The sequence below is a fragment of the Haemaphysalis longicornis genome, unplaced genomic scaffold (assembly GCF_048455015.1).
Source record: "Haemaphysalis longicornis isolate Haplotype H1 unplaced genomic scaffold, Haemaphysalis longicornis Haplotype H1 scaffold_8, whole genome shotgun sequence".
NCBI lineage: Eukaryota > Metazoa > Arthropoda > Arachnida > Ixodida > Ixodidae > Haemaphysalis > Haemaphysalis longicornis.
In genome coordinates, this window is record NW_027526445.1 from 37138087 (window position 1) to 37210175 (window position 72089).

At 45.7% G+C, this 72089-nt stretch overlaps 1 protein-coding gene across 2 annotated transcripts; it reads right to left on the minus strand.

Moving 5' to 3' along the window:
- Positions 1-13559: 13559 nt before the first annotated feature.
- LOC144149587 (uncharacterized) lies at positions 13560-54593 on the minus strand. Of its 2 annotated transcripts, none has more exons than XM_077681226.1 (5): positions 54470-54593; positions 35822-35932; positions 28587-28649; positions 27513-27569; positions 13560-13989 (listed from the first exon to the last, which is right to left on the minus strand). In XM_077681226.1, exons 1-5 carry the CDS (start codon positions 54491-54493, stop codon positions 13639-13641), a joined length of 606 nt encoding a protein of 201 aa, XP_077537352.1. In that variant the 5' UTR covers positions 54494-54593; the 3' UTR covers positions 13560-13638. The 2 variants fall into 2 exon arrangements, with proteins under 2 accessions (XP_077537352.1, XP_077537351.1); XM_077681225.1 differs by lacking the exon at positions 54470-54593 and adding an exon at positions 36599-36721.
- Between the last annotated feature and the right edge of the window lie 17496 nt (positions 54594-72089).

Below are 72089 nucleotides of genomic sequence, written 5' to 3' on the forward strand. Positions count from 1 at the left end.
CCAATGATTTCTTAGTGACCGCTAGGTGTATTTTGATTCCGTTCTTTGCGTTACATTCCTTCATAAACAGCTGCGGTCGTGACACTATTGGTTTTACAGGTTTCCTTGTTGTGAATTTGTTATTCATGTAGTCGTTCATGGTATATATGCCTTTTGGGCATTCAACTTTCAAAAACTGAGAACTAAAAAAATTGTTTTAATAAGAAGAAATCTGACTGCCACGACCTTGTCCATTCATTTTGGAATGCAAAGCACTTCGAACAACTTCTCCATCATATTTTATAGGCCGCTCAAGCTCGGTGCAAGGTGAACAGAAAAAGAATATTATAAATAAAAATGTTTTCATAATATTACTTTGTAATTTTTATGGTGCTATCACACAAGCAATTCTAGTTGCTGTGTCAATAGCTGTACCAATAAAAAAGTAAATTTTGAAAGCCACGTCCCCTCTTAATTATTATACATTCGATTAGATATTCGAAGCTAAATATTCGTATTCGATTCATATTCGAAAAATGTGATATTCGCACACCCCTACTATTTAACAACATACTGCTTGTAATACACGCCCTGTGTGTGATTGACTGAGAAAGTGTGACGTAATTTAAACAGTTGGCGGAACCATCACGTCACACATTGGCAACTTCAGCCTGCATAAAAATGGCGTAATGTTACGTAACAGCTTGAAAACGGCGGCAGCTTTTGCTGCAAAATAGGGCAAAACATTTCACCGAGATTCGGCGTCGCGTAATGTCCGTGAATTGGCAGCAGGTTCAGTTTCGCATGCCGGCGGTTTAAAAAATGTTTCCTCCCGAAAGAAATAATAGTTTTGACTTTTTCCAAGGCAGCGATCACCGAGCATACAAATAACGTGCAGTATTTTGCTTTTAAGTTTGGCAATAAAATAAAAATGATTCCTTTGGGTAACCGCAACTCAAGAGGCCAGTACAAGTCTTTCCATGACAAAGAGAACCCAATGCATGGCAACTGTCCACCCTCCTTCTAGTCAGCGGCTGGGTCACATGATCGAACTGAAGACAAAAATAACAAAGAAAAGTTACACCTGTCTCCATTACAGCGCTGATTGAAATTGAGCTTGACGAATGAGTGAATCGGCGACATCGGTACGCTCCGCGGTTATCAGGCGTAGCCTTTCGCTGCTCTTATGTGTCCGACAAGCGATAATCACTGCCGTCTGTTGATGTGATCACGCTATATACGTGTACCCTGGCAGCAGACGATAGCGTAGCGGCTGCGGCGGGCTGGAAGGTTATAAGTTATAACCCATGGTGATAATGCAACCAACATTGAATTGAAGCAGAGAGCCCAACTATGAAACTAAAAGCGATTTCAAAAAAAATAATAGATACGGTGCTAAAAATTGTGTGTGGTCTTACTTGATAGCCCTGTGATGTTCACGGCAATTTTGACCTGCAGAAATGTGTTTTCTTGCCAGCCTGAGCTGCCATCTTAATTTTTATAGTAGATGACAAGTTTTTTTTATAATTTTTAGGCGCAGTATTTGATTGATTGGTTGTGATCTTCATAAATGAAGCGTCCAATTACACTGCATGACTTCATAGCTATAGGTGCATCGCGTCACTGATTGTTCACGTCGTGCTTACGCAAGAAACATGGCGAGTTGACTGCGAATTTGTGAATTCGACAATAGGGACCTCGGCCATCTTTTTATTGTCCTTGTTTTCACACTTCAGCTGGTGCTGCGGGCATTCCAGATTCGCGAGAGCCTTCACATTTGCCTGTCTCAGCCGTAGCTTCGGGATGCAGTGATGATTTCCGCGGACACTTGATGAGCACGGCTGATAAACGCTTGCCCTGGCCGGAAATCAAACCTTGGTACCTCGTGTTATGAAGCCTGCAACTGGATATCCCATTGCTCTGTTTCTACGTGGTCGAAGCAACCGCCAAGCAGCAGGTACCGATTCACGCCGCACACCCCAGACCCAAACGTTAGGCCTATAAAGTGAGAGTTGCTGCCGGTATTATAGAATTGGGGCGCGTACCTCCAGGGTAGCACATACTCGCAGTGTGGGACTAGACAACAGAAGAATCCATCACGAGAAACCTTCGCGTGCAACCATCGTCGTCCCTGACGGAGGGGAGAATAATTTTCCTACCCTGATACGCGACAAGCAGAACGAGTAGTTTGGCTGATCGGTAGGTATTCATGTTGATGGAAAAAGCATTTAAGAAACAGGGACGAATAAAAAAAGACGACACGGCGCTAACTTGCAACAACTGGTTTCGCTTAGGTATACGATCTCCTTACGTTGGGATCGCCTACTGTTCAGAAGGTCCACGAATAGATACGGGATTTGTTGATTGTTTGGTAGTAGTAGTAGTAGTAAGCTTTATTTTGTAAAACGGGTAAGGGAAACGGAGAGAGATAAAGGGCGGGATCCAAATTTCAGACCACAGAAGCTATTTGGCCAGCCCTGGCCCTACGAAGCAGCGCAAGCTACTGTGCAGGGTCCGAGCTTGACAGGGGTTCTTCCCAGGACCTTAATGTGGTTTTGTGCCTATTTTCGGCTCGAGTAATTGGGCAATTTCAAGCTCTCTGGTATAAATTGGCTTTCTGGTGACGTTGTTTGCAGTCTTCATTGTACTTTTCTGGGAACATCAGTGAGAGTGCGGACATATGTATGTAGGTGTCGCCTGTATTTTCCTAACATTTCTCAGTTCTTTTAGCACACAGGCTGAGGTTGGGCGTAGGCATTGATTTTTGGTGAAGACTATAATTTGTCTGGGCCCTCACAGTAAGCAGCGAGGGCGTACGAATGTTCCGGCTCTGGGCGGTGTGCGGTAGCAATCGCAAGAGGATAGGCCGCCTCTAGCCCCTGATGGGAGGGAGTAGCCAAGAAATCAATGTCGCGTACCCCCTGTTGGGGATAGACGAACTCGGATTGGCATCTCATTGGGGTAAGAAAGCTACGAAATAAAGCTATGCCAAAATTGATGTGAGAAAATTTTGGTGAAAGAAATGTAACAACGTTGAGGAACCATGGCATATCACTGTAGATGAAGGTAGGTTTAGTAACACAGTAAACGACCTCTTTCGGACGTAAAGGACTGAAGGGCGCGAAAAACATTCCGGTTGAAGAATCCTAGCCGCAAAGCCTTCAGTGACCGTAATTAACAAACCGACAAAGGAAGACCCATTTGGCGGTAAAGAACCCCATTATATGATTTTCGGAGGGAGGAGAACCGCGCGCACTTTGCAAGAAGTGGAGACTTGTCTACACATTTTGACCAATACACACAGGGCCAGGCGCGCTGTACGTGCATGAGGTACGTAGAAATTTAAAGTGCTACAAGACTGCTCTAGGTCAATCCTTAACACTGTAGGAGGTACAGCATACCGGGGAAGTCAGAGGTACTGTCTCGTGGAATCTGTACCTTCGGAACGTACATGAAACCACGTGGGCTTCCTTGGAACAGAATCCATCACTGTTCAATTCAGCGCTGCGACTTCAAGGCAATCGGCGGCTTAATTTAGGTCAGTACATCTTCTGTGCTCTGTAATCTAAGAACGGGAAGCAAGTGTGCAGTGTCAGGATGCCGGCTAAACATCTGTTTCTCTTCCTCATCCAGGCTTCCCTGGTGTTGCTGCGGACACCAACGGGATGATCGTCGTCAATCGATGCGCAGCAGACGAAGCCTTTGGACAACGACGGCACAGAATTGGTTCAGCATTTTCCATTGTTGGGAAGTACGGCATGGCCTCAGCCATGCCGGCACCACCCTTCAACCGGAAGATACCATTTCGTCGCCAACGCCATCGCAACTACCTGGTATAAACGGAGCCCTTCAAGGATTTCTTAGCAGTGGGCACGGCGGCAGTGTCGGGATGTCGGTTAAAATCCGTTTCTATTATTTATCCCGGTGAGGCAAAACTTCGGTAAATGTTTCCGCTCTAACGATGTTTATCAGATAGTGCTGTGGCGACCACGGCCTTTTATGAGTTGTATGAGTTGGCTTGTGACCTGAGCGTGTCTATGCGATTTTTACTCTTACCAGGTGACGACATCGAGTCAAACCAGGGCCGACTCTTCAAGATCTTGCACAGCAAATATCAGCAACTGCTGAAGATATTAAGGCTATCAAAGAAGGCAAAACAGTAGCCAATAAAAACCTGATTTAAAATGATAAAAACTAGAAAAACTTACTTGAGAAAAAAGTAACGCACTGCGTTAACAAAGCTGCATAATTGGAATGTAGCCTGGCAAGTATGGCTAAAAAATTTGAAGACCTTGACAACAGGAGTCATCGGTCGAACCTAATAATTTATGGTGTTAACAAACAGGATAACGAGACTACGGAAAATCGCGAGTAATCTGTTATTAACGAAATCTTTCAGGATGTTCTTGGCGTAAAGGTATAGGGTGTCGAGCGGATTCACCGTCTTGGTCGACCAAAGCAGGGGCGTGATCGCAACACATGCCTTCTTGTTGCCACTCAACATTCCACTGTTTTCTTAGGTTAATATTGAGCTGTTTTGTGATAAATTGTAGTGAAATAGGACAGTCAAATTTTAGCGTTATTTTGCTGCTGTTTTAGCCATTTAGTCCGCTATTTCGTTACCGACATTGCCACTGTGACCTTTAATGTGTGTTAACGTTATTTTGTCCTGTTTTGCTATTTTGTTTAGCATTTCTTTATTTTTAATTATATTTGGGTTCGTATTATTTGGATTGCTAATTGCTTTTAGGGTTGATAGGCTATCAGTATACAACTGTACGTTACCTGCTTTGAAGTTATTTTGGAGGTATTCAAGGGCTTTTGAAACCGCGATTCCTTCTGCCTCAAAAAATGCTGTACTCCGGAAGTTTTTATTGTTTGGTTTCTACTATTTTGCCTGACTTGTCTAGAATTATAGAAGCTGCTCCTACGTCGGTTTTGTCTTGCGAGCCGTCTGTAAATACTACAAAATCTCTCTGCGAAATTGGTTGGGTTAGATAGGTAAAATATATCTTATCTGCTGGATGCAGCTGCCATATATCTACTTTGTTACTTATTTGGTTACCAGTAAAAGCGCGGTTTTTCCAGGTGAACATTTTTCCGGCGAAAAGTACGTTAAATGTTTCGATTAATTTTTCGATCGTCAGATGAATTGGTGGGAGATTAGCTATGATGTTTAAGGCCGGATTGGATACTGTTTTAAATGCTTTGGTAACTTTACTGAGGCTTGTTCTTCGAATATATCTTAGTTTTTTCTCGTTAGTACCTGTTTTTTATACCAACTTGGTGCGGCATAAACTATGATACTTTCTATAGCTCTGATATAAATTTGTCGTAGGTGTTTGCTGGTAAGCCCCCAGTTGTATGCTGTAAATTTTCCTAGGCCGTTCATTATTTGGTTTACTTTTTCGTTTACATAGTTAATATGAGCGATAAAACTGAGCTTGTTGTCTATATAGACGCCTAATATTTTAATTTCTTTCCAGAATATAAGATTTTCGTTTCATAGTTTGATAACGGGAGGTCTTTTAATGTATTTTTCCCCTATTACACTGAATTTTGATTTTGTTGTGTTAACTGTAAATTCTTTCCCCAGTTTTCTATTATTTTGAGCGCTTCGGTTGCCTTTTGTTCGATATTATCTCTTGAATTGCCTCTTATTACTGAGGTTATGTCGTCGCCGAAAGCCTGAATCGCTAGGAACTTTGCTGTTTAGGAGATCTAAAATTGTTATGTTCCAGAGTTATGGACTTAAAGGTGACCCCTGCGGAGAGACTGACTTAAGATAAAGTTGAATTCTTGATTTCTCCATGTTATAGATAATTTTTCTATTTTTAATAAAGTTATGAGTCGAAATGATCAGATTTCTTGGACACTGTGATTTTTTTAGAAAGTTTACAATGACCGATGATTTGATACAGCTAAATGCGTTCTTTATGTCTAAAGAAATGACAACACATACCGCTTTATCTACTCTTGATTGATCATTTTTCTTTTTTACCGTTTTTAAGGCGATGGTTGCCGACGTGTTATGGGTAAATCCAAATTGTTTTGTACTATGGAGTTTTTCTTGTTAAGAAGTAATATATTCTGTCTTTAATTATTTTTTCAAGTATTTTTCCTAGTATAGAGTTGACTGCTATGGGTCTATATTTGTTGGCTCCTTGGTTATCTCCTGATTTTGGTATTAGGATTACATTTGATTCCTTCCACCGTGATGGAATGTATCCTGTTTTGATACATGCATTGTAAAGATCAAGAAAGAATAATTTTTTGTTATTTATAGACATTGTACAAACGTGGCTCGTAGGCCATCTGGTCCAAGAGCTAAATTTCTGCGTATATCAGAAATGACTGCGTTAATTTCATTTTCAGTAATAACAGCTTCATCGCTATCGCTTTCAAGAAGAAAAATTTCTTCTCCGTTACAAACCTTGTGGACATAGTATAACTCTCTTATTGTATGTTCAACCGTTTCTTCGGTTGATTTTGTTTTTCCTCCACTTTCTTTTTCCAAACTTGAAATGATGATTGGTTGGTTTACTGTTCCTATGGCTAATATATACGGTAATGTCAATGAATTTATATGAACTTGTGAACAAAGTTGTTCCCAACTTTTTATTCCTGCTGTAGCTAAGTTATCATTGTAAGCTTTGTGTTCATTATAGTACTCGGGCTTAAACTTGTTCCTTGAATTCTGCTCGCGATTTTCTATACCTCCTTCTTAGTGCTCTTACTCGCTTTCTCTCGATTTCATGTTCAACTGTCCACCACGGTTCTGGTTGTTTGTGGGATGGTTTAACTTTTTTGCTATGTGTACTTACTAATTTTTCTATTTTATCATACAATGTGTTTACGGCATTTTTGATTTCTTCTGTTGTTTTAATCCCGTTTCTAGCGGTTTCGAACCAAGTGTCCTGATTGATTGATTGTGGGGTTTAACGCGCCGACGCAACGCAGGCAATGAGGCGCGCCGTAGTGGAGGGCTCCGGATTAATTTTGACCACCTGGGGATCTTTAACGTGCGCCGAAATCTCGTACACACGGGCGTTTTTGCTTTTCGCCTCCATCAGAAAAGCGGCCGCCGCGGCCGGGAAACAACCAAGTGTCCTTTTTTTAAATCTTCTAGGACATGTTTCTCACCTTTTAGGGTGAGACGGTACGTGGGTTTTTAACGATATCGTATAAAAGTAAACTAATAAATTTGTGGTCGCTGCTGTTGTAATCTTCGAGTACTTCCCAGTGAATAACTTCTGGTAATAACGCTTGCCCTAAAATGGTTACGTCGATCCAACTCCTACCTATACTCTTTTCGAATGTCGGACGTGGGTTAGGGCTATTTATAACAGAAAGGTCGTGCCTAAGGAAAAGTTCAAGTAAATCGTCACCCCTTGTATCGGTTATATCTCTTCCCCATACTCTGTGTTTCGCATTCAAGTCACCCAGTAGTACTACGTGGTCTGTAGAAAAATCTTGAAAGAAGAGTTCTAATCGGTTTAACGTGTTTTCGAAATCGTCTCTGGGAGGGGCGTACCAATTAATTACAATGAATTCCTTTTCTTCCCAGCTTACCTACGCCGCAATTATGTTTTGGTCGAATATGAGCAGGAATATTTTCACACCTGGAAAATGGTTTACTAGAGCGACTTTCGGGTTAGTTTTGTGTGCTATGACTTGATGTCGGATGGGAAAACCTATAACCTTTCCTTTAACGTGATAAGGTTCCTGTATTGCTGAGATGTGATTATAATTTTCGTTATGGTAGAAACTTAACGCCTCGTTCCCTTTGGCACACCTTGCCAAATTAACTTTGATTTGTAGTGATGGCCGTGGCTGCGAGATTTTGCGCTGGTCCGAGTACTTCTTCGCCATACTGTTATGTATGTGTGTGTTGTGAGCGTTGTAGTGATGAGAGTGTAATTGCGTTGACCTATCCATAGCAACTCACAATTTTAGAGCGTCCAACTCAGTCCACTTCACGCAACACTGCACTTAGCTAAATGTTCAACTACTTGCCCCTTGCGTTGTCGAAGCAGAGCTACACCAGTCGGTTCAAATCAATAGGAGGAGAATCGTCTCTTGTTCTTGTCGCTGCCTCTGAATGTACGTCGGGCATGCGTTCTCCATCATTGAGTGCCTTATGGCCACCATTCTCAACCGTTCCGTGGCTCTCTTCCGCACAGATGCAACAATGAGGTTCTACACTTGCGCAGTTCTGGTAGTAGTGGTTTCCCCCACATTTGGCGCATCTTGGTCTCCTGTTGATGTCACAGTGTTTTTCGGAGTTGCCGTAGCTCGCACAACGCTTGCATCGTGGGAGGAAAACGTTGTTGAAGTACCTGCACCGTGTCCATCCGATGTAGAGACTTTCTTTCAAAAGGATGCTCTGATAAGCTGGCAGTTTTGTTGACAGAACGGCTGTTGTGCCATTCTTTCCCTTCCAATGGTGTAGAACTTGGAAGTCGTCGGGGTCGCAGGATAATCGATTCTGGTTTACTAAGTCTGTCGGAATGTCTTCGACTGAAACGTCGTCTTGGATGCCTATTACCTTAAACTGGGGAAGTTTTGTCTTGGGTTCCCTTGTTTGTATTTGGTGGGTTGCTGGATTTTTTGCGATTTCTTCAGACAGTTTCTTCAGTCCTTCCGTTGACGTCGAGGTCACTACGATGCCTTCTCTTCCTTGCATAAGGGAGACTTCTGTTATGGCGATTTTTCCTGTGTCAATTTGTTTTTGGAGTACTTCAACTATCTTTGCTCCTTTTAATGTGGGTGACGTCACCACTAGCGCAGCGCGAGGTGGCGGCTGGTTGGTTCTTGATTGTACTGGGTCTTTGTCGTTTGTTGGTTCTTTCACTTCACTTCCTTGAACAGTTCTGGCATAACTAAGACCTCGGTTGTGTTTGCTGATAGCTTTTTCCATGCCGGAGATCTCTAAATCGCTGCACGTCGTGAGACGCTTTTAATGTGAGCTCCTTCATTTGGATAAACTCTTTGAGCAGTGTGTCGACTCCTTGCTTCAGACCTTTCACATTTTTAGTAAACGTCGCGATTTTCATGAGTGCGCTCATGAAAAGTTCATCACAGCTGGTTATTTTTGTTAGCAGGTCACTGATGTGATCACAGATCAGAATGTTCGATCTGGTGTGTTCTCTGGCGAGTTGAGCGGGGAAATCTTCAGCTATATCAGTTCCATCCGGTGATTTTGGTTCGTGGAGACTTCGTTGGTGGTCTTCACCGCTTTCTTGAGTCTCAACTCTTTTGCGTGAATTACACATGTTCGAAAGTTCAGAAGGAGCGTTTGAGCCCCTGTCGCTTAGCTGTGAGCCATCATTTTTCCACCTGTCGCGTTGTGATGAGGCTCTTTCATTGCCGCTAGTGGAAATTGGCTTGGTTTCATTTTTTTGGTTGGGTCTACAGATTGTTTCTTTCTCCGTTGTTTTTTTTTCATCCTTTCACTGCTGGGGATCTCCCACTTGCTTTTGCATGTTTCTACCTTTTCCGTATTACGAGTCTCCTTCGCGAGCGCTACCTTTCCGTATTCGGCCTCACCAAGGCGAAACCGACTTTGCAGCATGGGAGTGAGCCTTTAGTAGTTTTTTTTTTTCAGATAGCTCTTAGAAGTTTCCGCTCGGTTTCGTTTTCCCCTTCTGAAGACTTTCGTCTAAATTCGGAGCCCACCCGGCTCTCCTCCGGCAGCTATGTGTTTGTTTACATTGTCCGTGACGGCTGCGCCCAGGGTCCAATCAGCCGAGAATGGTAAGACTGCTTTTATTTCCTTTTTGCGCCTATTTTGGCGGATATTGACTCGTCGATGTCACCGAAAATGTTCGTGAGTCGATTAGGACCTAACCCACCATCCATCCGGCAGTTGTCTTGTTTGGAGGCCTTGAAATTTTGAAGCTGTGGGTTAGGCTTACCCGAATGCTCTTGCTTCCGAAGCTTTTTCCGGAGCCTTGAGTCGTTTCCAGGTAATGTCTTGGTGTGCAGGGGCTCTCGGGATATTCCGCTGGCCTTGGATGCACGAGGGAAAAGCGTGCGGAGGATATGTTAGAAATGAAATACGTTGAATGCAGGAGCTGGCGCGCACCGCTGCTAGCGAGTTGGCTGTGACGTCACTCCTCCCAAACACATGCCTGTAATAATGAAGTTGCTTGACTTCCGAGACAAAGAATGTATCATGAAAAACTGCCCGAAATTGAAAGAATCTGGGTTTTCCCTCCGCGAAGATTTTTCACGGGCTATTTTTTGATTTCAGCAAAAAGCTGTGGCTTCGCCCCAAAGAAAACCGGGACCGTAATAAAAAAGTTCGCCTTGTGTACAAAAAGGTGAATGTTGACGGTCAGGTTTGTCGTTGGGATGAAACCCGAAACGATGTGGTTGTGGTAACAAAAAATGCCAAGCAGGAGGTTGCGGTGAGAGAACCGGCAAACGAAGTGGGCATTACGAGAAGCCGAAGTCGGTAAGTTTCATCCTCGTGAATGCTCTCAGTCTCGCCAATAAAAAAAGGCCAGCTAGAAGAAACACTTGTGGTTCTAACGCCTGAAGTTGTTGCTGTCACTGAAACGGGGCTACATTATAGTATTTCCGATAATGACGCTGTCCTACCGGGATATGCGATCGTACGAAAAGACCGAGGTTCACGTGGTTGGGGCGTTGCGCTGCTTTTTAAAGAAAGAATGCGCTTTTCTGTTATGCCGGATGCCACCGATGTTGAAGCATTGTGGTGTAATGTGTATCTCAGACAAAACCGCAAAAGTTGGTGTAGTTGATAGGCCACCTATTGCTGATAGTATATATCTTGAGTCATTACACTAAGCGTTCTACAGGCACTGTCATCAGGAAGGTCATCTAAAAACTATGTGATGAATGTTCTTTTCAAGGTACTAATGACTGCATATGCCTGCAATCTTGAAATAACTATTTGCTGGGTGCCATGGCATTGTCAAATCCCCGGCAATGAGGCCGCCGATGAAATGGCTGGTGCTGCTGTTCTCATGACTACAGTTGGCTTTACAACAGTACATTACACCGACCTAAAGACAAACATCAGTCGACAGCTTCGTAACACATGGCAATTACACTGGTGTCAACAAAACGACCACACACTACACGTAACAGAACCACAATTGGGACTCAAAACAACTTCCTCGCAACAGATAGACTGAAGTCGCCCTGGTTAGGCTGGGGATAGGCCACACACGTGTAACACACTCCCACCTACTCACTGGGACTTCGGGACCCATGTGCAGCAGATGTGGAGAGGGCCTATCCGCATTGCACATACTAATCACATTCAAGGCACTCTTCACAACACGACACAAACATTTCCGTGAATTATACACACGACGCATTCTACTGCACCCATCATATTTTTTAGCCGACGAACCTATATTTTCTAGTCAACGTGTTTTTAAGTTTTTAGCTGAGGTATAATTTCTGCAGTTCTTGTTATATCACCTGTAATCACCCTTGCCATATACACCAGCCATCTCCATTGTCTTTTGTTTTGCGTCACTTTTACTTCTACTCACATGTTTTAGATTTATAGTTTCACCAACCATTAAATAACTTCTTCTCTGGCACTCTTTAGACTTTTTGGCCTTGGCCATTAAACACCAACCATCATCGAGCCATTATATGGCTACATCCACTCCAATGTTCATAGGAGACAATCGTGCTGGCCGGTGACTTTAACATTCCCGAAATCGATTATTCTTCTGTTAGCGCATAAAGTAAAATGCAAAGTTTTCTTATAGATATAATGCTTACACTTAATCTTGACTGGCTTATTCGTGTACCAACACGCGTGCAAGGAGCATCGTCTTCAATGCTCGATCTAATCTTCGTAAGTAACGATGTCCCCCCCCATAAAAACCAAAAGAGACCTACTCGATGGGTTATGTGACCACAAAATGGTTTTATGCACACTGCCTTTGATTAAACAATCCAGGACTCACGGTCCAGTAAAACAACTACCCGAATTTACTATTACTCACAATTCTGCTATAATGACATACCTTGGGCACGAGTACTATGAATTTTTTATGTGCCTTACTGATAGCCATAGTATTGCCGAGGTTTGGTGGAAATTCTTATCTCACGTTGCGTATTGTATGAAAACCTTTGTTCTTACTGTGCGCAAAACAACGAAAAAATACAACCCTTGGATTACGCGTGAAATATTCTATAATAAACTTTAGCTTAAACGGCTTAAAAAATCAAATAAACTCCTGACTGCTCCAGGCTACCGTTCCCCAATAAACGCTCTAACTCCCCCAAAATAAAGTTGGATTCTCGACCGCGGAGGCCTCTTTTGTGATGGAGGCGAAAAGCGAAAACGCCCGTGTGCACGAATTTTCGGCGCACGTTAAGGATCCCCAGCCAGTAAAAATTAACCCGGAGCCCTCCACTACGACGAGCCCCATCACCTGCGTTGCGTCGGCGCGTTAAACCCTACACTCAATCAAATCAATAAATACCTAGGCGTGACCATATCTTCCGATTTTGGCTGGACGGAGCATGTCCGCTACGTCACAAAGAAACCATTAAACAAGTTATTTTTTTATCAAAACGGCACTTTATTTTTCTACCCACGAAACCAAACTTCTGGCATACGTCACGTTCATACGGCCTCTCTTGGAAATTGCAACTGCTGTCTGGATCCTTCACACCCGCGTCTAACATTACTACTCTGTAGAAGGCTCAACACAAAGCCGTGGGCTTTATCTACAATAAATATGGGCGCACAGACTCGCCAACTGAACTATTACGTCGGGCAAGGCAACCCACCCTTTCAAGCAGCGTAGAGCTGGTTCGACTGAAGTTTCTAAATCAGGTAATCCATAAATCATTGAGAATTAACTGATTCCTTATTGACCTTTCCCTTCGCTAGAATCACAAGGCAACGCCATTCTTGGGAATTAAACGAGTATTCATTTAATAACAACACTTTCAGAGATTTGTTTTTTCCACGCAGTATTGGGGAACGGAATGTGTTAGGCCCTGTTGTCACTCAACACCCAACCATAAAAAAAAAGTTTGCAACTTGCTGAATAAAGTATGCCATGTTGTGTATCTTGATGGATGGTGTTCATACTCACCTTGTATGTAATTGGTGTGCGTCGTTACTTGTGCATTCCTTGAATACTGTGGAATCTATGTAATGTGATGCTCGTGTGCATCTTGGTGTCTGTATTGTTTGAGTATGCATAATTCCTTTTACTGTGTTATTTTGATTATAATGGCTTCTGTGAATGTGCACTGTAGTACTGCGATAATCCTGGTGCTTTGCCTGCGCAAGTTGCGCATCTTTTCTGTACCTTTCATTGTATATGTTCACTCTTGCAATAATACACCTGGGGATTGACAGTATTCTGTGCCTAAACAAAAAATAAAGTGGGCTAGCTGGTGCTTGTTGAAAACATGGAAGAACAGCGCGAAATAATGGGACGCAAAGTAGAAAACGCACACAGGGCGCTGACTGACAAGTAAATTTTTATTGCTTGAAGGGAGCTTGAGTACACATCTACAAATCAATGGAAAGGGAAAAGGAGACAGGTGAAAAACACAAAATTAACAAAAGTTCTTGCCAAATAAAGCGCAGTTATTCATCCAAAAGATACATGATTTTATTTCCATACAGTAAAAGCGACGGATTGCTTAAACATTTTTCGCTCCTCTGAGTGATCCTGAAGACTTCCGCCTTGTCGACCGTCTGGATTCATGGGCTCTTCCGGAACCGGCAACTGGGTAAGTGGGATGGAAGCTATGGGCCGTTCCTGGAGCGGAAGTGGGGTAGGGAGGGTTGGATTCAGTGGTTGTTTCGGAAGCGGTGAGTGCGTGTGACGGGTAGGAAGCGGGGGCTCCTCCTCCAGCTGCAACCGGGTGTCGTTGTTGGACAGGGTAACCGGCTGTTCCCTGGCCAGCCGGCTGAGCCGATGTCTGGTTACTCGGGTTGATCAGTGTGTCCAAGTTGCGGTAGAACCGGTACATGCCGAAGATTATTCCAGCCTGCGCCGCGATACTTATTTGTAGCCATCACAGAGCTAGGGAAGCCGAACGTGTCAATACAGCCGGGTAAGCATAAGCAGGATAGTACGTTGGCTATGTCATATGTATGTGTGCACTGCACAGTATGGGCAAGTGTGCGAGCACTGTGGAGGCCGATGATGAGCATGCAACAAGAGGTAAGCAATACGCTCACGACCAAGAAGGCGCAGTGCAGTTTGCTCCAGCACAAAGTGTGCCTTCTTTGCACAGATAAACACGTATTTTAGTTTAAGAAACCGATATAAAGGCATGGCTCCCTCACCATGATTTTAACATATTCCCTTACTTCATCGAAAAGACAATCTTTTAAAGAGGTCAATGTGATTAGAATATCATCATCATCACCATCCTATCTACGCCCACTGTAGGGCAAAGACCTCTCCAATTATTCTCCAATTACCCCGGTCCTGTGCCAACTGTGACCAATTTATCCGCGCAAACGTCTTATTCTCATCTGCCCATCCAACTTTCTGCCACCCCCTGCAATGCTTGCCTTCCCTAGGGATCAACTCTTAGCCTTAATCTCCAGCGGTTATCTTGCCTTCGCTTTACATAGCCTGTCCATGTTCATTTATTCTTCTTATTCTCTACTAACATGCCCTTAACACACGTTTGTTCCCTGACCCACTCCGCTCTCTTCTTGTTCATTAATGTTACACCTATCATTTTCCGCTACATTGCCCACTGAGTCGTTCTCAATTTAACTTGAACCCTCTTAGTGAGCCTCGAAGTTTCTGCCCCGTAGCTGAGTACCGGGAAGATGCAGCTGTCATACACTTTCTTATTCAGCGACAATGGTAGGCTGCTATTCATTATCTGAGAATGCCTGCCATATGCACTCCACCCCTTTCTGACCCTTCTAATTATCTCTGCCTCACGGTTGGAATCCGCGTTCACAACTTGGCCTAAGTAGACATATCCGGTTACCACTTCCACTACCACACCCCCTATCCCAAACTGCTGTGCTGTCCCGAGGTTATTGATCATTACTTTGGTTTCCTGCATAACAATTTTCAGGACCACGGTTCTACTATGTTCGTCCAGTGCGGAAAGCATTCTTTGCAATTCGTCCCCCGAGTTGCTTAGCAAGGCAACGTCATCAGCAAATCTGAGGTTACTGAGATATTCTCCATTAACCCTTACTGCCACCTGTTCCCAATCCAACGTTGGAATATACATACCATTTAATGGGCTATAAATGAGAGAGCGCTTAGAATAGGCAGAACTCGGCCACTGGAAACCCACAAGCGGAAAAGAGAAAGGCGTTAAAATGCGTTATATCTTAAACTACGTGAAGCTTGAAAAATGGTCAGTTAAAATTTCGACAACTTAGACAGGCGAGTGCTAAAAAGAATTGGCCGCGTATCTGCTCCTTTATATGCTAATTTCGTCAAAAGACGATAGTCTTTGTAGACATTTGCCAAGAAAATGTCCCCTTTTTCTCTCGCGCTCACCTATCATGCTGTTTCTGTACCGTCCCGCTCATCCCAAGATAAACATACCAATGGTTTGCTCAAGACGATTTGAATTTACCGCGTTCCATTGCTTCAGGCCGGGTTCCTGCAGTACGGCGGTGACGCGTGTGTATCGAGGCGGCCGACTTCAAGGTTTATCAAACCGCGTGGCTGTGCTCTATATGCGTTCCAAGCAGAACGTGGAACAAATCTAGTAGAACAACCGCTTTAGCCCTGACCAATCCCCCTTGTGGGTGCCTGCCAAAATTTTTGAGGACATCATCATCATCATCTTTCGTTGCTTGTTCGCGTTATTTTTCATATGCCGCCTGGAAGTGGCGCGGGCAACAGCAGGCGGCGGTTTACTGCACTACATGTAGAATATCACTTGCTATCGAAAAACCAAGCATCGATGAATTTTTTAATAATGGAACACTTGCTATCGAAAAACCAAGCATCGATGAATTTTTTAATAATGGAACACTGTACACTGTATCCCTTGTGTACTAATTTCCTGTCTTATACTTGTGTAATGTGTTGTTCTTGTTCAACAAAGTTGACAAGTGTGAACATATAATCGGGCTTAGACGTTTACCTTTGGCTGTGAGTATATAAGACTATACAGGATTTTATATGAGTATATAAGAATATATAAGACGGAGAGACCAAAATGTCTGGGTTTAAGTAGCCCAAGAAAGACTATCGTCTTTCAAAATCCGGGTCATCTCCACTAACGTGAATCTTGAGGAGGGGCGAAGCATGTAGTGTATAAGTATATTCTTGGGGCCCCAGCGTTTTTGCCAATGGAGATGAAACCGTTGTGGTGTACAGCTTTGCTGTAAACGTCCCTTGTCTTTTAGGCACGAAGCTCTCTAGCGCGAGGTGTAAACGAGTGTGCCGGTGTTTTTTAGTGCGGTTACCTCATAACGCGATGCTTAAATGAGTTTCCCGGTGTTTTAGTACCGTGACTACATGAGACGACTATTACGACGACGACTATAGGACACGCCAACAACGACAGCCCATAAGGGGCATCACCCATTAAAGGGCCTCGACGAAAAAGCTATGTGATTTATGTATACCGGACTTGTGGTGTTCTAAAACATATTAAAGGGACCCTATATAGGGTTTCCAAAACATGCAATTCTTCATGCGCAATCTCTGGAGTACTATTCAAGGAACGTACTGCCGCTGAAACGGTTTAAAAGCGTCAAATATAAGCCGAGTTATTGTTAAATAATAAGGGCCAGCAATATTGCCTGGCGCGTTCGCCCTGCCTGGTGCCTTCGAAGCACTGTGAAAGCTATGACGTCACCGACCCGGCGCAAGACCACCTAGAGAAACAGGGCAGGGCGCTGGGGCCCTTGCACCATTGGCTCCGCTCAGTCGCACTTCACGCTTTTTTTAGCAGCCGCTGCGCCGCTCCGCCTACTCTGCCGAGGGGGACAGTTGCCAGTCGGCCGGGCTCCTCGCGTTGGCCGTGCTTGGGTCGTAACTTCAGTTTCAGCTTCTCCGCGTTTTGGCTAGGATCAAAGTGTAGTGTAGTTTCAAAAGAGGGGAAGCGAGGGTTTTGAAGGCAAAATAGCGGCGCCAAACACTTCATGCTCGCTCACGACAGTAACTGAAGATTTCCACCGACGACTGGCGACCCGCTAACGCTTCCGCATGCGGCGCTGTCGCGGAGAACCGCCCTCCGAGGTTGCGTTGCGCAGAAAAGGCTTAGCATTGCCGCAGTTATTCAGTCATCGCTTTACGAAGCTACGCCAGCTACGATTACCAGCCCAACCTTTCAGTACACTATCACCGCCTTTCACGCGTTTACAAACTGATTTTTAGCAATAGTACCGCTCTGGCGGTCAGTGACGAGTTTTAGCTGCTGCGGTGTATACGCCGTATGGTGCATACACCGCACAGCGGTCTGCTCGTTGATTGACCGTGCTCATAATGCAAGTTTTCATACAATTTGGGGCGGCGTGAAAGAAAAACAGTTTTTTTGTCATGTTTGTTTCCAAAATGTGAAAACTTGAAAAAAAAAGACGATTTCGCACAGATCTATACAATTTCGACAAACTTTTTAAGGAGGAAGCCTCATATGTCTCATCAAACGCGAAAGTGACCGCAGTTGCTGGTGACTACACGAACGAATCCAAAATATGGCCGCTGTATAAAGAAAATCAGTAAACGAAATGTATATAGAAACACTTTTGAGTTCGAATGGGGTACCGTGTCGGGATGGAACAAGAATAATCCGGATGCGTGCCGCACGACAGGTGAACGTGCAGACATTGCGAACACGATGGAGCACTCAAGAAGCCTTCGATAATCGCTGCTTTTCACCTTCAAATCCCTTAAAAGAATTAAGTGCCTGATGGATTTTTCTGTTTGCACTGAAAAGAATACAATACTTTCATGCTGCATCACAAAATTCCCCGCCGAGGTTCTGCTCTCAAAATGTGTGCACTATAACACGTCCAATTATTGATTTCAGAAAGTGTTTCAATACTGTAGATTGGTGCATCACAACGAACTTCCCCGAAAAGCTGCGTTTTTTTAACGCTGCCCTGGATGACAAAAGCCAAAATGACATTTTTTTCCTAACTCTTTTTTTTCTGTTTTAAAGCAAAGCGTTTTACCTCTACTCCGCAAGGGTTTTTTCAAGACTGTTGGTGTCACCAGAAAATTCCAGCGAACAAAAAAAACCGCGCCAATCCAACCCGTAAATGTGGTTGGAAAGCAAAGCTTTAAACGACATCCATAACGATTACCCATGCGACGTCACCTAAATTCACTCACATTGCTCTACAAATAGTAAAACCAGAGAGAAGTGAAATGCACTTAACCACACCATTTATACTTCAAAGAGATATTTTGGTAAGGATAAATCAATGCATGATGCATGTACGGTGTTTGGTTGAGTTGTACTGGTGTAGCACAAGAGTGGAAACTTTTTTATAAAATAATGTAAGCTCCAACCCGGTGCTAGACGATCTGACTCCTCCGTCTCTGCGCTGCGGACGGAGGCGGCGAAATTTGCGGCAGAGAAGGAGGAGCAGGAGGAATAAATACTTCTGTTCAGATCTCTGAACTGCCCAGAGTGCAGCCCTGAGGAGTGATTCCTTCTTCTGTGGGGCCCATATGCAGTCCGCGCGGCCTGTGTTCTGCCACCCGCTGAAGCTGGGTAGTTAGAGGGGGCCTGGACAGCAGCATCTCCCAATGCTCTTGTTGAGTAGTTGATGGTAAGAGAATAGGGCGCTTAGGGCTACGGTGCACACCCCGATTACGGGGTGGAGTGTTCCTACTTCTGAGCAAAATTTGCATACAGCGTCGTAGCGATTCGGACGCATTAAGTGAAGACGCGCAGGCTGTGGGAAGGAGCCCGGATTGTATGAGCCGTAGGGTAGTTTGTTGTTCTCTGGAAAGGTCAGGGTAAGGCGAAGGTACGGTCTTTCTCAGAAGGCGATAATGTTGGGTTATCTCTCTGAACGTGACAAGCGAGTGACTGTAGTTTGTTGTTCTCTGGAAAGGTCAGGGTCAGGCGAAGGTACGGTCTTTCTCAGAAGGCGATAATGTTGGGTTATCTCTCTGAACGTGACAAGCGAGTGACTGTCCTCGTGGAGCTCCATAGCACGGGAGGTAAAAGTGCAGGCTTGTTGGGTGGGCGTATTTGTTGCCCTCCATTGAGGCGTGAGGGGGTGTCCAGATGAGCTGAATGGAACCGTTTGGGGAGTGCTTTTTAGCACGCGCAGTGAAGTTCAGGACACCCAACCCGACTGCTAATTCTAGTAGGCTTGCTGGGAATCGGTGACTACCCTCCGAGCCCCTGGTTGAGTGAGAGCCAAGGTGATCGCTGCCTCTTCTACTGCCGCCATTTCTTGGGTCGTAAGCGAGGTACACGCAAGGAGGTTGGTTCTAGAGGTAGCTACGATGATGGCGTATTACTGCCCTCGATGTTTGGAGAGGTCTGTGTAGATAACGGCATGTTCCCCACCGAGGGTGGTGTTTAGCGCTTGAGCCCGTGCCAACCAAACTGCGTGACATGCCTTTTTTTAGGGTCGATAGATCCCGATATGGATTTTGCGTTAATAGTCTGAACCTAGCCTTATTCATACCTTGCAAACTACGCGCTATATCTTACAAACTCAGCTGAGCTCGCGTGACGGATGGCGACCATCGACATTCATCCCTACTAAGATACGCCGTGCCGACGGTGCCGGAGCGCCGCTCGCCGAAAACACGCCCGCTTTTCCCCCACAGCCGAAAACGCTGCTTGGCTACAGCATTTAAAGGGGCCCACCAATAGCGGCGCCATTCTGGTCAGTGCTACTTGTGTCATAGAGGCTGGGTCCGATCATTCTGCCGCACGTCAGGGCGCGGCAGTGTGGTGCCTAGGAAGCGGTAGGTAAATAAGGAAAGAAAGAAAAGACCTAAGACCTTTTGTGCGTCTTTATGCAGCCCCTGCTTTACGCAGAGGTGTAATATTCGGTAGGCGTATTCGTGAAGGGGCGCTCTAGCGATTGCGTGATTGAAATGGCGACCTTCTGAAGTGCACTTAGGGGCCCTTTCCGCACCAGTTCTGTAAATATCAACACTTCAGCCTATGAGCTTTAACTGTACAATTCAGTGTCCATATTAGCCAAACATATTGCATTCAGATGTAAAACACCATCTGGGATCACAACAAATCTCCGAGAGGATGATCTATGCGATCAATATACCTCATTATGTGCAATTTACCGCCAACCATCATCGTGTGTTTTGTTCTGGATAGTCGAGGTGCCACCACGCTACAACTATGGTCCCTAGAAAGATTTGCTAGTCTACCGTCCGCCGGCCGCGAAGGGGGCTCCTCCGTGATCATGCAGCGGCGGCGCTGCACGCAATCGTAGCGCGGACGGCCAGTGTAGGCGTGGGGAGCAGTGCAGCGGACGGCGCTTCGCTGTGCTGCATTCGTAGGTATGAGCGCTTTTAGCCAATGCGCGCTTTCATCCTCTCTTCGTTTCTGTATACAAAACAGTTTTGCCAAATAAATTGGTTGCTACGAATCTGAAGGGTTTGTTACCGAAGCATGAATTCATGCCAGTACTTTTTCGCGAATTAAGAACTATGGAGCCAAGCCATTTAATCGTGTCGCTGCGCTGTATCCTCTATATCCTCTTCCAGGGAAAAGGTTTCAACACATTCTCACGGCAACGGAAGCACTGTCGGCTCGGCAGCTTTTGCTACCTGGGGCACATCAAGCAAAATTTCAACTACATTACGAACACAGAAGCGTTTGAACGGGATCTGACCATTTTGCATCCTTCATTCGGCCCCATCGCACGTCGAACGCTGCCTCCTCAGTTGGGATTATCTGTTATATGTAAATTCCGAATGAAAATAATACGAGTGTACGCACGCGTACGATTTTTTTTGGCACTTTCAATCAACAGGTAGGAACTGTGATTCTAGCTTCTATTTTGCGCGCCTGTAATTTTTGTGAATTTCATGATTGGAATCTCCGCTAACTTTAGGTGCGCACGAAACATATTTTTACTAGAATCAGGCTGCCGAACTGCAACTGCGCTTGCATTCTTCATTGCAGAGGGCTTTCTATTTTTTATTTTTCGTCGCCCGTATACTCGGAGGGAATCGCAAGACGCACGCACGGAAAGCAACAAGAGAGAATATTTGTATTGTGGCCAATCAATTTATTTGCGCTGTTTCGCTGTTTGCAATTGAGAAGATAAGTTTTTAAGGCTTCTTTATTCCAATGACCATATGCCTTGCTTTACCCCCTCCTCCCAAGGGGAAGTGGGAGGGCTCGTCCCGGAGTATTTAGGAACGGTTTTTTTTGTTTTGGCAAAGCATATCGCTACAGCTTCTTTTTTTTCTCGAGTCAGCCAGGCCGGGTACATGCTGACCAACTTCAATACATGACGTTCGACGATAACCCAGTAATATTCACAATTAGAACAAACGTTGCGTCTGGTGCCGCCGGGCTCTCTTTGAACGTGATCTCACTGTCTCTACAATGCGCGAATTAATGTTTGCAGCTGCGGTAGCGAAACGGCTACTGTAGTTGCTGCGGTTTCACCCTTTGATCTCACACGCAAAGGTTATCGGCCGCAAATATGTTCTGTAGCGCGATTCGCGCAAACTTCTGGCCGCTAAATTAAAAGGTCTCATAGTAGTTCTATCGCAGCTTCGATTGTGTGCTGACGCACCTCGAGCAGTAGGATTTCACCGCTCTAACTAGTTGTGAAACCCCCGGCGTGCCCGCTCTCCGCGGCAATAGCGCGCGGCACAGGCCGGCCGGCGGCCGCTCTCGCTCCGGCCGCTCGGGCGCTTCGACTGCCCGCAGCGCCCTCTGCGGAGCGCTGTGCGTGCGTCAGCGGCGCGGACACGCCTCCCCATAGAGAAGGCTGGCGGACGGCAGACTAGCAAATATTTCTAGGGACCATACTACAACTGCACTAGTCAAGGTCACCAAGATGGCGCCCACTATTACCATAGGTGAAACTCCTTTTTCTTTGTTTTCTAAATAAGGAGGTAACTAGCGTTATTGTTCATAAAAATCGACGCCTATCTAAAGCCATTACGACATCAATTGGATACTTTTAGATTCACTAAAACGTCGTATGCCTGTTATGTCAATGTCTTCAAAGAGCGACAAACTGATCGAACTGGTACTGGTTCATTGTAAAGACTGCGTAGAAACATACACACAACAGAAGAAACGTACGACCCAAGAAGAAACATACGGCTTCGCCTGCGTCATACGTTTCTTCGGTTGTGTGTGTGTTTTTGTGCAGGTTTTACAATGATGTCAATGTTACACCATTTTGTGGTTACGTAAATATTTCGGTATTTAGAAAAAAACAAGCGGGGTGGTAGGATATCGATGTATTTATTTATTTATTTATTTATTTATTTATTTATTTATTCATTACCCAGGTGATAGGGTATTACACAGGGGGGGTTACTGAAGCAAAACTACAAACAATGAACGTCAAAAAAGAAAAAAAAACAAAATGGATAAAATTTCAAATTAAAAACAGACTAAGGTTTTGAAGTTTATGTTCTAACAAGTAATTGGTAATGACAGCAAAAATACAGGAAGGAATAGGCAACAAATCATTCGAATACCGACAAGTACACGGTGAACAACCTATTAAGATGCAAGGAAAAATACACTGCATAATAAAAAGAAAACAAATAAAGCATACACTCAAAAACAAATAAAAAATGGTCAAACATCCATCACTCCGCAAATAAGCTGAATCAAGGTAAAAAATAGTACACATTTGCTCTGCACGTTCCGGAAAAGAGGAAAGAAAAAGAATTCAAAGTGAAAAAGTTACATGGTGTCAGTATTTTGAATTATTTCTTGAAATTTTGTGGCGTCTTTTACTGAGACAATGTGCCATAGCAGATTATTCCAATCGATTGTGGTACGTGGAATGAATGATCGGGGAAAAGCAGATGACTTACAGTTTACGCGTTTAACTTTGTAGGGGTGATCGCGGCGCGTAAAATAATGGCAGGTGGCTCGAAGAAATCGCCGTGAAAGTTTATAGAAAAGTGATAGACGTGAAAGTTTCTAACGATGGAATAGTTCCGGTAGTTCTGCTCGGCGTTTTAGTGCTGTGACGCTGGAATGACGTGAATAATATGAAAATATGAAGCGAGCAGCAGGATTTTGGAGTGATTGAAAGTCGTTTATGATGTAAGCATGTTAGGGATCAAAAATGGCTGATGTATATTCCAATTTCGGATGGATTAGTGTAGTAAAGGCAAGTTTGCGTATCTTAGGAGGAGCTGGTTTAACGTTACGCTTGAGAAATCTGAGTGAGCGGTTAGCAGCCGCCAGGGTGAGTTTTGCATGGTAGTGCCATGGCACATCAGGTTTCAAATAAATTATAAGATATTTATAGGTAGAGACGAGGTCAACAGTAGTATTATTTAACATGTAGGAGGTAGGAATCTGGGGTACGTGTTTACTAAAAGGCGTAGACTTTGTTTTAGAGTAATTTAGGGTCATTAGCCAGGATGAGTAGCATACATTATTACTGTTTTGATCAGTTTGCAAAGCTTTCCGGTCATTGTCAGAGGAAATTATTCGGCAAATCACACAGTCATCAGCAAAAATTCTTAATCGGGATGAAACACAGGATGGCAAGTCTATAATGTAGATTAGAAGCAGTAGTGGACCTGGTACGCTACCCTGTGGAACTCCAGAAGTTACTGGTTTGAAGGAAGAATTACAATTGAAAGCGGATGTCAACTGTGTTCTAGAAAAAAGGAAATCTTTTATCCATACGAAAATGTTTGGGTGAATGTTAAGCTAGACAGTTTGGTTAGAAGCCGGTGATTAGGAACACCGTCAAAAGCTTTAGAAAATTTGAGGAAAATAGCATCAACCTGGGATCCGCCGTCAAGAGCTGAATGTATGTCATAAATGAAGCCGGCGAGCTGCGTTTCACATAAGTATCCTCGGCGAATACCGTGCTGATTTTTATGTATAATGTTATGATCTTACAGCCAGTTAATTACTTGGGTGTGTATTATATGTTCAAGAAGTTTACAAATGGTACTGGTTAACGAGGAGGGACGATAGTTTAATGGCGATGAGCGTTCACCAGACTTGAAGATGGGAATTCCTTTTGCGATTCGCCAGTCATATGGTATGCAACCTAATGATAACGATTGTGAAAAAAGGGCCGACAGTATGGGACAAATTCTAGCTGATACATTCTTTAGTATCTCATTATTAAAGCCGACATGATCAGAGGCAGTAGACATTTTGAGTTTATTTAGTATGGAGAACACACCCACTTCACTGATTATTATTTCTGGCATGCTGATATCAGGAATGAGATTAACTTTCTTGGATGACGTGATGTCTTCACACGCGAATACTGATATGAATGCGTCGTTTAAAACCTGTGCGCACTGAGACATGGGAATGACGTCGTAATTACTGGCGGTAAGGACGACATCAGGATGATCAACAGGATTACTGACATGCCAAAATTTCTGAGGGGGATTTATTAGCATAGATGAGAAGTTATGTTTGAAGAAATGACGTAGAGTTGATGTGAGCAGGGACTGATATTTCTTATCACATGTTTTATAGCGTAACCATTTATTGGAAAGGGGGTCTGTTTTAGTGGCGTGGCGGTAAAGTTTTTTCTTTTGTTATTGAGGCGTCAAAGCTGTTGGTTATACCAAGGAGCGGTGTTTACAGTTTTGATGGTGATAAGGGGTATGAACCTGCTGAATGAATTGGTAAGTGCATTTTTAAACATGAGCCAATTATCTTCAACGGACCGGGATAATACCCTTGGAAAATTTTATTTGAGAATGACAGGAGTTCATTGTAATGCTATCGTAATCATCTCTATTAGAGCACCTTTTTTGCTTTTTGGTAGTGTTGCACTTGTTAGGGGAAATCCTTACGCTTCAAGTAAGGACGTCGTGGTCAGATAGCCCGTCAAGATTAGTAATTTCAGAAAATATATGAGGGTAGTTTGTAAATATTAGGTCTAGAATATTAGCTGATGTGGCCGAACACCGTTTGGGATGAGTAATTAGCTGAACCAGGGAAAAGTCGAGAGAAGACTGGACACAATTATGAGATGTGGCCGAACACCGTTTGGGGTGAGTAATTAGCTGAACCAGGGAAAAGTCTAGAGACGACTGGACACAATTATGAGCTTCACTTTGACCATCCCTAGCGGATAGAGTTGACCAGCAAATGTTCGAAAAATTAAATCGCCAAAAATGATTAAGAGAGAATTAGGAAACCGAGAACATAGTAGCATCAGGAAACGGGTAAATTCACTAGAAAAGTCAGTATTTGCATATGGGGGGCGGTAATAAACATCTAAAAGTATGACTCGGCCCCCACACTTCAGAGACGCCCATACACATTCAAAAAAAGGTAACAAGAACAGGTACTGCAGGCACATCATTTTGTATCGCCAGAAGTTCGCCACCTCCCCTTCTATGTTTCATGTCACAACGAAAAAATTTGTAATTTGCCCACGTGAGAAAAATACTGCTGTCAGGAATGCCATCGTTTAGCCACGTTTGAGTTAATGCGACGATTGTTGCTGTGCAAGAATCAACGAGGGCAGACAAGGGAATGCTTTTTGACTGAACACTTCCAATGTTTGTGTACAAAAAAACTGACACCACCAGAACACCGCAAGATGATAAGGAATGGTTAATTGTTGAACGGGGGGTAGGCCATGCCGTAGCGCAAAGGAATCGTTAATATGAGTCATCAATGAAGAGACGATTTTATATGTTGGCTGTACTGGTGCAATGCCATCCAAGTGCAAAGAAGGACGAACATTATTCGAGTACACGGTTGTCCCTGATCTTGCAGAATGAAATAATATCAAATTTCAGAGCCTAGAGATACTTCTGCTGCATCCCCAAAACCTAATAAACAGTCGTGTGTTGCAAGCTTAAACAAACGACTAGCAAGTATGTCTTCTTAACAGCAGTGTAAATATTGATTTACCTTATGCAGAGATGTGGGGACGAAAACTTGAATAATCCACCCACACTGTTTAATATATGTTCAGGGACGCTAAAGATGGCAATTTTAGAATTCACCATTGCTCCAAAGTTATTACCACGCGAGTTTATTTTTGTCCGTTCGAAGTGATCACTGTCCCTCTGCGTGATAATTTCTTTACTAAGAAAACACCTAAACGTTACCATATGCACAAAAAGAAATATAAATCCTGCAAGTGTTACTCACATCACTTTCACAATAGGGAGTTCCCTGTTGTACTGGCTTACGGTGCTGCCCGGAACCCGTCTCGGCACTTGTGCATTAGTCGCGGTAGGGAGGGTTAGTTCCACCGGCCGGCCATCGCTATGCCCGTGCATTCGTTATGGGGGGGGGGGTCTCCTCGCCCTTAAAGCGCGAGCACGCGCAGCCGGGTCCCGGTCAACACGGTAACTACGACACAGACGAATCATACAGAGTACTAAGACTATCTAATGGCTGGAACTAGTGTCCCCGAAGTTTATATACAGGAAAATGTTGCAATGGCATATGATGTGTTCTTAGAAAAAATAATTTGCCACTTTATTCAAGCTTTTTCTCTCTCTACGGTTGAGCAACATCAGAGAGAAAAGAAAGCGTGGGAGACAATTACTCTATTCAATAGAATGAGAAAGGGTGTTCTCTCATTTTTTATAACTAGGGATCGTGATGATTTGACTTGTGTTAAGACGACCAGCAGCAAAAATAAAGGCAATGCTAAAGAAAGCCAAATCAGCCTGTAATAGCTACAAATGTTTATCGGTCACCCACAACCAGAAATTGCTTTGAGAGGACCCTTTGGCAACTGAAAAATACGCGTATGCTTTTCTAAATAATAATATATGCAGTTGTCCGTTTTGGTATAGAGTTAGCAAACAAGATTAATTCACGTTTTCTGAACGCGGGAAGGTTTCCGCAGCACAAAACACGTTCTGGAGAAACTTTATTATTTCGTACACTTCCTTAGTCAGTGCATACAAGTTTTTTTTTATTTTTGACGCGTGTATTAGAAAATGATGATACATATATTGCAATGAAACCAAGGAGCAGGTGTTTCTCATGTTGCAATGATATCATTGTTTTTCTGATTAAAGCCGCCATCGCCTTCACCACCGCTCTACTTGCACATATTAGAAACAGTTTGGCGCGTAACTGACGCATTTCCAGATAACACAAAAATCACTACTGTTCCTCTACTATTTGAAGACAGTTGAAAACTATTTGAAGAAAAGTGTATATACCCTTTGTATGTTTTTTTTGTGATAAATAAACCACCATCGAATCGGAATCGAAAACAAAACAAATCATCCCAAGTACAGACGCTTCTCGGTGTTGCCAAATTTTATCAAATCCTTTTACAAAATTTCGTAGAAATGTTTTGCCTTTTGTGCTATCAACGCGAAAGAAACACGGGGGTGTACAAGTTGTGGTTTGCAACATATCGGTTGACGTAATTCTGCTAAGGTCTTCAGGGCACGGTTTCTTACCTTAAATGCAGCCACCACTGTGTAAATCAAAGCAAAGCCGATGAGAGTACTGGCACGCTGCAAGCAAAACGAGAACAAATTTGGCGATAACTTGACCGATCGGCACTGAGAATCCCTCCCTCGAAACTGATTCAATTCGAACGACCCGTGTACGCCTAGAAAAATGTCTGTCGGTTTTCTCTACAGCTGCTATATTGCCGTAAATGGATTCAGCGGCCAACATGGCCCTTTGGTTCAATGCGTTGTTGTTGTTGTAGGTGGGATGGCTCATTGAGCACATTACAAATACTATTTCTAAACTATGCACTTTGTCTAAAATGTTGAACTGGTAGTTCATAGTCATTTTTCATGGTTCAGTAATCAGTCGCCACTGCAGTTAGTAACCATAGAAGGTACGAATAGCGAGTGAGCCAGGGACCCATTTGTGGCATACCGACAAGCAACTTTTCTGGTTAATTTGAATCAGAAAGAGGGGTGAAGCTGCCAACTATGATAAAAGACCATCACTTCTAACAATAGAGAAAAGTGTCCCCAGATTTTGTTGGATCCGTAAGCACAAGGTTTATTAGCTGTATTGGTCGAGCAAGTTGCAGTGATGCATACTGTACAAATATATGCGTATGTATTTCTGCAGTGATAAGTCCTGCGCACTATAGTGGTGGGCAGCACCGCCCCCACACGACAAGCGAAACTTCTGTAGCTCGTCCTGCTCTGCTTGCCAATTACAATTGCAACGTCGCCGATGCTTCCCCCAATGTCCGAACAGTTCCTCGTTAAGAGATAGGCAGCAGCGGACAGATAACAAGACTACCCATTGTAAACATAGGTTCTTAGCTGGTTTTTGCGAGATAAACAAACATCCGCACGAAAGAGCCGGATTTAAAGAAAAATACCTAGAAGTACCTCTGATGTAGACCTACCAAGTACACTTAGTGACTTTAAATTTGCGCAAATTTACCATTTTCATCTCGAACTAAACCTGTCGCCGAATTTAAAAATTTATTTCTCACAAAATTATTTATTTCTTCAAAATTTATACACTCACGGCCAGCAGTTCAAAACACCGGTACTTACGGGAACAGTTCCTGTTTCTCCTTTTTTGTCGAGGTCGTGCTTTATCAGCCTTATTACGATTCCCTGGTGAAAGTGGAGGATAGTCGAAGAGAAGTGTCACAAGAGAGCATTTGCGGGTAGTTTCCAGTCTCACTTCCCATTGATCAGGAAATGTATGTAAAAAAAAAAAACAAGAGAAACCTGTATGTAACAAAAAGTGTAGAAATTGTGATACCAAAATTTTGAGTGGCGATTCGCGGTATTTATGCAACATAATGCATCGTGATTAGCTATCCCACTTTCGCTCCTTTCCCGCATTCTCTATTTGCGCGGGATTATAAGAGGGACACTGTTCAAAAGTTCAGCACGAATCTTGGCAAATGGCATCTCCTCACAACGCTGCGTTTGTTCCTCCATTTTTGTAGCCCGTGCTCATTGCAGTTTAGGCGCTCTTTCGTTATTTCTTGCAGTTTAGGCGCTCTTCCGCGTTTTCGCAAAGGTTTTCACCTATTACGGGTACAAGGCTTGGCGTCCCTCGTTATTTTGGGAAATACAGCACAAAATACACAAACCACGCCGCTATCAAGGCTATGAGAAAGGGGGACCGTGCCGAGACTTCCTGCGGACCTAAGCGCGTCTGATCACGGCCGAGCTGATTCAGCGCTGACCGCTCGGAGCCCCTTCTCCATCTGCGTTTCTGCCTTGCCGTGACAAGCCGCCGTAAGGCCCCATTGCCTACGACTCGGTATAATGCTCGTCTACCAATCCCGGGGTGCTCCGCTGCTGTCTTCCCCCTCTTCCGCTGAATGCTTGTCATCCTTGTCGGGTCTGTCCACCTAAAGGTAACAGTGGCCTTCTTTCGCACGTGGATTCTATTGCTAGCGTAGAAACAGACCTTAAGTGTTCATGCGGTGAAGGAAGGCACTAGTACAAAAATAAGGAAGGGTAAGTGTAAGAATAAATCAATGCACGAATAAAAGCAATGCAAATAACGACACTTTAAAGGTTAGCGTGCAGAGAAGCGACGGTGCATTTATTATTGGGTTTCGCACCTGGATTTACCAGACAAAATTACTGATGATACTGTTGCAAACCGTGAGCACGTACTCATATTGCGTCATACTTAATATGTCCCGCCGACGTCATAATTTATATGATACCGGGCAACAATTTATATCGTGTCTTGTGTTTGCGTGTTCTAATAGGGCTCGAATGACACGCCGAACATAACTGCCTATGTGTTTAATATCTTTTTTCATGTACATGGACAATTTCCTCGTAGGGTGGTTGGCTGGCGTGTCGGAAAGGGCCACAACTGATACATATTTTCTAGCGCAGAAAAGAAATTGATGACAACCCAGGTGTTTATTTTAACATGGCTTATTAGCCTGAACAGGGCTAACTAATTTATTGGGATTTTTCGTTTGAGTTCCTGGACTGAGAAGGTCTTTCTCACAGGAGCGACCACTCAAATACCTATTGTTGGCATCTGAATAAACATTTATTCTTCCTCACTCATTCTATTTTTTTCTTTGCCCGTCTATTCCCTGGAGCTATTGCAAGAACACGAAGGCGATAGGTGCGACATGCTGTGCCAACACTATAAGATACAGTCATGTAAAACGGAACCCGGTGATGTATAGGCTAACCGGCTCATCATACTGCAGTGCCGTTTGGTGCAGCTACCGCGCTCTTAATCGGTACATTAAGGAGCTTATCTACCACGCATGATCTGATTCAGACATTCAAGAAGTCTCGACGATGATCCAGTGCTGGCTGGACGTGCAACGGCGTAGTGAGGGAAAGCTGCTGATGACGCGCTTCGAACGGCCGCTCCTACAGCGCCATAGACCGGCGTCACCTTGTAGGATGATAGAGAGATGCTTACTAGAAGAGAAACGAAAGTCGCCTCATCCGATAACTGCCTATCGTGTTGAGGGCACCTCATTCAAGACTGAGCCTAGGGCGAGGATAGACAGAAGAGGAGAGAGAAAGAGAGAAGAAGATGACGGTTGACAAGTCGCGCAGCATGTAGAGCATTGGCAGCATCATAACCGTCCGAGAGTAACATTTTTTTTGCTTGCGCGCGAACTGTCACTCTGTGACCTTGATTGAGAGCCGCCACTTAAAACAAAACACTTTTTGTTGGAGGCGTTTTTGCACCACCAAGAAGCAGCGGAGTTGGCGGATGGTGAAGTAGATTATGGCACTCGCGCGACAGTACACAACAAAGCCTCTTTGAAATTCGTAAATATTCCGGTCGTACGTTGCCGGTAAAAAAAATTATTCGCACTTTAGGTGTTCACTTACTTGTAAAATTCTTTGGGGCACTGAAGTCTGCCTATGTGCTTTGAGAACGAGAGCTCCACGCTACTTAATAACAACTTGGTTTCTGCTGCTTCATATTTGCATTGCTTTCTTCGCTTTCGTTTGCATGTCTTATGGCTTGAGTTCCTTTAGCCGTTATATTTTCTGCACACCGCGAAAGGGTCTTTTGTTCGCTTTCGTCACTTTGTCTTACCGCCAAATTGCGGCTAAAATTAGACTAGCACACGCCACATACTCCTAGAATGAGAATTATGTGCGACTTGTGTGCATTTGTTATACGCACGTGTCATCACGTTCAGGTCTCATGCGGTGCGTATTATCCTATAATAATTGCTTTGTTAATTCTCAGTTTTGTGTATTTTGTGAAGGTGCACAACGCCCCTGAAGCCTACCGATTCCTGAGTAATTCCCCCAATTGTACATGCGCCACGAAGAAAGAAGCAACAACAACGTGTATACCCTAGCAACGTGTGAAGATAGCGCAGTTGGTAGAGCACTAGGCCCAACTAGGAAGATTAGCGTTAATTTGTGTGGGTCACGCGTGTGCTTTCTTTTTGCTTTTTTACAGCGACGGGTATTTTCTTTACCGAACAACTACAACAAGAAGAACGGGAATCAAAAGGGCGGTTTTTAGTGCGAAGGAGTGTGTGTCTAAACCCCCTAGTTTTCATTCCAGTGAAGATCCTTTACTCAGCGCCGCTCCGCCGTTTCTTTTTGGCACCACCTACCGATCTTTCACAACTGTTATTTGCCGGTGTTTTTCACACTTAAGCACGCGCACAGAAGAGGTTGCCGGTTTATGTGTACATGTACGGGATTAGAGAAAGGAAGGGAGGGGAGCGTGCACGCGAAGCTTTCGGTTGTTTTCATTTGCGTGGCGTGCATGCCGGCAACCGTGTGTGTCCCCTTAGCAGTGGAGATGTGCGAAATCCGGCTTGGCAGCGCAAGCATGAAGCCGTCCTAGAGAGCTCAAAAGCATTCACATTAACTACTGTTCCACCTTCAGCCAACTGGGCGATGGCTTCTTGCACCTAAACACATCATTGATTGATTGATTCTTGGGTTTAACGCGCCGACGCAACGCAGGCGATGAGGCGCGCCGTAGTGGAGGGCTCCGGATTAATTTTGACCACCTGGGGATCTTTATCGTGCGCCGAAATCTCGTACACACGGGCGTTTTTGCTTTTCGCCTCCATCAGAAAAGCGGCCGCCGCGGCCGGGAATCGAACCCGCGACCTCGTGCTCAGCAGCGCAACGCCTTAGCCACTAAGCCACCGCTGCGGGTCACTTAAACACATCAGGAGCCCCGCTGTCTACATGACAGTGAATAACTCAGTGGTACAACACCACAACTTTTGGGCAAAATAAAGTTACTACTACTACTGTCTCGCGCAGCGTCCTGCTGTCTACCTGTCGCATGACATGAGTGAAGTCGTTGGCACAGGTCCGCTGATAGCCAGCTAACATGCTTTGATATAAGCCACTGATTGCTCATCTGTAGGCGAGCGGCTTCCCTTTAGATCGCTTGCCGATGGATGTCACTAGTCTGACAGCTAACAATGCCCGCACTGCTACGCTTCCGTCGTATTGAAGTCGAAGCGCGCGGGAACATTCTTAATTTCTTCGGAAGCATTGTTTGGCTTTTGTACGGAACGACTCTACCATGGGCAAGGTGCGGGCGCACACTTGTTGATATCCGTATTCGCAGGAAACTACACTGCAGCATAGGCATTTTGTGGCAGTCCCGCTCCCTTTCGCCACCACGGCTCGATTCTCCAGTGGCGATGCACAGTTCTCATTAGCAAGTACGGCATAACCACACAATGTCACTGCGATTATTCATATCTCTTGACTTTCACACCACGGCCGAGAATCAGGTAGTAACGGCGCAGGCGACCGACGCCGGGGCCTGATTTTTTTAGCAATGTGCGGACGCATTGGCTGACACGTGAAGCACTGTCATGGCGATTTTCGGATTTGCCAAGAGAAGAAATCGGCCACCAAACTGTTATGGGATTGCTACCTATAGGTTTTATGCCCTCACTGATGACATGTCTGTTCTGCTGGCGGGAGGCTTTCACGTTGACGTCAAACAGCCGAATGTGACCAGTCTGGTGTCTTCACTGGTCGAGCGGATTAGGTTGTGTGTTACACTGACAGAAAGATGTCTACGGTGCGGGAGGGAAACACACAGCCCCATGTTTGTTTGCCAGAATAAATCTCAAGGCCTTGCAAGTTTCATTCAAATAAATGGCTAGAAAGTATACTTTCTAGCAAACAAGCGTAATTTGTTTCGTGCACTCCGCGTCGCAAGTTATCCATTTTCACTGAATGGAAGGGCAATAAATCTAGCAGAAAGGGGAACTTATGGTTTTCGCAGTAATGACCTGAATTGAGATAAGTTAACATAAGTTAACCTAAAGTGATAGAACGAAGTAGTGGCATGTGAATTGAGAAGTATAAAACTTTAGGGTGTATTAAGATGAATTTAGGGTATTAGTACTGCAATGCGATGAAGACGAATTAGTATTTACTGAGGAAGAATAATCTCATTAAAAAGGCTTGAGGTGGTTGAGTATAGACTACAATTATTAAGATACATTCAAAAGGAATAGCATGAATTAGAATCAATGAGGGTAGATCATGGTAAAGTCGGTAGAATAAGATGGAGCGATATAAAATAAATTGGAGTGAGGTTGATTAAGGTGGATTACAATGAATTCAGATGAATATAGGTCGACTTCAGTTGGTTTAAGGCAGATTAAGGCATATTTGGTTGGACGTAACCAGAATAAGGTGAAATAAGGTATATAAAAATTAATTAAGTCGAATGAGGTAGATGCTGGCGGGTCAAAATAGATTAGGATTTTTTGAGATAAATTAAGGATAATTCAAACCTACTCTAATCCTTCTAAATCGATGCCTAAACCTAACCTTAAACCTTAGTTTGCCCCGTCCCTATATGTCTCTAAATTTAATGTTCAACCAAACCATACCTATCCTCACCTCATCCCTGAACCCAACCTTGAATGACAGCTAACGTACATTATCATACTATCTGTAAACTTTTACCTGCAACGTCCACAGTGTTCGCAAGTGTGCCTTACTAGGTGGCCTTCTGCCACGGCTCTTAATGACAAACAGATACTGCACGCGGCCACGCGCGGAAGTGGGGGGGGGGGGGGGGGGGCTATGCGGCTCCACTGGTAATCCATATTGACAGGGTGGGTATGTCTTGAATTTTTGCCTTCCCGGCGTATATATGCGCTCCTTGCTCAAATGAAAGGTCCGTTTGTAGGCATCGCCGTCTACAGTCATGGACAATTCAAATACAAACCGCGGAGAGCACGGCCGAAGATACCGGTGCCGCCACATGGCATTGGCCGTGGAAAACGCCCGGACATGCGCAGTTGACACGTCGGGTGTGAGGTTGCATGCCCCACTACGATATGTCGCCCTCTCAGCACTCGCTTGCTTGCCTTGTCGCCATGCCGATAGAGCGCTGCAAGCACTGAAAGTATCAGCGCCGCTGCAGCTGAATGTGTTGGTCGCATTGAGAGCAAGGCGGCGTGTAATTGTTAATGCTGCGGCCAGTCCTTGCGTGGCAAACGCGTGCGCTCTCTCATAGGGCATACTGTTGAGCTCATCATGCTTTTCTGAACAAAACACCCTCACAGATATGAAGCCAAAATAATTGCATACCGCCTTACTTTTGATAGCACTGCATTGTTTTGCGTTCGTGGAGCAGTTGAACAAAAATTGAACAATGAGCTGGCTGGTAAGAATGCGCCTTCGTTTAACGCAGTCATGGCTGAGTCATTTCGCGGATTTGGTGCTAGTACCAAACAATAGATATACCACCAAAATTCGTCTTCAATGATATACATTACCTGCAAGCATTGTGTGGCCTGGGAAAATTACTGGCAGACTTATAATATTTACAAAAAAAGATGATTGGCCGGTCCAACGACTCTATAGGCCAGTTGCCCTTGCGCAATAATTTTGGCGGCCCGCGTTTTTCGTTTTTTGAGGTGGGCAGGAGGGTGGGGCAGGCACCTTAGTACTTGTAGAAATCTGCGGAGCTGGCAGCACTGAGCATGGTTGGAGCGTGACGCGAGGTGTTTATCGTTATTCGCTTACGTTACTGCACCCCGCATGCAAAGCTGTGTCGGGAAGGTGACGCGGGCACCCACGGCGAGCAAGCGCTCGTCTGAGCCGAGCACACAGTGACCGCAGATACCACCTCGCGTCGCGTGGCTAACAATTGTTTTCAGTGCTCTTGCGGCATTGCGACAAGGCAAGCATGCCAGCGAGCAAAGTGCAACATATCGCCGTTGGACACGCAGCCGCCCTCCAGACATCCCAACTGCGCATGTCCGTGCGTTTTTCACGACCACTGCCAGGTGACGGCACCGTTATTTTCGGACGTGCGCTCCGCGGTTCGTATTTCAATTGTCCAGGACTGCACGTCTATTCCCCCTCACTACACTGCTTCAACCGCTGATATTTTGCAGGTGGCACTGTGCACACATTAGCCCGCCTTAGTGCACTTGTTCTGTGCGTGCCTGTGGTGTAAAAGATCCTCTCATTTGCTGTATCCACTCTTTAGCTCCGCGCAGCGCAACACTTTCTTTGCGACTGCTACAAGGCTGCCCGCTATAGTAACAGTTAATATAGGTGCATAAAGAATGAGCGTTGTTCAAGAGAGTTTTAAAATAATAAGGATAAAATATAGGATCAAATAGGAAAACTCCGGGAAAGGGTTTTGTACAACTCCATTCATTCCTTTCTCTTTTGATCTAGAGCTGTCATAGTTGGTTAAAATGCGTTAAGACTTCGTTAGAGTGCAGTTTGACTGTTGGTGATATCAGCCTCATTGCGTACGGGTGGCAATGCATTGAAAAGCGAAAATACGTTGGTCTGCTTACGTGCTTGCTTCTGAAATAGGCCAAAACGAGGGACGCGAGGTAGCACAGTCCCGTACTGAAGCATTTCCAACCGAGGAAATACCTAAGCCTCGTCTTGGCTCCTCTGGGGTCCTGAATGCAACAAACACAATGCAAACGTGGAAGGGAGTGTAGGCATCAGAAGAGACGCTTGTCTACGTCGCTGGTATAGCATCAAAAGAAAACGCCTTGCCTTTAAGGAAATCAGATCTGAAGCTCTGGCATTGCAATACGATGTTAAATGCACGTGCAGCAAATGTTGAGGGCAAGAGAACTTAGGACGCGTAGAAAAACGAAAGTCTGAGATGACACCTGCTTAGACAAATGACGTCGTCCTATTGGCGTCATCAGCTGTCAAAGTAGCATGAAGAAACGCAGATTGATCCTGATAAAGTGATGGAACTCCGAAGTTGGTGCGACTTCATCGGAAACACCAACTGAAAATGATCAGACCGCCGTTAGAGCGGCAATAAACGGAGTACTCTTTTGCTCCTTGCATGGAAACATTGCCAAGGCTGCAACCGCCGTCAGCACAGTGACACTTCATGACTTAGTCGCTACACCAGATCTGGTTCCTTGTCTCTGATATGCGTTACTTACGGTTTTCTTTAACCACCAATGAATAATTTATTTCTGCACTGAAACGAAACACACCAATAGCGGCGCGATAGCTGCTGCTGTGCCGTGACGTAAGCCCCAAAAGCACGCTTTCTAAATCAACACACTACTGGTCGCAAATACCCCAAAAATAATACCTACTGCGACACATGTTGATCTTGGGCTAAGCGGTAAAACTGATCCTACAGGAACGGTATTCCATGTTGTCGCTTCAAAACTGGAAAACAAATCGTGAGTGTCATAGGTACCGGTCATGTGTGCATATGATCGCATGTGCACGGAGCACGTGACCTTCCGGATGTCTATTGCAATAGAGGTACTGGTGAACGTCTTCATACAAGTTTAAACCTTGATTCTTCAAAGTACCTCGGAATAACACAAACGAGGTCGAAACGACATATGGAGACTAACATTTAAATAATGCAATTATCTCATTGATCGCCTCAAATATGCCGTCTTTCTAATAGCTACAATACAGAAGAACGGTACGCATTCGTCAATTACACGTTTCGCATCTATGGAAGAATTCCTAACATTAGCAAAAAGGCGCCTGGACGAAGCAAGTTTACCAAAACTACCCTGACGTAAATGCACACAGCGAACCAATATATTGCCGCGAACCATGCATTGGGTTTGTTTATTTGTGTTTTGCTTTTACCGCCCGGCTGCGCCGGTCTGTGTTATCTCCGTGCCAAGGGAAGCGCGTGTTCCATTCTTTCTTTCTGTGCCGCATGTGTTATCTGTTCAGATAGGGAGAGCATTCCGATCTAACGTGAACATCCCGGAATAATCTTCTTGCATCTACAATGTTCTCGATGCGAATCGACGGTTCCAGAACCACGCGCGCCGAAAGATAAAAAGCCTGCAGAGCAGACGCCGAGGCATTCGATTCTGCGACGCTCGCCGACGCACGTACGTCACTTTGTTGATCACTGCTTCGCCGCCTATGTATTCTTTTCAGTTGTTAGGGGAGCACAAGTTCGCTCCAATAAACTTGTTTCTTTTCCAAACAACTGCTTCGTCCTTGGCTACGTGACATCTGGTGGAACAAACCCAATGCATGGTTCGCGGCAATATCCAACGTGTGCTCCCATATGGTTTCTTAGTAACTCTAGCTGTTATTCGTATTTCCTCATTATAGAGTACATATTGTGCCTAGAATGCTGCACTAAAATGTCTCGCTGTGTTGTTCTTTAATGCATTCCGATTAAATATAATTGCAAATTTCTGTTTACGACGTTCATGCTGGATTTAATTTGCTTACGTTTGTTCCTCTGTTTCAAAAAATTCGCTGGTAATTTGACGCCCGCTATTTTGTTTGACATGTGGATCTGCGCTTTCAATGTAAAAAAACAAAAAGGATTAATTTCGTGTTTTTTTTTCAGTGGATGAAAGTAGCGCTTGTATTCCGGGCATTTCAAATGTGTGTATTGCCCTACCATGCTAAGTAATTTGACAAATAAAATACACGAATCAATGAATAAATAAATTTAAAAAAATAATTAATAAAATAATTAAATAAGAAAATATTTTAGTCGGCTAACTGTCCTCTGGCCGCGGACACTGCTAAGTAGCAGCGAGAGCCTGTTTCATATGCTTTGTGTTGGTTTGCTTTGATTTCTTGTTTCATTTCTTGTTTGTTTCATTTGCTTTGTCTGTTTCATGACGGAGGTTTGCTCCGTAATCTCCGTCATGAGAAATCCTTCTTCCTTTTCTTTCATGAAAAACACACCATTAAGAAACTGAACAGAAAAATAAACCCGTAATGGTAACCGGTGTACGTTAGCGTCCAAGTGGTTTGATTCGCCCTATGTTATGGCGGTTTCCGTCCTCACAACTTCCGAACTGGCCAGATAATTTTTTAGATGTCTGTGATAGGCGCACGATGGAGCATTGATACCTGCAATGAAAGCACCGTGACGGACACAGTACGCAAACCTGCACGCCCCTCCCCCGCGCCGAGAAGAATGTGTCCCTGTTAACGCAAAAAAAGTTCGGCTTGCATTCTGGAAACCAAATGCGGCTCCTGCTGTACTTTACTGTAGGACAAGCACACTGAGCTTATCTTGTTCTTGCCTCACGCCCGAAAGGTGAATTGACCTCTGAAACGGAAAGAGCGCACGAGAACCTTTTGCGGCACACCATCGAAGACGAACAATGCTTGCTTCCCTCTAAACGCCCCTAATGCTCTAAACATATGTCTTATAGGTGGGATTGGACTCGTGACAGATGGTAACACCCGTTTTATGTAGCTACCAATACTCCAATTTTGGGTGTAATGGGTGTAATTACACCCACTCTGTGCAGCTAAAAGGAAGGTGGCCGACATAAAACCCTTGCTTTACTGTATGCTGTCTAAAAGGCGTGAAGTGGATGTTCGCTTGTGAATGAATTACCTCAAGCATATACTTTTGATCACTTTGGCGTACAAAGCATCCTTCCCACCCCTCATGGAACGTGTTCAGCTCTACCCTGCGCCCCCCCCCCCCCCCCGTAGCTTTTAGTTTCGAAGCAGTGCGGCTGCCTGCACATAAGGATGAAGGTATTGTTATGCTATAAACAGTTGTTTTCCGATAATAATACAGCACAAAAACCAGCGTTAGCCGACTCAACATTTTTTTATTGTTAGTACTCATGACACTTAAAAAATGTGTCCTAAATAAAGCAACTAGAATGACAACACAATTTTTACTGAGTCGGTTGCTGGTATTCACAACAACATTTTATTGGCCTAAAAAATGAAGGCAGCTCACAGTAACGCCTAAGACTTGAAGGTAGCGAAGCTTTACGCAACCTTAACGACCATCAGGAAGGATTAAGTCCACGATAGCAGCTGATTCGCTTCTTCTTCGCTGCCGCAACGACCTTTACTCCATCATTGTTGCTATAAGTGCGCGCTTCTTTCATTTTTTGGAAGTGGTACTCATAGGATATCGCCTTGGAGGGACGTACGCAACGACGTGTCTTTCTCGTTCCGAACAAGTGTTTCCACGATTACGGTGAACGCTGGAGTTTCTTTTTCTATGCTAATCTTGGCCAATCTCCCTAAGCGTTTGCGTGGATTTACAAGCGTGTGCCAGGGACGCTGGGCCGTCGCCGCGAGGTATGCACACATGAGCGTTCGGCATTTTCTTGATTTTGTTAACTGCCGGGCTATTGCCGCAATCATGTCCAATCTCTCTAAGTGGGTATGCTTGACTTGACGAACGTGAGGCGGGGACCTTGGGCGGTCGTCGCGAGGCGCACACACACGCGCGCTAGGCATTTTCTTGGTTTTGTTTGCGGCCGGGCGCTCGCCGCGAGGCCCACCCCCACATGCGTGCTCGGCAATTTCTAGGTATTTTTAACTGCGGACACGACAAATTGCGATTAGCTAAACAGCTTCGCTGTTAAAATAAATATGAATGCACACACTACACTTATCATTCTAGTTCACTCTAAAAACAGTGATAAGAGTTGCAGTTTGGTTACACCTGCTTTTGTTGTTTTTGCTGTTGTCTTCTTTGTGCAAACACCTGTTTACGTAGAGAAAAGGGTGGGGAAGCAATAAAACCCCTTCGAGGTATGACAGGGTGTGGAACAGATCTTTGGCAGGTCATATTTAACGTACTCAGGGCTTTGCAGCTTTGCATTATTATAAAACGTTTTTTTTGAAATCTGCAGGCTGACTTCTCTATGCTGACCGTAATCAGTCTAATTATAAAATTAGCGCCTAATTGTTTCATTTTGGCCACAAGCGCACCGACTCTGGCAAATCGTTTTCTTCTCCTGGCTATTAGCGGTGAGCGCGAACACAGGCGGCGCTGCGAAGCGCGCCTCCGTGACGTCAGCTTAGGGATTCTCGCATTTGTCGTCTGCTTCACTCAGGATCGCTCTCCCTGCTGTATTTTTTTGCGCTCGGTTGGCTCGGTCAACGTCTGATGCTTGTCCACACCAGAATTCGCGTGTGGGTAACTTTTTATCATAATAATAGGCTTAAAATGGCATACACTAGCTCATGGTGTTAATTAAAGTATAGTTTTGGATACCGCTACAGGAGAAACATTGCCGGCACCAACCCATTCCTTGCGAAGCCGGTCCTGTGCGGAGCGCGAAGAGTTGGAGCTAGGCGTCAGCTTCTCATGTAAGCATTCGAACTAATAGAACAGTCAGCTGCTAATAACTGACAACCGCGAAAATGGAAGACCAAAACAAATTCTAGGCCTTCATGGCTGTCGGCTTTGGCAGAAGGCATCACGATTCCCGGTAATCATATGTAAGGTAAAACAGTTTTTGCAACCTTGCCGAACACTTGAACGCTTTTGTCACATCACTTTACGTTGTCAAGGCATGAAAGTTTGCCGACATGCACTATAGACTGGAAAAACTGTAGGTTGAGTTCCAAATAACCCAGTGTGTATATACGAGCCTGCTGATTCTATACCAGTCATCTAACCTGTATGGAGGTTTATTGAGCAAAATTAGTCACGTCTTCATTAACTTTATAGTAACACATATATGTTTGTTAAGACCTGGAGGTATATTTCGCAACATTTTGCACAGCCATATCTTCCCGATATTCGGATATGCGTTATAGGAAAACTGCACTCAAGAGAAGGAGGAAGAGTAAGGAGAGGAGGGGAAAACTTTGTTTAGCAATTAAATCGATCTGGATAGTGGGCCGGGTCCTCAGTCCAGGACAAGAGAATAAAGTAATTTTCTTCAAATCATAGAACGCCATCCCGTGTAGAATATGATTTGTTTTTCGCGCCTGGAAGGGTTAAAAAGCAATAAAGAGCTACTTGGAATGCTTCGGTTTCGAGTCTTGTAATATATGCACGTATACTATTTATTACGTTATTTAGCGAGTATATCATACCTTCAACACCGTAATCATGTCATCATTGTTCGAGTTGAGAGTCAGTTCGTTATGATAACGATATAATTATGATAGAAATTCCGAGCACAAAAGCCGCCTTCGAGTACTGTGGACCACGTTGTTTAGGGCGCGATCGCGGTCGCGTAGCACAAACCTTCTCATTCTATTTGCATGTGAATAAACAAAGCACGCTGCGGATATGCACCTTCTTGCACGGAGCCGTAATGAAAGCCAATTTGTGAAGAAGGGAATGTATGCCAAACAAAATGAAGGAAATATCCACACGACCTTTGTGAGGCTCCCAAATATCCCGAAACCTACTAATAAGAAGTTGGTGACGGCGCAGAAAAATTAATGCGTCGGGCAGAAAAAAAAAAGCAAGAAACATTAACCCGATACAAGACAACAACGAAAGAAACAGTAGAAAGCCGCTTTATTTCCTGCTGTGCGATGAGCGTGTAGAGGCCGCTGCTTGATACGTAGTATTAGGCTGTTGAGTCTTCAAAGGAGCATCTCAAAAATACTGCAGGGAAGCCTACGCATTTTGAATACTTATCGAGAAGCTCTGATCACTGATCCTCGCGAATAAGCAAGAAAGGACGAGTTACACACGATCTTCTGACCGATACCGTGAAGAAAGTTGTTCTCTATCTCTTCGTGTGTTGCAAACTTGTTGGAGATACAGCTTCAAATTATTCAGATTCGTCAGAAGCTGTCAAAATAACTGAGTGTCTAGAAATACGCTTTTTAACGCACTACAGAAACGAAGCGGGTGATTTCTAGCCCAGGCACTGTTGCCCCTCACAAGCGGAGTGTAGCAGACGACAGCGGCGCGAATCCCTAGGCCGACGTCAGAGCCAGGTGGCGCCACTCAAAGATCTCACCGCCAAAACACCAATTTTCCTTGCTATAGGTGGGCGCCGCCTTAAGCTTTTTCTGGCTAGACGCTGGCGCCGTCGATGAAGCGAACGCCGAAACCGCCGCGGTGGGCTGTTGAGTTCTCCGTTCTTCCCGTGCGTCTGTTCGGTGCCCGTGCATTACCGAGCGATCCTTAGTGGTTTGGCGTTACGTGTGTTGCAGTGCGTGTTGCAGTTATCGGTTGCAGTGCGTGCGTGTGTGTGTGTGTGTGTGTGTGTGTTTGTGTGTGTGTGTGTGTGTGTGTGTGTGTGTTCCGTTTTGTTTTCACCAACTGCGGCCGGATTGTATGTCCTAATTCGCTGCCAGAGCGCAAGATGCCGACCGTGGCTGTTGCGAGCATCAGTAGCAGTGGTGGGGCCGGTGGCGCTCTCCGCAGTTCCGGGGTGCAAACGCTACCGGTATGGCGCCGACTGATATAAACATCGATAACGGGGAGTAATGCGTATTTTAAATGCAACCATGCTTTTTATGTTCACCGGTTAGTCATCTCTACGGAAGCTTGGACGTCGAATGCGGAGCGCGCACAGCCTGTGGATCACGCTGACCCGCGCTCGCGATGAACTTTCGATAAGGCGATATCCACGCTGTTGTCATACAATATAATATTTCTGAACTAGACTTAGCACGGTTACTGAGGAAACAAAATTTCCTGGTGGTGGTGGTGGTAGCAAAATGTTTAATGAGTCAAAGGGATTGGTAGAAGGGTGTGGTGAGCCTCCTATGTCCAGGAGGGCTCTTGTCCGGGCTGCCTATTTTCCTGGGCGAAAAAATAACACGACCGCACAACAAATCGAATTACTTTTCTTCCAAATTTTGATCATGATTGGCCTAACTCTGCGCAGCGCTGGTGCCCTGTCGCTGGAAGCCCATTTTCATGGACCCTCTTCTTGCACCATGAATGCTTTACGCGATCATCAGTGGCTGTTTTGTAATTGTAGTACTTTAGATTCCGTGATAACGCAAAAGGTTGAGAAATTTTCCTTTGACCGCGTTGTGAAAAAGTTGAACTATTTTCCAAATGACGCGTTCACATGCTCGAGCTGGATTTCCACATTGTGCTTCCTGCTTTTCTTGCTATCGATGCTGTCGACCAGCAGTGAACGATGGAGAAAATTATCCTTTCGTATTTTGTAAGCGTAATGCGTTCGCCTGAAAAATGTAAACAAAACACCGTCATTTTAAATGTTATATTGGATGAAAAGGGGATTAATTCCAATCGGTTATAACGACCAAACAACATACGTTACTTTAAATTGACTTCAAGGAACCAGAAGTAATTGTAATGTATCGGCGCACGTGAACGAACCCCAGGTGGTCAAAGTTAATCCGGAGCCCGCCACTACGGCGCGCGCCTCATCGCTTGTGAAGGGTCGGCGCGTTAATCTCCATAATCAATGAATTAATAAACGTTGTATGGTAAAGGATAAAATTACTTCTAACATTTCAGGAGTGATGATGATGATATTTCTTTGTTTTCTGGCGCAAGGGCAACGAAGGTCAAAGAGTGCCAGCACAATGCTTGTGTCGTTTCTGGTGTAAAATTTTAAGTCAAATAGAATTGTGGTAGTTTACGGCGGGGTGTATACAGCCCCGTATTTAAAAACAAACTCTGGAGTGAGCCAGATGATTATGAAGTTAGCGTAAAGAGTGAATGTTCAATCAAAGCTACCCCACTGAGGGGCCATGATATCATATGTGGTATGAGATGCCTTTTAAAAATCCAAAGTAAGCAAAGAGACGTTTACTAGGAATGACTAAAAACAATGATGGATGAAGTGGAATCGTTTACTGTACAGTTCCCGGAAATGCTTCTTTCTCGAACTGTGGAAAAGCAGAAGGTGTCCTGCACTCCATATCTTGCTAAACAAATAAAGGAGTGTTTTGAGGGTGTCTGCAAGAAGGTGTTGAATCATTGTTTAGGTGATTTGGTCTGGACTGGTGGTGATGTATTACAAGTCGCCTAGGCAACGTTAACTCGTGGATAGAAAGTGGACAGTTGTAAGAGTCTTGTGGCGCATAAATCTGTCTGTGTAATATGAAGAGCTTGATATAAGTATGTTTGTATATTTGTATGTTTGTATGTCTGTAAGTAAGCTAGTATATTTGTCTGGTCTTCTGATGTGTTATCAGTGGTGCTAACAAAGGTTAAGGTTGTTTTGTGCCCTTTGAACTTTCTTATTCGTTTCCACACCTTGCATGTGTCGGTGTAAGAGTTATTTGAACCCGCAAAGCTCTCTAGCAGTTGGTTTTGGCTTCTCGGCGAATACGCCTTCCAACTGCCTTGACACGCTTGAACGCAATAAGATTCTGTGCCGTTGGGTACCTTCGGAGGTTACCCCAGGCCCTGTTTTGCGCTTTGCGTGCGTTTCGACACTTCTCATTCCACCAAGGCCTTCTGGGATTTTGAGGAGTACCGGAGGTTTGAGGGATTCAACTCTTGGCAGCCTCTATATTGTGGGCGGTACCAATTCTACAAGCTTCATCGATCTATAAGTGTTTTATGAATGGGTAGGAGAGCTGTGACCTTTTCTTAAAAACCACCCAGTCTGCACGGGTTTTATTCAACCTTGTATGGTAAATGGAACTGTCAGAGTGTGTATCTAGACACTTAAGAGTGACAGGGAAGTGGTCACTTCCATAAGGGTTGGAATCCACATTCCATTCGAACGAAGGAAAGAGAATGGATGAACCTATTGTTAAGTCGATGTGTGAGTAGGTGTCATGGGTTGTGCTGTAGTATGTTAGTTTCTTTTTAATAAATATACAGGCACCAGATAACAGTAAGAATCTTTCAATTAAACGGCCCCGGCCATCTTACCGTTCAGATCCCCACAGTTTACTTTGGGCATTAAAGTCGCCCACCAGTAGGAATGGGTCCGGTAGCTGTTTAATTGGAGATTCAAATTCTGGACTACAAAGGCGAAAGTCAGGAGGAATAGATATTGAAGTTATTGCTATTCACGTATCGGCGATTATTACACGTACAGCAACCACTTCGCGGGTTGTGTTCAAAGGAACAAATTGACAGGGAATAGAATGTTGTATACCTATAACTACACCACCAGAAGAATGAGAACAGTCGTCCCTATCTTTCCTAAACACAGAAGAGCGCTTCAGAAAGTTTGTTTGTTTTGATTGTAAGCGCGTTTCCTTAAGACATAAAATGGTTGATTGGTTTTTTTAATAATTTCGTATATGTAATCCAAGTTTTTCAATAAGCCCCTGCAGCTCCATTGTGTAATGCATTGTACTACCATAAGTGTTGAAAGAGAGAGTGCAGCGTGTATCTGTGTATTGCAGACGGGTGGTGCTATCTATGTTACTAAACCTGCGTTAGGGCCAGTTATGCGCGGAGCTGTTTTTTCCCCACAGCCGATGTTGCCATGCTGTTCACTTGGCTGAAGAGCTGGCCGAACTGGCGTGGGTGTGACATCTATCTCTTAATCCGACGGGAAAGGAGTAAATGCAGGATCTCTCTCCTTTTGCCGTGGACCTCGGGGAGCGCCACTCGTTTTTGCCGCGTGGGCAAATGGCGGCTGTAGCGGTGTTTTGCGCGTAGATGTGGATGCAAGGCTGCCCACCTCGCTGCCCATTTTCCCCAAGGGCGACAGCGTAGCAGGAGCGGAAGGAAAGCCGTCTCCACCTACGGTGTTTGTTAACACATCAGCCGCAGTGGAAGCCACATGCTGTAGTACAACATTTTAAGCAGCAGAAGCAAGTCCAGTGGGGTGCAGGGGTGGCACCAGGTCACCGTTGCTGCACTGGGTCGCCACCGAAACCTGACGCCGCCCCACACCCCGGTGCGCAGCGTCAGCGTAACTTCCAGATGGAAGCATCGAATGTCTTTTCCAAGCTTATGGGTAAGACAAGGTTCTTTCTCATTTTGAAATTTTTTGTTAGAATGGGAGTACGCGGCTTGCGGTCCTTCACTGTTAACAGAGTGAAATTGTGTCGCATTACACTAATCTATCTGGTGGTAGCGCTTCGAGCATTTTGCAGATGTGTTTTGCCTTCGACAGTTGTTGCTACTGCGCCCGTACCTTTGATATTTGAAGCAACGTCACGAGTTCTGGCTTACGTCCTTATCTGACAGTGGAGAAACCCGGCTTTGACAGATTCGCGAGCGTACTACGATCAAAAGCGGAAATGATATGTTTGGTTTTTATCTCATTTCCGTCACGCCTCAATGTGATGCATCTAACATGAGTGATGATGATGATATTTGGAGTTTTCTGGCGCAATGCCAGCTGCGGCAAAGAGCGCCAAACACAAGTATCTAAAAAAATAGTGGCTACTAAAGCCAGAATAACAATAAAATCAATTAACGGCAATGGGGATGGCTGGTGTATAGGGCCAGATTTGATTATGCGTTATGGGAAATGATGTGTAAAAAATTAACGTCTGAAAAATACTCAAACACACTTTTCACGGAAACCATGGCATCGTCACCTAGAAACAGCGATGGATGTTGGGGGATATGTTGTCTGTAGAGTTCTCTGAAAGGTTTGTGTCGTGTTGTGTGAAGTGCCTTGCATGTGATTAGTATGTGCACTACGGATAGGGCCTCTCCGCAACTGCTGCACTGGGGTCTAGAAGATCCCGTCAGCAGACAGGAATGCGTGACATGGATGTGCCCTATCCACAGTCTACCCAAGGCGACTTCCGTGCGTCTGTTGTTTAAGTGAGCTGTGTACCTTCCCAATTGTGGCTTTATTAAATGTACTTTGTTGTCTGTCTGTTCATTCCAGTGTGTTTGTCATGTTCTGCGCAAGTGTTGTCTTATGTGTGGTTTGAGGTATGTATAGGGTATCGTTGTTATGTCCGCAGTGTTCCTGAGTGCAGCAGCAGCGGCCCTCTCGTCTGCCAACTCGTTCCCAGCGATCCCTGCGTGTACTGGAACCCAGCAGAGGAGCAGCTCATACTTTTGTGCATACACGGACGTAATAGTGTTGAATACAAGATTAACTATGTGGTTTTTAGGGGGCTTGTGCGATGACAGTGCGCTAACAACACTCAAAGAATATGTATAGATGATGGAATTTCGAATTTGATTTTCAAGAATGTGTCGTAAAATCAGTAAAATTGCATACGCTTCAGCTGAAAAAATTGTTGTGTGCACGCTCATGGTTCTGGCTGCATTGAAATTTGGACCATGAGCAGCGCACGACACCATATTGGAGGTTTTAGAAGCATCGCTATGAAATTCTGCACATGTGTATTTGAACTGTGAAGACAGAAAGTGCTGCAGCATTGCAGCTCGTGGTACCATATTTTTGTAAGGTTTCACAAAAGAAAGGTCGCACGACACAGGGCGAACTTGCCAAGGCGGTACAATGTTTGAAAAGGATTACCTGTACACATCTAAAAACGAAGCACTGAGATCCGAGGCTCCCTCTCTCATTTTAAGTGAAAAGGGCAGAGGAACGGATGGGCGGTTTACAAAGAGCAGAGATGTTGATGTATCGTTGAAAACAGGATAAAAAGGATGATTATTCAGTGATGAAATTTTAAAAGCATAAAGCATGTCCTTGTACGTTCGTTGGTTCTCAAGGCTCCACTTATCACACTCGACATGCAGACTCTCGACAGGGCTAGTGCGGAAAGCACCGGAGGCGAGACGAAGCCTAAAGTGTAGCACTGCGTCAAGCATTCGTAACGTTGTTTTACTCCCCAACCCATACGCCAATCGAGACCCAACCAAAGCAGTATACAAGCGCAGCAGGAGTTCTTTATCGGAACCATATGATTGGTGTTAGAGAACCTTAAAGATATTCATTGTTTTGAGACATTTATGCTTAAGTTCCTTGATCTGGGGGAATGAATGTGAGTTTGTCGTCAAACACCACACCTAAAAACTTCTGCTCCTTGTTCGCAGGAAGCGACATTCCATTAAGAGTAATGTCTGGGTCCATATGGACCCCGCGCTTCCTGGAGAACACAACGCAGGAGGTTTTTACGGGATTCAATTTAAAACCATTCTTGTCTGCCCAGTCGGCAAATTTCTTTACACCAAGCTACTATTGACGTTCGCATGTTGACATATTGCATGATTTATAGTATACGTGGACGTCATCTACATACATAGAATAAGAAATTGTAGGTGGCAGTGCCTTACCTAGAGTGTTCATTTTTACTATGAAGAGAGTGCAGCTCAACACGCCACCTGGTGGCACGCCATTTTCTTCCACGTGAACCTTTGAGAGTGCACATCCAACTCTTACTCGGAACGGTCTGTCTGACAAGTAACTAACAAGAGTGTTCAACATGTTACCCGAAACACCGAATGACTTGAGGTCACTAAGGATCCCATAACGCCAAGCGGTGTCGTATGCCTTCTCAAGGTCGAAAAACAAAGTTAAACATAATGCTTATGCGCGAAGGCATCCTTGATGTACGAGTCAAGAGCTACCAGTTGATCGTTCGTCGATCGCACCACCCTGAAGCCTGCCTGGCTGCTCTCGAGAAGACCGTTGTACTCAAGGAACTACACGAGCCCGCGATTGATCATCTTCTCGAAGAGCTTGCACAGGCAGCTCGTCAGGGCAATAGGACGGTAACTTGAAGGGGACGACGGGTCCTTTCCTTCCTTCAGGAAAGCTACAACTATAGCCTTCTTCCAAGAGTTTGGAATGTGCCCCGAAGGCCATATCTTGTTATATAGGTGTAGGAGTGTTAGAAGTGCGTCTGCGTGCAGGTGTTGTATAATTGTGTATGTGATGTTGTCTGGGCCTGGAGCTGAGGGTTTACTCGTGCTCAAAGCAGCCCTCAGCTCATGCAGTGAAAACTCTGAGTTATAAGAAGATGTTGACCTATTGTTATCTGGTATAGGCTTCTTTTCGGCCATTTGTTTGTGTTTCATGAACGCGTTTGTGTAGTGTGCTGAACTAGAAACGTAATGGAAGTGTTGTGCGAGTGTGTCAGCCTGGTCTTCGAGTGTGTTCCCTGTTGTGCTGACCAGAGGCAGGCTGTGTGTCTGTTGTCCCTTGAGTTTGCGTATTCGTGTCCATACTTTCCGTTTGTCTGTGTAGGAGTTATTTGATGTTATGAATGTACGCCAACTATCGCGTTTTGCCTCACGGCGCACACGTTTTCGAAACGCCTTGGCGCGTTTGAACAAGAGGAGGTTTCTCTACGTGGGGTACGGAAGAAGGATACCCCACGCCTTGTTCTGGGCCTCTCGTTCCCGCCTACAGTCCTCATTCCACCACGGCCTCCGCTGGTTGCGCAGGGCAACAGAGATGTGGGGAATGGACGTTTCGGCGGCGTTGAGGATGTGCGCCGTGAGTAGTTGGGAAGCTTCCTCCACATGCGTGTGTTTTATGGATGTGTGGTGTAGTTGAGATATTTGTGTGAGTGTGCTCAAGTTTGCTTTTGATTCATTAAACCTTTTATGGGAAGACGGACTGCTCGGGCCTCTACCTATATACGTTAATGAAGTGGGGAAATGGTCACTACCATGTGGGTCCGTGCCCACACCCCACTCAAGACATGGAAAGAGAACTGCAGAACCAATAGCCAAGTCAAGATGTGAGTATGTGTTGTGTCCTATATTATGGTATGTAGGCTGTTGATTGTTGAAAAGGCATGTTCCTGAAGACGTAAGGAATTTATTTATCAGGCGACCTCGGGCATCCGTATGAGAAGTACCCTAAAGAGAGCTGTGTGCATTAAGGTCACCTGTAAGGATGTATGGTTCGGGCAGCTGGCCAACCAGCGCCTCAAAGTCAAAGCTCGAAAGTGCAAGATCCTGAGGAATGTGTATGGAGCATACCGTTATCAACCTATTGATTATTATTGTGCGAGTTGTACAGCCTCAAGGATGGTGTTCAGAGTGACAGGGTGGCAGGCTAAGGATTTCCGGGCGATTATGGGCACACTGCCAGAAGAGTGTGTGCAGCCATCCCTGTCCTTTCTGTATGCCCGGTAGGGCCCGTCAAGTTGCACGATTGCAACTTTTCACCTATTTGTCCTGGTCATAAACTTTCTTGTGAAATAAATAAACATTCATTCATAACTATTCGAGAAATTCGTGTGTTTGGAATTCAGCTGTGTTTCTTGGACACACATTACACTTGGCTGATTGGCATGCAGAATCTCATACACGTCGTCAAGATTATTCAGAAGGCCTCTGCAGTTCCATTGAACAATATTTCGTCTTCCCATTATGATGTGTTAGAGCTACTTGAGTGTGACTATTTATGTAGGGTCTTTCGGGGCTTGGACTCTCGGAAAGGGTATCTTGACCCTCTATACTGAGCTGGACGCCGGAACCCGTTCATTCCGCTCTGTTGCATGCCGGAACGGCTCGACGTCCATATCGTCATCTGAAAGCCAGGGGGTGCCCAGAGGACTGGGCACCCTAGACTTGGACTTGGCACCCTTCCCGGTCCCATTCGTTGGAGCCGCGACCGCCGAAAGCGTCAGGAGCGCCCCAGGTGGTAGAGGCGGTGCGGCGGGGGTGGGAACTGCCGCGGGTGCCTCCGTCTCCATCTTCTCCGTGCCCTCGTGTATGCTTTGGGCCGGTGGAGAGGAAGCGGTGGATGCAGCGGCATCCCCAACCGACGTGGTTGCCACCACAGCCGCTGCTGGCTCAGTGAGCGGTGCGGATGTGGCTTGGGCTGCCGGAGATGGCCCCGTGGGGGACGGGGGCCGGACCAAGTCCGACTCGCAGTACTGGGTCCCGGCCGAAACCAGACGCCGCTCCGCCCCCCAGCGAGCTGTGTCGGCGTACCTCCCGAAAGGACAACATGCAAACCTCTTCCGCGCGTCTGGGTAGGCCATGTTCTCTGTCACTTTTATGTTGATTACTTTCTGTTCCAGTTGAAATTTCTCGCACTTCCTGGAGTAAGCCGCGTGTGGGCCTCCGCAGTTAGCACTAGTGAAAGTAGCAGAGTTGCAATTATCAGCAGGGTGGTCCTGTGCGGCACATTTGGCACAGGTTGTTTGGCCGCAGCAGGAGTTTGTGTCATGCCCGAACCGCTGGCACTTGAAGCAGCGGTGCGGGATTGGAATGTAGGGACAAACTGCACATCGGATAAAGCCTGCATAGATGTGTTCAGGAAGTTTGGATCGATTGATTGTCAAAATTATGTGCTTGGTTGGGATTTCCTTATCGTCTCTGCGGATATTGATGCGGCGCACGGCCGTGACGCCCTCATCCTTCAATCCCTCAAGGAGGTCTGCGTCTCTTTCATTCAGCAGATCTGGCTCTGAGATCACACCCTGGGAGCTGTTGAGACTCCGGTGGGGTGTGACCCTGATGTCCAGATCACCCATTCGTGTCTGAGCAAGAAGCTTTATGGCCTGCTGCTTGTTGTTTACCTCGACAAGAACCTCACCAGTTCTTTGTTTTTTAGCCTTGTAAGATTTTCCAATTATGCCTTCAAGGTATTTAGCAATCAAGAAAACTGATGTCGTGGCAAGAGAATGGGCTGTATCGATAGATTCCATAAAAAGAAATCGAAAGTAGTTTTCCGGTTCCGGAAAGGTTAAGGCTGGCAATGCGGAAAAAGATACTTCGGTGCGGCCCCTTTTCAGGGACCGATCACGTTTGGAGGGGGGTTTTTAATTTTCCATACAGCATAGAAAAAAACACGGGATGGGGGTACTTTCTTCTTTGACCTTACCCTGGTAGTCAAAGAGGTCCCAGAGCTCCCTTTCTGGTAGACAGGCAGGGAGCCCATCGGCCGGAGCTTGACCAAGGCTCCGACGGCCACTGTTCACGGCTTCTAACCCTTCACCTTTCAACTTCTCGCCACGGTAGGTAACAGCTTAAGTATGGGGGGCTTGGGGTAAGCGGTGTCGCCACTCGCCGTCACCAGGATTACTCAAGGTGCCCCGTGCGGGGGTCTAATATGCGTCACTCCTTGCCAAAGCAAGCCCTCAAGAATATCTGCCTCACTATCATTTCTGAGTTCAGTTTCCGTGAGCACACCTTGGCAGCTGCTGAAGGTTCGGTGAGGTGTTGCAGTGATCCGTAAGTCACCTATGCTTGCCTGTTTCAGAACGTTAGCAGATTGTTCCTCAGTTCTGACCCCCATAAGCATGTCACCATATGCAAGTTTTGTTGCGTCATAGTTCTTTCCAACCATACCTTCCATGAACTTGGTGATCAGGAACACATATTTCGAAGTTATTGGGTGGCTCTGTCAGCAGTCTGCATGACTTTGAAGCGAGGAATGTTGTCAGGGTTGTTGAAAACAAGGTTGGGTAGGTGTTTTATGATTGCTTCGGTGCGGGCCCTTTTCGGAGACCGATCATTTGGAAGAAGGGATTTAGATAACACCATGCACCGTAATATAAAGCAGGGGTTGGGGGTACTTTCGTTTTTGACTTTACACTAATGGTCAAAGACGACCCGGAGCTCCCTGCCTGGTAAACAGACAGGCAGCCCATCCGCCGGAGCGTGACCACGACTCCGTCGGCCACCGTTCATGGTTTCTCACCCTCCACCCATAAACACATCGCCACGGTTGACTACAGCTTTTGTTTGGGGGCTCGGGGTCCGTGGTGTCGCCAACACCATCACCAAGATTACTCAAGGTGTCCCGTGCGGGGAACATTTCAGGGGGTTCCCTTTTGTCGCCCCGGTTGCAGCTTTGCTTGTGATACGTGGATTTTGCTCCATCTGCTTGCCGCCCAAGAAGTGCACTGAAAAAATCTTAGAGTTCATCGTTGGTACAAAGTCGTTGCGGTTTATAAACAGCGTCAACCGATATCTCACCTCGGTGTCCGTTGGGAATTGTTGCAGCGAACACATGTCCCCGCCGCGCTGCATTTTCTCTAGGCAGCGTCGTGCACATGTGCGCTGTCGGTGGCATTTTCTCGTTTTCTCTTGTTATTCCCTAACCCGCCACCGCACAGCGCTGACCAAGCGACATTTGCGCCTTGAAAGGCATCGCAGCATTAGCCCAAACAGTGGCAAGATCCGCAATAACAAAGCACACGGTGAGAAACACTTTTGTTCTAAGCAGCGGAGCACACCGCACTGAGCGATGTTAACAGCCCAACGCAGGTCTGTCGGAAGCGGAAGGCGCGCCGGCCGCCGAGAGAACTGGATTGCTGGTATTTTCCTCCTTTCCTGGCTACTTAAAGAAAATGGTGTGTAAAAGCAAGCAGAGTACTCGCGTGTTTTCGGCTGATCTTCCTGCTAGTTTTCATTCGTCGCAAAGTGCATACTTCTGCACGCGCGGAAGGTATTCATATATCGTGTAGCACGCTCAGCTGATCCCCATTACATCACGTAGTCACACCTTCTTACATTATGGTGCCAGGAACCCCAAACCCTTATTTTAGGATGTTCATAAGCTTCACATTGTTTTGGGGGTTGTTCAAATCCACCTGATTTTCATCTTCACACTCCTATTTCTTTACCCAACACCCTTTAAAGAGGTGTGCTATGGGAGAAGATTTTACACCTCTTATGGGCAATAAGTGACTGTAATTACTTCATTTTAACAATGCCCTTTTATGGCCGATACGTGGCCGTAATTCCTTCGTTTAACGACTGCATCTGCGCCGCCGGTCTCTATAGAGGAGTAATGTTGCATGGCAGCCCTACCTTCCTAAGGATGCAAAAGCACCTTTGCTCACGTCTCCAGAACAGTTTTACCTCCCAGAAAATAACGTTTTTTCGTAGGGTACGCAGCGGCCCGTGGGCTGTGTAGCCCACGGCGCTGGCTTGCCTACAAAAATGTGGCTTCATGTTAAAGCCGTTGCAAATGCTACAGCTTTTAGATTAGGTTTGCAGTAAGAAACGCACCGTTGATAGAAACGCCAGTAAGAAACCTAGCTGTTGGGACATGTTATGGTGGTTCCATTCTGCAACAGTAACAAATCAGAGATCTCCTCTGGTCCGTTTTGTGAGAATTTTGAACATCAATAAAAGTTCATTCAATTTAACATGCAGTGCAAAAAGCAAAAAAAAAAACTTGTATACAAAAAGGGGTGATAACATCTCTGCTCACTCTGTTATAAGAGAACTTTTGATCTAAGGTGTTCCGTTTACTTCCATTACAGTGGCAAGGCGTCTATTCACTCTAGGCTACCAAGCTTTCGTAACCGAGATAATGGCCGAACGAGCTCGTTCGGAAGGTAGTTAAGCAAGGTGCAATATTGGGCGAGTCGGTAATTCTTCTCGAACAATACAGCACAGCAATAAGCAATTACGAATGCTGCATTCGAACCGAAACAAGCGTGAGGAAGCACCGCACTGTATGGCGCAGTAATCGACGTACCTGTGAGCACAATATCACCTCCATGACCAGGTCAGATACGAGGTTGAGTGCAGTCTCAAGAAAGAAGACGAGGTCAAAGGCACCCCAGACCCCTGCGCCAATATAGTGATTTAAACGCAGTGCAGATCTCTTATGGGTAGCTCGATCATGTGTTTAACAGACGTAAAGTCAGCCAAATCTTTAACTGGCATGCGCGAGCGGCGATGTTTCGGTGCGTTAGCGCCATGTGACGGAGCCAAGTTGCAAACTGTTTGAGGCTAAGCGCATGCCCAGAAAGCAGCGCTCAGTTGTGCCCATCGTCTGCTAGGCTGTTACTTCTTAGTGCGTCACCTCTTATGAGCGCACTGCAAACGATCCAGGCAGCGTGATAAAGCGAATGGGTTTGCTCTTATTTTATTTTCCCAAGATCAACGTTGCAGCAATCAATCGAGTAAATTTCAAGATACGTCTAACATGCTCACTGATGAGATAAGCTGAAGAATAGGGTTTATTCATTTTTTACTTTGTGACGTAAACGCTTTCTCGTGTGTATTAAGGGCAGGTATCAGTCGTATGCGCGCTTGATATCTTCAATGTGGCTGCGAAACTATAAGGCCTCTGTGAACCTATGATCAGTGAAGCTGCTATGCAGGTTGTGCTCGCAGCATTTTTCGGCCATTAACGAAATGCCACCCCGGATACCTCAAGCGAAAAGACTCAAAATTATAGGAATGTCAATGAGTGGCTTAGCACAGAAGAAAATCGCTCAAGAAACTGGAGTGGCTAAGGCTTCAGTGGGAAGAATAATACGTGCCTACCGGGACGAAGCCCGGATTGCAGATGCTCCTCGCTGCCTCACCAAAAAAACAACCGAAGAAGAAGACTTGCAGATTGTTTCCTGTGTGTGTCACAATCCCTTCATAACAGCGGGTGAGATAAGGGCTGTCCTTGGCATAAATATTTCTAATGAACTTATTAGGCAACGACTAAGAGAACCAGGGATTAGAAACAGGATTGCTGCGCAGAAACCCCTACTCTCTGACAATGCAAGAGCAAAAAGACTCGTTTTCGCTCAAGAGCATCTCCAATGAACAGTTGATGACTGGCATAACGTCGCGTTATGCCAGTAAAGGGGTAATAGCAATGCCTAAAGTAAAAACACAGTATACCGTAGTTATGGGGGACTTCAATGCTAAAGTAGGCAGGAATCAGGCTGGAGACAAGGCAGTTGGGAACCATGGTCTGGGCTGTAGAAATGGTAGGGGGGACCTACTATATGAGTTTGCAGAAAGGAATAACCTACGCATAATGAATAGCTTGTTCTGTAAACGGGACAGTCGGAAGTGGACCTGGAGGAGCCCGAATGGGGAGCACAAAAATGAAATAAACTTCATATTATGCGGTAACCCTGGCGTCGTGCAGGATGTGGAAGTGCTCGGAAGGGTAAAGTGCAGTGACCACCGTATGGTAAGATCTTGAATTAGGCTAGATTTGAGGAGGGACCGCAACAGGCTAGTACGAAAGAAGCCGATAAATGATCTAACAGTAAGTCGTAAAGAAGAAGAATTGAGGATCGCGCTGCAGAACCGATATTCCGCTCTTAACGAGGAAGCCGAGCTTACGACACAGGAAACCAGCGACAACCTTACACGCATTATCACGGAGTGTGCAGCAGAAGTCGGGGGAACTATGGCTAGACAGGATACTGGTAAACTTTCACATTAGGCAAAAGATCTAATCAGGAAACGGCAAACCATGACAATCTCTACCGCAGCTGACAGAATGGAACTAGCGGAGCTCTCTAAGCTAATCAATAAGTGTAAGACAGCTGACATACGGAAGTATAATATGGAGAGGTTCGAATACGCTGTAAAGAACGGAGGTAGCCTGAAAGCAGTGAAAAGATGTCTTGGGGTGGGGAAAAATCAGATCTATGCACTTAAGGATAAGCAAGGCAATGTCATCACAAATAGGGGTAAAATAGTCACAGTGACCGAGGAGTTCTCTAGGAATCTGTACAGTAGCCGGAACATCCAGGATAATGCCGAACGAGACAGTAGTTCAGAGGTGATAGACATCCCACCAGTAACGACCGAAGAAGTAAGGAAGGCTTTGAAAGAAATAAAAGGGGGCAAAGCACCTGGTGAGGATCAGATAACAGCAGACCTCTTGAAGGATGGAGGAGAAATTGTACTTGAAAAACTGGCAAACCTGTATACGCAATGCCTAATGACCGCAATGGTACCGGAATCTTGGAAGAATGCGAACATCATCCTAATCCATAAGAAAGGTGACATGAAGGACGCGAAAAATTACAGGCCGGTCAGCTTACTGTCAGTCGTCTACAAGGTTTTTACCAAGGTAATCGCTAACCGAATTTCTGCAACCTTAGAGTTCAGTCAACCTAAAGAACAAGAAGGGTTATTTAAAGGTAATTCAACAATGGACCGTATTCACACGATCAATCAGGTGATAGAGAAGTGCGCTGAGTATACTGAACCCCTATATATAGCCTTCATAGATTATGAGAAAGCATTTGACTCGTTCGAAACCCTAGCAGTCATTCAGGCATTACGGAACCAGGGGGTAGATGAGCATTATGTAAGAATACTAGAGGATATCTACAATGGGTCTACAGCTACCATCATCCTCCATAGGGAGAGCAGTAAAATACCTATAAGAAAGGGCGTCAGACAAGGAGACACAATCTCTCCAATGTTATTCACAGCATGTTTACAAGAAGTATTCAGAACGTTGGATTGGGAACAGGTGGAAGTAAGGGTTAATGGAAAATACCTCAGTAACCTCAGATTTGCTGATGACGTTGCCTTGCTAAGTAACTGGGGGGACGAATTGCAAAGCATGCTTTCTGCACTAGGCGAACAGAGTAGAACCGTGGGCCTGAAAATTTATATGAGGAAAACTAAAGTAATGATCAATAACCTCGGGACAGCACAGCGATTTGGGATAGGTGGCGAGGCAGTGGAAGTGGTAAGCGAATACAGTCGAACACGGATATATCGAACTACAAGGGGATCGCGAAATAGTTCGATATATGAAAAATTCGATATAAAAAATATGGGCTCTGAGACCTCACCTATGGTGAACGATCACTTACCGATGGGCGCATTCAAGAATGCCAAGTAATTCCGCACTCACGACGCAACAGGACGCTTTATTTCCGAGAAAAAAAAATCGGTGATCTTGGCCTGCTTCTTCGTACTGGAAATGAAATTAAAGACGCTGGTCTCAATCTTCTCGAGGCCGTCCAGGTGCGACAGCCCAGTTCCTTCCATGTCGCCGCAACAACGGCGAATCAAGCTGAACGCAGCGGCCACTTCACCCGCGGAGTACGATCGTGTAGCCGCCTCCTCGTCCGGACGATCTTGACCACTCGAGCTATCGGCCTGGGTTCCTGCAACCGCAGATACAATATCCTCGTCACCGAGGCTCGAAACAGCCTGAACATTGGTGTCAGCGTTCACAAAGTCATCGGGAGACACTCCGGCTGGAACAGCAGCCGGGAAAAGGGACAACTCCCGAAGCGTGTCGCCCATGCACTCGTCGTCGTCGTCACCGTCTTCGCAAGCTTCGGAAAGTTCGGCCGTCACAAAGCCTGCCTTCCGGAAGCAGTTGGCCATGGTCTCCTTCTTCACGCCGTATCAAGCGCTTGTCATCATATGTATGGCTCCCTGCAGGTCACCCTTAAGCTCGGTGCCCACGCGGAGGTTCATCAAAAGCCTATCGAGGAGTCGCCTCCTGTACCCGACCTTCGCCATGCCCGCGCATTCCTCCACATCCTCCTCAACCTCAATCGGGGGTGCAGCGACCGCCGAAGAGAACCTACCAGCTCCCGCGGCGTTCGATATACCCGATGACGGGAAAAATACGGTTCGATATAAACGTACGAATTCCTATACTTTTACACAGAATTTTTAAGGGGATAATTTATGAGTTCGATATAGACAATAATTCGATATACCCGTGTTCGATATATCCGTGTTCGACTGTATATCTACTTAGGCCAAGTTGTGACCCCAGATCCCAACCATGAGGCCGAAATAATTAGAAGGATCAGAATGGGGTGGGGTGCATATGGCAGAAATTCTGAGATAATGAATAGCAGCCTACCATTGTCGATGAAGAAGAAAGTGTATAACAGCTGCACCTTACGGGTACTCACGTACGGGGCAGAAACTTGGAGGCTCACCAAGAGGGGTCAACTTAAATTTAGAACGACTCAGCGGGCAATGGAGCGGAAAATGATAGGTGTAACATTAAGGGACAAGAAGAAAGCGGAATGGGTCAGGGAGAAAACTGGTGTTAAAGACATATTAGTAGAAATTAAGAAGAAGAAATAGACGTGGGCACGGCATTTAATGCGAAGGCAAGATAACCGCTGGTCATTAAGGGTAACAGAGTGGATCCCTATAAAAGGCAAGCGTTGCAGGAGGAGGCAGAAAGTTAAATGGGCAGATGACATCAAGAAGTTTGCGGGGATAACACAGTTGGCACAGGACCGAGGTAATTGGAGAATAATGGGAGAGGCCTTCGCCCTGCAGTGGGCGTAGATAGGCTGGTTATGATGATGATGATGATGTTCATAACGTCGCGTTCACAGACGAAAGCAGCTTCTGCACCCAGTGGGACCAGACGCAAAAAGTATACCGGCCAGTCGCAACAAGGTAAATCATTCTACTTTTGGGTTTACACCCGGTGCCTTGTTGTCTTACATACCGTATTATTAGTTTTGCTAGCGACGGTGAATAATTTGCATTTAACACTGTTTTTTTACGTATGATCCTCGTTACGTCCAGGACGTCAAGGCGAGTGGCAGAAGATCTGTGAACGTGTCGGGGGTTGTCACGAAAGATGGCTTCAGGCCCCTCCACTGCATTCATGGTCGGCTGTGATCCGAAGATGACATACCAAACATAGATCATCAGCTGCTTCCTCGTGTGCTGGATGGACCATACAGCGACGGAAACTTTCTGTAATGCATGACCTTTCCCCAATTCATACTGCACACAGCGTGACAGCGCACCTCGAAAGGCTTGTTGTGATGACGCTCGATTGTCCGCCCAAGGGTGCGGACACGAATGTCATGGAGAACGTTTGGGGAATTTTTAAAGCGAACTTGTCAAAAATGGGCCTCCACACAGCAACTTCTGATCAGTTGTGGGAAGCCATCAAAAGCCAGTGGGAAGTGCTGAAGGCCGACACCGACCTCGTACCCGCACTGTACGACTCCCTTCCACGCCGCATGTCTGCCTTGGTAGAGCTTGGCGGCGACTTCACCCGCTACTGAAAGGCCTGTGCAAGCCGCATATTGCTACACACCTTCACTGTTATTTTTTGCGTATCAGCCAGTATGCAGCGCGTGATCATTAAATGCTTTAAAAACGCATTTCGTGCTGTTTCATTCAGGTGCAAACAACGTGATGCAATATTTGCGACTGTAACAAAGAATATTCGTTGCAACCCTAGCAGTAAATGTGTGAATAAAGAAGATTTTGCTAAGTAGCTACCCTTTCGATAACATCCTAATGTCTGTCTTGCCTTTTGAGATATACGGGGTTCTATTTTGGCGACTGTTGCGAATTGCCGCAAGCACAACCTGAAGAGCTGCTTCACTTATTCGAGGTTTCACAGCGAACTTAGAGGTTGATGCCCATGCTGAAGCTCTAAAGTAGGCATCTACAAAAAAAAACCGAAATAAGAAATAAGTAACCCATGTTCTTCAGCTTATCTCATGATTGGGCGTGTTCGGCTAATCGCGAAATTTACTCCGTTGATTGCTGCAACGTTAATCTTGGGAAAATGAAATACAGCAAACCCATTCGCTTTACCACGCTGCCTGGATCGTTCGCAGTGCACTCATAAGGAGTGACGCGCTAAGGAAGGAAAAGTCTAGCAGACGATGGGCACAACTGAGCGCGGCTTTCTGGGCATGCGCTTAGCATCAAACAGCATGCAACTTGGCTCCGTCATATGGCGCTGACGGACAGAAAAGTCGCCGCTCGTGCATACCAGTTAAAGAATTGGCCGACTGAACTAGGCAACACTGAGATTACGCAAATAGATCGTGCATGCTTAAAACCGCAAAGAGGTATCTGAACAGTGTCCACAATACGTTTATATTAGTTCCTGTATCGAGTAAACGCTGGCGAGTCTGTTTATTATTACGAAAGCATTGCATGTCTCATGAGGCAAAAAATTCGGCGCCGTCCACGTCGATAGGTTTGGGAAATACACGTGCGATCCACATCAGTTAGCTTAAGAAGAAATGGCTCATGTTGAACATTTCTACAGTTACTTAACACCAGCGAAAGCAAACAGGGACTATGCGCACAGTGTTTCGTGAAAGTTTGCCTATTGAGATCATGCAGCCTGCCGTTATAGCTATATATTCTGGATCATTGCATTCACCCTTCCGCTTGGCTAAAGGGCGCTCACAGACACGCCAACCGACACGTGATCGATGCCGAGACTGAGGGACCAAGCGCGGGCAAAGCAGCCAATACAGCCTCGCCCGCCTAGTCACTTGCTTCACTTGCACTGAACGCCCGCACAGATGGCTCAGCCGGTGAGGCTACGAGCCAGTGAAGGGTCCAAAAGGAAAAACGCAGCTTTTACGCGGATGGCTGAATATCACTTGGTACGCGACGAATGACCTTGTAAGATGTAGCATAGTAAAGCTTCCGCTCTAAAAACCTCGGTAGAGACGGGGTTCGAACTTGTGCATGTGGGGTGGCAGATCCGTATGCAATTTCCACGCCGCAAAGGATAGTGCTTTCGGTGTGCTTTAAACGTGGGCGAAATGGTGACAAGACGCCAAATAAAGCCAAATCGAGCGCGCTCCCCTCCACGTGTGTTTCGAGGAGCCTACAAGAAGCGAAACAGAACCCTATAGAAGTGAGGCCCGTCACGGCTTCAGAGCGCACCAAGGGAAGCGTATAAAGCACGTCAGTTGATTTAGGTGCCTCTTGTTCAGGTCTTTAGTTCCACGACCTAGACTACGGCTTAAGGGTGGCTAAGGTAGACGAGAAGCGGGAGCAGCTTTCGCTTAGTTGAAATTACATGTGCCCCATGGGCCATGTTGGTACTGTCGTCCGTAAAAGTTTGCGGGATGTGAAGCGCGTGAAGGAGAGGCGAACGCAAATCTGCATCGCAGCGCCATGTGCCGCCACAGGGCGCCGGGTCGAAGTTCAAAAAAACTTACGCACCAGGCGCGCCCTGCATATTCCTGTGTCTACTTCGTTATCAGGTATCTCTGGTTTCTCGTTGACCAGAAGGGTGATTGCTGCACTTCACATCCAGTATCCACACTGCATTGTTTGTTTCGTCTGTGTGCCGCCCTGTACTTTTAGCGCACCACACAATGAGGCCTAGTCGTGTTGGTGGGCTCTCCCAAATAAATAAACAGTATTAGGGTTGCTTGGGGACATGAAGGAAGCGAGGAATCCATATCACATAACTAACGCAGGGATAAGGTACCAACTTCGATTAAAAAAAAACAAAATGGGCATGTGATGGGCATCAAATACGGATAACTGGTAAGCGGGGTACCGTCACGGTACTACAGTGGATACCAAGAGATGGAACTAGAAGGAAAGGAAGACCACTACCTCGATGGAGGGATGGAACCAGAAAATTCGGCTAGAAAGAACAGACTAGACCACCCCAAGACAGGAATGGCTGGGGTAACGCGGGGCGGCCATAGTCCTGCAGTAGACACAAAGAGGTTGGTGGTGGTGATGATGATAATGAGGACACTGACTGGCCGAGTACGTGTCTGCGAAAGCTCGCACACACTCTAGTTTCAGCCTGGACGTACTGTTTCGCAGGTACTCGGCTAAGGGACTGACACGTTTGCAATCTCGAAGCGGCCTGCGAGTGATTCGTAGGGAATCCAATTGGAGAAGGTACGGATAACCCAACTGCACATTACCACGGCTAACCTGCTCTTTTTCTCCAGACGGTGGTGGGTCCCTCTGCCAGTTTTGCCAGCGGTGAAAGATAAGGGTCACTCGTAACGTTTTCTTGCAGTTTCCTTGACTCATTTAAAAGACTCTCGTACAGCTCATCACCTGCAAACGAGAATGCGGATCGTCGTGAGCAATTTCACACACATCATCGGAAACCTTGGCTGAAAAAGCGAGCGACGTGTCCCTATACGACGCTTAAAGTGTCTACGGGACCCTACACTTACGCTTTCATTAGGAAAGAAAACACTGGCGCACATGGGCCCAATCAATACCTGCCAGAGTGCCAACACATTCGAAGGGGCGCGCCCACCTCTCGAAACATTGAAGGGTGATTCAGAAAAAGTACCTTATGAAGCGCCGCAGACATGTGATCAAAATATCATAAGGCTGTCGGCGTAGTACGTTTTTTCTTTCCTACGGGCCCCACTTGGCGGCTACACGTCGAAACATAGGTATTGAAGGCCGAGTTACGATAGTTCATAGGTGAGGTGACGCTTAAATCCAGTAAATCGTCCGGCAGTGTCCTGGCCTTGTTGAAAGGGTCCAGCTTCGCCAACGACGCGCGACGTGAACCCCCCATCATCCCTGTCCCTATAAATGTCACAGTGGCAAACGCCCTAAATTTCCCGAGCGTATTTCCTATGCCGTGCGTAATGCAGGTAAGGCCAGCGCAGTACCCATAAGGGAAATTATTGAAAGATTCATCTGTGTACCTTTACAGGAGCTATGGAGACAAATTACAACTTTCTTTAATTTTGTAAACGAGACTTGAGCACCTCACTAAGCTGCATTACAGTCGCCAAAGACGTTTTTAACCCAGAAAACGCAAGACGCATGGCAAAGTTCCCATCTTTCGCTCTACAGTGGCGCAACCTGGGCAGGAATGGGGTGCAATGGGCCATAACTGAAAAAAACATAATCACAAGTATGTTAACTGTACTTCGTTTTTCAGGGGTACTGTCCAACGAATTAGGAGGGCACCTGACAATTGTTCAGGCATGTTTCTTGGCTATCGTTTAGGCCTAAGGACGAACCGTACAACGGACATTCTATAAAGCCATAGAAACGTTGCTGGAAGGTGGCAGGGGAGTAGCCACTGCTTAAAATGCTTTCGTTTAGAGGTTCCTTAGTTGTCCGACGTTTACGATAAAGTTTATGCCATTTTTATCAGGAGAAATGCGTCTTATCAAAAAACTGTCTTCACCGGTGCTTTAGGTGTGCGTCAGCATCACATTTTTTCTCGTTTGCGAATTTGAGTACTTCCCGACGGGCATGCTTTACTCCGGTTTAAAGAGTCTTCTGTTCCGCGTTCCTCGCGCGCTTCTTGCTGTCCCCACACCTTGCCAACCTTGCCTTGCGCTCTGACTGTCTGCGGCCACTTTTGCTCGCTCAGCGGGGCGCTGGCTGCCTGTGGAATTTCCCCAGCCTAGGAATACCGCCGTCACCGTTCCCATTCCTACCTCTTCCGCCAGCTACTCGGCCCTGTACTAGCATCAAAGTCCATTTTACGTTTCACATCACCGAACTCGAGAGGCAAGGCGACGTGTCCGTACGAGTTCGAGCTATTTGTATAACCGCGGAAGCAGCGAGCCGTCCCGACCTAGACTACACTTCGCAGTACACTTCGCCCTAGTGTACTACGGCACTGCAGTATACTACACATGCGAGCGCGCCGAGGTACACACAAAAAAACAAAAAACACCCATACGCTCCCGCAAGTGTTTGCAAGGGGGCTGGAGCCTCCCCATTGCAATTCTGTTGCGAGCCACGCTGTGTAAGATACTCCCCGGCACCGAGAGGGAAATGTATCACATGACGGGCAAGCGCATGCACAACGAGATAAAACCTAAATAAAGAACACACATGAGAGTACTTTGCAGTTCTGCCAAAACGTAGTGCAGACACGTTGCCAGAAGCTGCAAATGGCCTCCTTGGCTTTCACTTAAGCGTCAAATTCAATGGAATTTCTTGACTTTGCTCCGACCTCGCGTAGAAGCTGAGATCATTTGAGGCAAGCTGACATCGACACGGGTTCACCATGGTATACCTACCCCAACCTCACTCAACTCAAACCTCTTTTTAAGGTCATCTCCCCATGAACAAACAAACCAGTTGCGTCTGCCAATCTTACTCTTACTGTTTTCGTCGAAAATGTAACCCACTTTGTACAAGTGTAACGAATACTCGAGTGATACAGCATGAGGCGCCGTTATATGATTTAGATTTCGTTTTTTTCTCTTTTGTTGCACATGAGATCTTTAGGGGCGAAGCAACCTTATGCGCTTGGGCTTCCGGTGTCTCCTGTCGTCTTCGTCGTTTCATGTAGTTATGGTACTAAAACACCAGGACACTAATTGTCCAAGGCCTCGCGGTAGAACGTGATTGATTGATTGTAGGGTTTAACGCGCCGACGCAGCGCAGGCGATGAGGCGCGCCGTAGTGGAGGGCTCCGGAATAATTTTCACTAGCCGGGGACCTTTCGCATGCTCCAAAATCTCGTACATACAGGAGTTTTTGCTTTTCGCCTCCACCAGAAAGCGGCCGCCACGGCCAGGAATCGAACCCGGGTGCTCCTGATCAGCAGGAAAACACCTCAGCCACTGAAACACCACGGCCGGTCGTGGTAGAAGCTAACGCGTACCGAAAGAACGCACCGGGACACTCGTTTTCCAACACCTCGCCCACCAGAACGCTTCGTGTTGAAAGAAGTGAGCACTTTGCAGCAAATACCTCTACCCCCAACGGTTTCATCTCCTTTGGGCAAAAACGCCAAAGCCCCAAAGGTACACATATACACTGCATACGTCGGCGCTTCCCAGGTTTGAGGTTAAAGGAAATTTCCGGTTTTCTTTCGTGATAGGTGCCTTCAGTGCTCCCCTTTAACAGTCTTAGGGGGCGAACAATAAAATAACCCAAAAAGGCTGGTACGTCGCGTGCCTCATTACGGCCTTCTGCCGTTTGTTTAAATTTCACGCGAGTCATGGGAAAAAAAAGGGTTGAAAGTGCTGGATTGAGAGCAGGAGTACATCAGGTTCATTACAATCCTTTCTTTTGCCCTTAAAAAGACTCTCAAAAGAAATTTTTCGCTCATCTGAATAATCACAGAAGGCTTGTTGGCTTCCCAGCCATGCAGTCGATTTGAACAAATGCAGGACTGAAGTAAGGGCACTACAACAAATTTTGACATGACAGTTATTTGTCGTTTAGAAATCACACAGCAGAATTCTGGGGGATGAATTCTCTAAAACTACGGCCGTCACTATGAAGCGACGCGGTATTTGCGTGCACGTGCATGTACTACTTCACGGTTCGGGAGTTGCCTGGAGGGGTCGGGAAACCGTGGATATAGTGTGGAGAGTCCAAAGGAGGACCACCTTTTCTAGGGATGAAAAAGACGCTCAAAACGACGCTTACGTTCCCAATTGGGCGTTCTTTTTTATGGCGCCTCTAGGTCCAGTATTCTTTTGATGGCTTGTTGGCCTGGCCTAATTGTTTCTCAAGGAGGTCAGTTAGTGTGGTCCGTTCTACTCATTCGACCTAAAATCAAGCTGACGTGACCTCAGATGTATTGGCTGTCGTTTAGGTAATAGACTTCGTACACTCTCCACACATCCTAAGCTCTCCCTTAGACTGAGCGAGCGCTGCACTCACCGCACGTAAAAGAACGAGCATGCCATTTCAGTAAAAAAGCTCTGGTTCATTCGTCTGTCATAGGAATCCGTAAAACATGAAAGTGAAATGCACAGCGAAATCAGCAGCCGAGCATGATTTGCGGGACGGCGGCTGCCTTGTGGGTGTGCTTGGAGAGCGACGTCCTGCTGTCTGGTCGCTTCGCCACAGGTGTACTGGCGTCATTTCCGTGACTGATATGACGTCAGTGAAATCTTGCTGTATGCCGACATAAAGCACTTTCGTGTAAAATATAAAACCCGCAAACTAAGAACCACAAGTGTAATGTACTCTTTATAACTAAAGGTTACTTTCTCGCAAGAAGACACTGTGCGCAGGGGTGCACCCTTTGCCGGCCGCTTGCTTCGTTGTACTGGCGTCACTTCCGGAACAAGATATGACGTATGTGAAATTTGCGTGAACCCGGGAATAAGACACTTTCATGTTAAAATTACTGTCGCATGCTTTACCAATAAAAAAACTCATGGTCTTTGTTGGCCCAAAGGGTCACATCGTCAATTTCAAGTACTTACTTTCGGAGAGTCTTATGCCACCTGCCTTGTAGTATAGAACCCAGACACCGTTGACGAACTGGTAAAGAAAAATAAATCACGTCATTTCACTCCGTTAAAGCGGATGACTAGCGAACCTTTTACCACACGATAGAATTTACGCAACAGGTATGAGCAAATTTTATTTGTCGTGAGCAAATTTTATTTTAGCGCTGACGGCAGTCCTCCTTGAAAAATTCGACACCTACTTTTAGAGCAATTTCCTGCTGAGCATTCGCAATAAAGGTGTCTTTGGCGGAAGGAAGTTTTTCCTCAACCACAAAGAAAAGCATGAAACCGTAGCCTATATCCTTCCTTCTACCGTTCGGATCATATCATCCTGTGAAATAAGTAGCATCAATACAAGAAATTCTTTCACGACGCGTTCTGTACCTCTGCAGCGATCAAGCCCAGGTCCCGAGCTCTTTGGCGAGGGAAACGAGCGTCTCGATGTGTTCTGTAATTTCACGCTCAACGCCCACATCATAGGCCGTTTGAAACATAAGAGGACATACACACCGGGACTGTCCTACACTAACGGCTTGTGCTTAAAAACACATTTAGCCTCGAGAAGTTTCAGTGACAGACAACAAAAATACATAAAACCAAGCACAATAACCACCTTTAAAACAAGAGGCATCGAAATAAACGGATTATATCCTTGTAGAACAAATTCCTGCGAACTCAATACCTTTTTTACGGTTATTAACAACGTTATTGCTTAGGGGGTCTACCAACTCGCACATAGCGTCATTACAGCATAATCAAATTCAAGGTGAGCATAATGCTGTGTGGCTGCTTTGAAGCTAACATAACCTCCTTTGTTATCCACATATTTTTTCTACTACAGATATATCATATTTCCAGTTTCGCTGAAATTTTTCGCCTTGTATTCAAGCGCAGCCAAAAGGTGCAGAGTTCGGGTTTACGCGCGAGAGCCTACCGTGGGTAGTGACCACTAAAGCATACATACGGGTAAACCTAGATGTAACAAATCTCAATGTAACGAATTGCTAGATTCGACGAATTTCCACCCCCCTTAAAGTTCATGCGTTTGTGACGTAACGAAGGCGTTGCGACAGTTAAGCTTGATGTAACGAATTCACTACGCTGATGAGTGATTGTTGTTCAAACGTTTTCTGAAAAATCACTGGAGGAATGTTCTAATGTTGCCAACACAACTAGCGTGCATTTCTACGCCTGAGTCCTGTGTCCGGTAGGGGCTAAGTCTGCCTGAGTCTCCACCACTATCTGTGGTGTCGTTTCATCGGTGATCAGTTCTGCTGCCACAATGCGGAATTGTTTGTCTTTTCAAGTCCGGATTGCAATTTTTAATGCTGTCTCCACCGGCGAGAACGAAGTATGTCGCCTCCCGATGCAGTATCACAGGTAGCATGCTCTCAACTATTTCGAGTGCGGGAAAGGGCATCAAGCTCGCGAAAACGTGCCTTTTCAGCATAAATGTGCTTAAGACGCGTTTATGCACCGAATTGCGTCAAGATGCAGAAGTGATCGTTAACTTATGTTTGTGAATACGGAGGTAAGTAACCTTGTTTCTTTGGAGTAGCGTGTTGTTCCTAAACATGCTGAATAGTAGCAAGAGCAAATCACCGTTTTCCACTACTCAATAAATCTTTGAAGGCTGAGTTTACCATCACTGATGTCGAGAATTTTGGTTTGTTTCGGCTTCATTCACGCTAGCCTTAACTCGGAACCTGCATGCAACAAAAACCTGCAGGTAACGAAAAATTGCGAATTTTTATGATGATGATCGTTGGATGTTTATGGCGCAAGGCCAACTAGGGCAAAGAGCGCCAAAACAATAGTCATATATGAGGGGTGAAACCTTAAACACTACGAACAGTCAGCAAAAAAAAGTAAAATCACAAAACGACAATGAGCATGGCTGGTGTATAGGGCCAGGGAGTGATCACGCGTGGTATGAAATGAGGTCTAAAAATTGAACTTCTTCTAAATATTTAAAAACGCACTTGATAGAAAACATGGGATCATCAGAGAGGAAAAACGCTGGGTGTGGTGGGACGTGTAGTCTGTATAGCTGTGGGAAGTGTTTGCGTCGTGTTGTGTGAAGTGCCTTGCATGTGATTAGTATGTGCACCACGAATAGGGCATCTCCGCACCTGCTGCACTGGGGTCTAGAAGATCCCGTCAGCAGATACGAGTGCGTTGCATGGGTGTGCCCTATCCGCAGCCTACCCAAGGCGACTTCCGTGTGTCTGTTGCGTGAGTCAGCTGTGTACCGTCCCAAGTGTGGCTTTATTACGTGTAGTTTGTTGTCTGTCTGTTCGTCCCAGTGTGTTTGCCATGTTCTCCGCAGGTGTTGTCTTAAGTGTGGCTTGAGGTCTGTGTAGGGTACAGTTGTTATGTCTACAGTGTTCCTGAGTGCAGCAGCAGCAGCCCTCTCGTCTGCCAACTCATTCCCAGCGATCCCAGCGTGTCCTGGAACCCAGCAGAGGAGCAGCTGATGTTTCTTTGCATACACAGACATGATAGTGTTAAATACAAGATTAACTATGTGGTTTTTGGGGGGTGTATGCGATGACAGTGCGCGAACAACACTCAAGGAATCTGTGTAGATGATAGACTTTGGAATTTGATTTTCAAGTATGTGCCGTACAATCAGCAAAATCCCATACGCCTCTGCTGAAAAAATTGTCGTGTGGACGCTCATGGTTCTGGCTGCACAGAAATTCGGACCATGAGCAGCGCAGGAGACCATAGTGGAGGTTTTAGACGCGTCACTGTAAAATTCTGCAAGTGGGTATTTAAACTGCAGAGACAGAAAGTGCTGCAGTATTGCAGCCTGCGGTACCCGATTTTTGTCAAGTTTCATAAAAGAAAGGTCGCACGACACAGGACGAACTTGCCAAGGCGGTAAACTGTTTGAAAGGGATGACCTCTACACATCCAAAAACAAAGCACTGAGATCCGAGGCTCGCTCTTTCACTCTAAGTGAAAAGGGCAGAGGAACGGATGGGCGATTTACAAAGAGCAGAGATGTGGATGTGTCGTTAAAGACAGGATAAAAAGGATGAATATTCAGCGATGAAATTTTAAAAGCATAAAGCAAGTCCATGTATGTTCGTTGGTTCTCAAGGCTCCACTTATTACACTCAACATAAAGACTCTCAGCAGGGCTAGTGCGAAAAGCACCCGACGAAAGACGAAGGCCCAGGTGTAGAACTGGGTCAAGAATTCGCAAGGCTGTCTTAGTCGCCGACCCATACACCACACTGCCATAGTCCAAACGAGACCCAACCAAAGCAGTATACAAGCGAAGCAAGAGTTCTTTGTCGGAACCATAGGATTGGTGGGAGAGAACCTTAAGTATATTCATTGTTTTGAGACATTTATTTTTAAGTTCCTTGATGTGGGGAATGAATGTGAGTTTGTGATCAAACACCACACCCAAGAACTTGTGCTCCTTGTTCACAGGAAGCGACATGCCATTAAGAGTAATGTCTGGGTCCGGATGGACCCCGCGCTTCCTGGAGAACACAACGCAGGAGCTTTTTGCAGGATTCAATTTAAACCCATTCTTGTCTGCCCAGCCGGCAAGCTTCTTGACGCCGAGCTGGACTTGACGTTCGCAGATGGACATATTACATGATTTAAAAGATATCTGTACGTCATCTACATACATGGAGTAAGAAATTGTAGGCGGCAGTGCCTTCCCAAGGCAGTTCATTTTTACTATGAAGAGAGTGCAGCTTAGAACTCCGCCTTGCGGCACGCCATTTTCTGGCACGTGTACCTTTGACAGTGCAGAACTAACTCTGACACGAAAGGTTCTCTCAGACAAATGGCTAGCAAGGGTGTTAAACATATTACCAGAAACACCGAATGACTTCAGGTCAGTAAGGATCCCATAACGCCAAGCGGTGTCATAGGCCTTTTCTAGGTCGAAAAACACAGTTAAACAGAACTGTTTATGAATGAAGGCCTCCCTAATATATGACTCTAGTGCCACAAGTTGATCATTCGTGGATCGCCCCGCCCTGAAGCCTGCCTGGCAGCTCTCGAGAAGGCCGTTATACTCCAAAAAGTACACGAGCCTCCGGTTTATCATCTTCTCGAGAAGCTTACACAGGCAGCTGGTCAGGGCAATGGGTCAATAGCTAGCGGGAGAAGAAGGGTCCTTCCCTTCTTTCAAGAATGCTACAACTATGGCATCCCTCCAAGACTGTGGAATGTGCCCCGAAAGCCATATCTTGTTGAAAAGGTGAAGAAGTGTTACAAGAGTGTCTGTGTGTAAGTTCTGTATTATTGTATATGTAATGTTGTCTGGGCCTGGAGCTGAGGGTTTACACGTGCTCAGAGCACCCCTCAGCTCATGAAGCGTGAACTCGGAGTTATAAGAGGTGGCTGACCTGTCATTGTCATGTAAAGGTTTCTTTTCGGCCACGAGTTTGTGTTTCATGAAGGTGTTTGTGTAGTGTGCTGAACTAGAAACGTGTTGGAAGTGTTGTGCGAGTGTGTCAGCCTGGTCTTCGAGTGTGTCCCCTGTTGTACTGACCAGAGGCAGGCTGTGTGTTTGATGTCCCTTGAGTTTGCGTATTCGTGTCCATACTTTCCGTGTGCCTGTGTAGGAGTTAATTGATGTTATGAATGTACGCCAACTCTCTCGTTTTGCCTCACGGCGCACACGTTTCCCTAACGCCTTGGCCCGTTTGAACAAGAGGAGGTTACTCGACGTGGGGTACCGGCGAAGGATACCCCACGCCTTGTTCTGGGCCTCTCGCGCCCGCCTACAGTCCTCATTCCACCACGGCCTCCGCTGGTTGCGCGGGGCAAAAGAGGCGTGGGGAATGGACTTTTCGGCGGCGTCGAGGATGTGCGCCGTGAGGAATTGGGTAGCTTCTTCAACGTGTAGGTGTCCTATCGATGTGTGGTGTAGTTTGGATGTCTCTGTAAATATGTTCCAGTTAGCTCGTGCTTCATTGAACCTATTATGGGAAGATGGACTGCTCGGGCCTTTACCTATATACGTTAATGAAGTGGGGATATGGTCACTGCCATATGGGTCCGTGCCCACACCCCACTCGAGAAGAGGAACGAGAACTGCGGAGTCAATAGCCAAGTCAAGACATGAGTATGTGTTGTGACCTATGTTATGGTATGTAGGCTGTTTATTGTTGAAAAGGCATGCTCCAGAGGATGTAAGAAACCTCTCTATCAGGCGACCTCGGGCATCCGTACGAGAAGAGCCCCAAAGAGAATTGTGAGCATTAAGGTCGCCTGTTAGAATGTATGGTTCGGGCAGCTGGTCAACCAGCGCCTCGAAGTCTGAACTCAAAAGTGTAACATCAGCAGGAATGTATATGGAGCATACCGTTATCAACCTATTAAATATTATTAAGCGTATTGCTACAGCCTCAAGGATAGTGTTCAAGGTGACAGGGTGGCATGCTA

Coding starts and splice junctions, on each gene's coding strand:
- LOC144149587 (XM_077681225.1), bottom strand. CDS start 36,712: ATGACCGGTACCTATGACACTCACGATTTGTTTTCCAGTTTTGAAGCG. Junction 28,650..35,821: donor CCTATTTCAGAAGCAAGCAC/GTAAGCAGACCA, acceptor CACTTTCACCAG/GGAATCGTAATAAGGCTGAT. Junction 13,990..27,512: donor CAGTGGTGGCTGCATTTAAG/GTAAGAAACCGT, acceptor ATCGCGGCGCAG/GCTGGAATAATCTTCGGCAT.